Consider the following 69,961-nt stretch of genomic DNA (forward strand, 5'->3'; position numbering starts at 1 on the left):
AGTAATATTACTCATTATCAGGCAAATGACCCAAATGACAATCTGAAAAGGACTCTTGGGCCCATAAGAATGCAGAACAATACCCAATCGATTCTACCCTGGGCCAAAAAGACTCCCCAGCCACTTGTAACCTTTTGCCTTGTACTCATGTCTCACCAAAAGGGGCATGTGTCTAACAGGGGATAATTAAGGAACTAAAAGACCATTGGTTTTGCCCCGACATCCACAAAATTTCTGGCCAATTATTTCCCAGTGCGCTGCTTGGAAATCTCACCAAGATTTCTGGAAGAACTCAGTTTACCCCTTTTGGGCCACACTGCCCTTTTTTGGCATTTCAAATAGATTTTGTAGATTTGCCCTCACCAGTGGGATATTCTCATTGTTTGATTATTGTCTGCAGGCTTAGTGGATAGATGGAATGCTGTCCAACTAGATGTCCTGATGCCATCACAGTGGTTATGAAATTAATACCCGAGACCATTCCTTGCTTTGGCGTTCCTTTATGGACTGAGTCAGACCAAGGTACTCAATTTGGCAGAGAGACAAATCACCTGATTATAAGAATTGGGGGGGGGGGAGGAGCTCATTAAAATTTCATACCCTATGTCAGCCTCGATTACCAGGGCAAAGGAAACCTAAAAATCTAGACAGAAAAAGGAACTCAAGGAAGATCTGTCAAGAAACCAGTCTTAAATGGCCAGACCCTTGGCCTTGGCCCTTATGAAGATCCGGGATTCTCCGAATAGGAGATATGGCTTGACCCCCTTTGAAACAATGTTCGGTGGTCCAATGTCTATGGTTCTCTAAACCTTTCATTCAGGGATGAAAGGAACAATCTGATGCTATGACTAACTTTGCGTAGGGCTAACTGGTATACCTCCAGCCTATCAACGGCAGCAATAGGGGTGTGCCTTCCATCACCTGGTGAGCCTGGCCACCCCTTTCAACCAGAGACCAGATGTACATCAAGATCTTTAGAAGAAAGCATGCTCTACCACCTTGCTGGGAAGGACCCTCCGAGGTGCTCCTGAGCACCTACACTGCCATCAGAATAAAAGAAAAATCCTCCTGGATTCATGCACGTTGCACCAACCAAAGTAGACCCAGGTCCTCACTCTCAAGACGACTGGGAGATATCCCTAACAGGTGACCTGAAAATAAGGATTTCCATGGCCAAGCGCCAAGCCCCAGAAGCAGACCGCACCACCTTGGAGACAGCTTTTCCCAAGAGCACAGATCAAGAAACTTCTCCTTCTCCTATACCCTTCTTGCTTTACAGGCTCTGTGATACTAAGAACGAAAAACTAAAACAACTTTCTTTTGAATACTTTGTCACAGGTTAAGTCCCTTAATAGAAGGCTGACTGGGGAGTCCCTTTATGCCATTTTCCAAAGCCGCCCACAGTAACTAATCAGTCTGATTGTTGGCTGTCAGCAATCAGATAATGCAAAGAGCCTAAACTGGTCTTTGTTCCTGTGGACGTGACACCTGGAAGACTGAGCATGGAAGATGGATGGGCCACGGGCATGGTATCCACGACCGGAGAACGTCACTCTGCCTTTTCCCCGGAGAGTTACTTGGGCCCCATAAAATGTCCACAGAAGCTTAAGGACTATCCCTTGTCAGAGTAGAAACAAGAGCTGAAAGTGTTTCCCTTTGCACTGAAAAGAGACATGCCACCAGACTTCTGGGAGGTAGACCAGGACTCTGCGGCAGGCAAACCCTGTGGCTTGCTGCTGACAATGGCACCTTCAAACTTAGCAAGGAGATTAAAAATAACCAGCACAGACATTTGCCAAATCACCAAATGTTTTTGCAGATCAGCCCTGTATGACACGGGGTATCTCCGCTGCCCCCCTCGTTAGATTGCCCAACACCACAGACTATATTTGGGTGGATCAAAATTCTGGACTTACTTGGCTGGGTGACAACACTAAGCTTTCTTGCTGCCAGAACCAACCATAGGCCTTCCACATCAGCTATTTCTCAACCTGTTCTGCTCTCAGAGACTGACAGGACCACATGACGAATACAGCTAGACGGATGTTAACATTAGCAGTGGCAAAGGTCATGGAACCCTCCAGACTTTGAAAGCTACAGGTTCCAGCCTAACCTTACCTATAAACTGCACTGGTCTTTCTCAATTTCATGTGGCAACTAAGTACATAGAATGTTCCCACCTAAATGGTCAGAATGATATGGTGCTGGATGCCTGGCTCCTTCCTTCACTAAGCACTCCACCCTAAATGCCGGCCGAAGGGCAAACTTGGGCTCCTTTGCTCATAAAATGATGCCACACACATGCGCCTGTTGAAGAATCCTAGAAAAGCCATGGAGATGTCAAAATTCCAATGTCTATAGTGCACTAAAAGTCTTACTCCCAAATTTCAGAGATTACAAATTAGAAAAGGTAATCCTAAACTCTCTGTCTGGTAATGGAACAAGAGTTCAATACCACTGTGCAAACTTTGACAACACCCCAGTCAGGAGTTAACAGCTTAGCCCCTATGGCTCTCCGAAATCGGCATGCCCTAGATACACTGACTGCCTGGCCAGGAGAAGCCTGTGCAATCATCAGTGGAAAATGTTGCCTCTGTGTAAACCAAACCAGCCTACTAACATGTCACTTAAGTCTGTCAAAAGAAAGAGTGAATATTTTTCACCAGGTAAATGAAACAGAGACATTATATCGGACTGATTTATTTCCAGAGTAGGGCCTGGTTTAGCGGGGTGTGCAGAAAGGTACTCAGATTTGTCCTTTCGTTCATCTTCATTCTGATCTATGTTTTTTCCTCTTTTTGCAGATCTCTTACCACTCATTGACTCATTCAGTTTCTCCCTCCCCAGTCCCCAGCTTAGCATTTAGTATATGAGCTTCCAGGACAGTATCAGAGGAGGACACTGTAAGGTCCCAGGCAGGCCATCCCAAAATTCTCCCCAATGGCATCTTGATGATCTTGAATTGAAGCTCCTTGGAAAACAACGAGGGACAAGGACACTCAGATACTTGTCCATTCCCCCTGAGAGCAGGACACAAATCTCCCACATGAGAATCACCGTCCCTATACTAAGTAAAAAGACATCCTCCTCACCAGAGTCAGGGACTTTAAAGTCGAGAAAACCATAGAAACAGACCCTGTTGGGTTTTTTCCTAATCCAGGGTCTCAGCCTAAATTTGCTTAGAATTCCTTACTAATTAAAGCTCCCAAACACCTGCTTTCATTTATCCTATCAATTTCTCACAAATTTATCATCTCTTTATCCAAATTGTATGAAGACTGCCTGCCTTGGTCATCGGGTCTGTTTCATTATTGGGCCTCTGTGCACATGTAAAACTTCGGTTTTCTCTCCTGTTAATCTGTCTGGTATCAATCGCATTCCTAAACCAGCTAGAAGAACCCAGAGAGAAGGAGGAAATTCCTCCCTCCCCTGCACCACCCTCTCCCTGTGTCCTCACATGGTCTCTCCCCTCTGTGCATACATCCCCAGGGTCTTTTTGTGTGCCCAGATTTCCTCGTCTTATAACATAAATCAGATTGGATGAAGACCCCCCTCACAGCCTCGTTTTAAAGGTCCCATCTCCAAACACAATTGCATTCTGTGCTATCAACATTAGGGTTCCAGCATACAAATTTATGGGGTACATAGCTCAGCCCATAGCAAACTGTGCTTTTCCAAAATGTCAAGGTCATGAAAATCAAAGAAAGGTAGAAGACCAGAATGTGGAGTCAAAAGAGGCAACTAACTTCCACGTGTCCCTTCGGCTTGCTTCCCAGGTTAGGAAAAATTTTTGAATGTTTTCCTTTTGTTATAAAGGATATTAGTGACCCAAGTGGCAAAGTCTGAATAAGGCCTGTAGATTATTATATAACAGCATCATATCAATGTTGACTTCCTGATTTTGTGGGGGAGGGAAACACTGTAGGAGATGCCTGGGTGGCTCAGTTGGTTAAGCCTCTGCCTTCAGCTCAGGTCGTGATCCCAGAGTCCTGAGATCAAGCTCCACATCGGGCTCCCTGCTCAGCAGCGAGCCTGCTCCCTCTGCCCCTGTGCATGCGCTCTCTCTCTCTCTCTCTCTCTCTCTCAAATAAATAAATTAGATTTTTTTTTAAAGTACTGTAGTTACATGGTGGAAAGTTCTTATTTTTAAGAACTGTACATGAAGTATTTGGAACTATCAGGCATTGGATCTGTGCTGTAATCTCAGGTTAAAAAAAAAAAAAAAAGCATCCAGACAGTGGATGGATGGATGGATGGTTGGATGGATGGATGAATGGATGGATGGATGGACAGACACTTGGGTGCATGGATAGAAACAACTATAAAATGTTAACTAACACGTGAGTGAAGAGTACACGGGAATTCTTAGTCCCAATTTTGCAACTTCTCTGTTAGTCTTTTCAGACCTACAGTTTACAAACTTTCATCAAACCCTGAGTGTGAAAACCTGAGCAGGAGGTACCAGGGGAGGCAGTATGCTGGGGAGAGGGGAGGAAGGGCAGGTCACCTATCGAGAGCATCAGGTGGCCTCGCCAGGTAATTAATGTCACCCTCATCTTCAGCCTGAGGAAGTGGGAGCACAGAGTGCTTAACAGTCTTGCTGGGAGTCACTCTGGCTCTGTTAGGGCAGCGCCCACCGCCAGCTGCCACCACCACCCCCCCTCCCCGGGGAGGATGGCCACCCTCACCTACAGCAGCAGCCTAGGAGGTGGGCGGGTCCCCGCAGAGAGGCAGGGGCTTGGGGGAGGTGGGTCGTCCTGGCTGGGTTTCCAAACCTGTGCTTTTGCCTGGGTCCCAAACATCAGGACTCGCCTCAGCCCCTTCCGACCCCGCAGAATCTCAGTACACAAGTAAGACAAAAGAAAGAGCCAACGTGATCTGAACAAAGTGTTTTTATAAACTCGTGGAAAGGGCCCTAATCGGAAAAGGTTTCGGTGGAAGGCAGGCATGGGGGTTGTGACGTGTCTGATCCCTTCTGCAGGCTCCTGGCAAGCAGGGATCATTAGCAGATTTTGTTCTGGGTAAGCTCAGTGTCAGCTCCACATTATGGGATTTTATGGGATTTAGGCACAGAACTTTCCTACAAAGCAAGGTATTATAGGATGGATTAGGCATTTCCAAGAAGCAAAGGTTCTGGCTCCCCTGTCTTATTTGTTAGCACTTCTTTTTTTTTTTTTTTTTTGGAGGCCCATGGTTAGGGGCTCTGTGGCCTCACACCAGAACTCTTATATCCTGCACACTCTAAAACAAGATACTTGTACAAAAAGATCGAGTAGATTTTTCTTAATAGAAGCTCATTAGAAAGCGTTAGGAATATGTAAAAAGACCTAAAAAGGAGATGAAAACCACACGCACCTACTGTCATCCAGAGACAGCCACTGGCAACGTTTCGATGTGTTCCTCTGCTGCCTTCTTTCTGTGCGTGGATGTGTGTGCCGCTGTGTGCACACAGAGAGAGTCAGGGAAAGACAAAGGTCCAGAGCAGGGGGAGAGAGAAGCAGAGACAATGGGCTCTGCAGTAAAACCAAGTTACATTTGAATTCTGTCCCTGCTGCCCATTGGCTCCACGACCTTGACCCAGCTGCTTGACCTTCATTTCCACAACCGCAAATGGGGAATATAGAACCTTCCTCCAAGGAGCCGTTTTGACTAAACGAGATTAAATTCAATGAATGTGAAGCATTTAGTGTACTGCCTACACACAGTGAATCCCGACCAAATGGTAACTAAATAAATACGAGTACGTACTTTCAGCTTTTTCTTTCCAAACGTGGGATCATGCTGGTGATACAAATGTGTATCCTAACGCTTCCAGGATATTACTGCCCTAAGTGTGGGAAGACAGACTTCTCTTCCCAGGGAGCTTAAAAAAAAAAAAGTATACAATTCCTAATTATACCTTGCTTATTAGACTAACTTTATAACGAGGTAATATATTGTCAATAGTGTGCATATGATTTGGGAGCTGGGGGGGGGGGGAGGGGGGTGTTCTTTTCCTTTATAACTGACCACCCCAGCCCAAGTTCAACAAGCCCCTAATGGAGTCTACAGAGTCACGATGTCCAGAAGATCAGATTATCCCATCTGTGTTTCAGCAACACCACCCAAGCCTGCACAGCTGGGACAGGCTGCTTCTCCTATGCGGACCTCGGTTTCCTCATCTGTTAAATGGGGACAGCAACAGTGTCCCGGCAGCTGGTGGCCATGACAGCCAAGGGACAAAATCCATACAAAGCCCAGGACCTTGTGTCTGACAAGCGCTCAGGAAAAAGTAAAATAATAACGATCATTGTTAAGTTTCTTTTTCCTTAAAGATTTTCTTTAAAGATCTTTTAAAGATTTCTTTAAAGATTTTTTCTTTAAAGATATAAAGATTTCTTTAAAGATCTTATTTGTCAGAGAAAGAGAGAGAGAGAGCACAAGCAGGGAAAGCAGCAGGCAGAAGAAGCAGCATGTCCCCACTGATCAGGAAGCCCAGTGCAGGACTCGATCCCAGGACCTCGGGATCATGACCTGAGCTGAGGGCAGACACTTCACCGACTGAGCCACCCAGGCAACCCTGGGTTATATATAAGTTTCATATATGTAAGAGACATAATCTTCATAGCATGAATATGCGCTTCCATTTGTCTATTTCTCTACTGGTATCTCATAAACTGATGAGGGCAACATGCAAAAAAAACACTGAAGTAATTGCCCAAGCAAAAGTCTATCAATGATGGAACGAGAGCTTGCGGGATAGAGCCCTGCATCCCCGCCCACTGAGCCACAGCCGGCCAGACGCAGCAGAAGAAACAGAGTCTGGAGTATCTGGGACGCATATGTGGAGCCAAGGGGACAGGGGACTGGGCTCTCCTTGTCATCGTAATAAAAATCGCTCCCATAATAAATGGCAGAGATTGCAATAAATCTACAGGCAGGTCCATTGTTGAGAGGCAACGAAGGAGAGGCACTAGGATCTTCCTCCGAGAGGTCTACCTCCTGCTTGAGAATTTACAAATGGCCTCAGGCAAGTGACAACATTTGGGGTCTCAGTGTCCCGTCTCTTAGGAATAAATGAGACACTGCCTTTGAGCATCTACAAATAGCGCCCAGGGCATAGTGAGCATTCTATAAAGGTCAGCTAGTTGTGGGGACCTAAATGCATCACTAGACCCTCATGTCTTACTGCCTTTTTTTTTTTTTTAAACGTCTCAGTACGTTCAGTCTCCCTAGTGATTCTCTACTTCTGACAGTGGACATGAATGGGGACCAATCCTTATGATCCATTTCCAGAATGAGGGCAAGAAAACAGATTCTGCTTGTCTGAGGTTCGCACTTCATGTATTTCTTAAGTCTCTGAAAGACTGACGTTTGCTGGCTCAGTGGTGTTGGTCGAGGGCAGAAACTGGCAAACTACAGTCCCCCAGGCAAGTCTGGCCCACGCCTTTTTACGTACAGTCTGCGGGTCTAAGGACGGTTCCGACGTTTTTACGTTTTTAAGAGTTTGGAAAGCAATCAAGACGAGAATGACATTTCACGATGTGTGAATGGTATGAAATTCGCATTTCCATGTCCATAAATAAAGTTTTATCGACACACAGCCACAATCACGAGAGAGGGCACATCGTTAGCTCTTTATGTATAATCTGTTTACAGAATGTCTATCGCGGTGACAGCAGAGTCGAGTTGTTGCCACGGAAGCTGTATGGACCACAGAGCCATCTACAGAAAATGTTTGTGGGGTAAGGATGGAATGCTCCTCGGGTGCCCACTCTGGGCCCGTTCCGGTGCCAGGGAAGGCTTATCACACCCTGCCACTCGGATACCCCCCACCTCCACCTCCCCCACGGACGGGGACCCTGTCACTCAGCCTCTCCATCCATGGCGCCCCACCCAGACTGTGAGATCCCTGAGGACGTGTTGCCAGGACAAAGGAAAAGAGCACCCGCTGAGCATCTTCTCCCTGCCAGGTACCAAGACCTCCAAAAACATCTTCTCCGTAGGTGGTAACATTTCCACTTTAGGGAAGAGAACCCAGAGGCTCAGAAAGGCAAAGAGCCAGTCCAAGCTCACACAGCGACCTCTTAGGTAGAGCTCAGATTCGAAGCCAGTCATGCCAACCCCAGAGTCACCCTCACACCAATACTCCATGTCCTGATTTAGAATTATGTGACCCACCTGGAGGCAGGAGGTAGGCGACAACCGCTGGGTACCCTCCTGGCCTCTGCCCAAGATTTCTCGGCTTACACCACCACACCCACCCCGTCTGTGTTCCTGCCACGTTCCTGCCTTGGCTGTGGCCTGCGTTTCCACCCAGCCCCAGCAGCCAGAGTAAACACAGCCGGTCCCAGCGTCCGCTCCCAGGGAGCCCGCAGAACCCACCAGCAAAACTCGCCGGTGCGAGCTAACCACATCCTCAGAGAGAACGGGGGGGGGGGAGGTCTAACTCCACAGAAAATACTCACCTGTGGGGGACAGGTTTGCATGGATGAGAGAAGCCATCTGTCTGTTCTGGGTTTTTGGTTTGGGTTTTTTATATATGTATCCAGTCCTCACCAAGGAGGAAAGGGGCCCACCCAGTAAATGTTCTGTACTGGGGTGGAGAGAAGGGTGTTTTATTAGGTTTTTATTTTTTTTTTAAGATTTTATTTATTTATTTGACACACAGAGAGAGAGAAAGATCACAAGTAGGCAGAGAGGCAGGCAGAGACAGAGGGGGAAACAGGCTTCCTGCTGAACAGAGAGCCCGATGCCGGGCTTGATCCCAGGACCCAGAGATCATGACCTGAACCAAAGGCAGAGGCTTAACCTACTAAGCCACAAGTCTCTAGCCTTTGCAGGCCAAGTGTCCCCCTCCCCACGGGGATCTTCCGCTGTCTGAAGCCTGTTCTGTCCTCTCTGTTTCCTTTGGCTGGGCAGGTACCCCTGGCTGGCGGGCCATCTCACACAGCTCCTGTCCTCCCAGGTGTCCGTCACCACAAAGATGCCCCCGCCACACACACACACACACACACACACACACACACAAAGCCGTGCATTTTAAACTTCATGGAACGCTGATTTCCAGAAGACCACAAGGCTCTCTCCAAATCCAACCGCCTCATTCAACACTGCCAACTGGTTCTGCTCAGGACAAAGTTGCCAATGGTCAAGTGAAACGCGCGCACGCGCGTGTGTGTGCGTGTGCATGTGTGCACACACGTGATCGCATCCAGTTAACGCTGGTAAAATCCTGTTCCATAGGAGGGTCCCTTGGAGGAGGGAAGGGATCTCCCCTGAGGTCCCCGAGCTGGGTGTTCATGGCAGCAGAGCCTCCGGGTCTCACTGCCCACCCATTTTTGCCTGATAGCTGGAGCCATCCCACACAGCCTCACCACCGCCGTCCCTGCGTCCACTCCCAGTCCCTGCAGGCTGGTCCAGACCCCGCAGCAGGAGCAGCTGCCCTGCATCCTCCCTCGTACTTTTCACCTCCTGGCAAAGCAGTAATGCCCGCCCCGTGAGGGCAGGGACCTCGCTGTCCTTCTCACTTGTGTCTCTCCAACATCTAGAACAAGGCCTGGCACAGTAGCTGCTCAATAAACAGCTGGTCAATGAATGAATGAATGAATGAATGAATGAATATACACATGAAATCTTTCACTACCTTTGCTCCTGAGGCTTAGTGTTAGCGACTCTATTTCTTCACTGGGGGAGAGCAGGTGCGACTTCACTTACAAAACGTGGGAGGAAAAAGGGATCAATTTCAAGATGATAACAACAGACCATTAACCCCTGAGGGGGTCCGGCCCCACTGCGTCGGCCCCATGCCCACCTAGGCCGTTCAGCCTCTACCCCTAGAAGCTCCCAGTCTGGTGTGAGAGTTCGATGTGGAACCAGTTATCGTGCAGTGTGAGTGTGCTGGGAGGGAGGGAAATACTGGGGTCAAGTGATGAGACCCCGGGGCCAGTCTTGGCTGAGGCAAGGACAATGGGGATGGAGGGGGCAGCTAGGAAGAGTTTCTCAGGGTGGAGGGGGGGTGCGGTGGGACTAGCATAGGAGCTAAAGGAAACACTGGAAAACAAATGGGTGTTACCTTGGCCAGAGAGAAAAGGTCCCAGAGAAAGTGTGTTGGTGGGGGTGTGGGGGTAGAAAGTAACGGAGGAAATGAGGGTAAGTGCGCAGCCTGGCTAGCCGGTCCAGAAGCCATGCCCCCAGGGTGGTCGAGGAACACAGCAAAATGTAAGCCCCCCACCCCCCATCTCTCTGCCTGGGGTCAAACTGTGTCCTCAGCAAGATGGGAAGGGCCTGACAGGCGGGGACCACACCACCATAAAAACAAGACCTGGCTCTCACTGAGCTCCCGGTAGGGGATTTTCTGAGTAGCTAAATCTATCTTCATTATCATCCATCCTTTACCAATGAGGAAGGTGGGCATGAGGGGCTGGCGGAGCCAGGGCTTGAACCAGAGCTGCCTGGCTCTGTTCCTTTCTGACTGGTCGCCCCTCACCACCCCACATGCTTCCAGGCCGGTCCAGGGCAGCCCAGGAGAGGAGCCCACCAGAGTGGGTTGGCTGCTGGATGGACTGAATGGGCGAGTATAAAATACCTCTGTTCCCCCAGCTTGTTTTCTTCGCGGAGACACAGCACTGGGTGGTTCTCAAACATTGGGTACCCCGCGGTCTCCGGCCTGGCATGCACACTTGTGGGCCCCCACCACCCCAGGATGCTGGTTCGAGCAGTCTAGGCTGGAAGCCCGGGAATGTGCATTTTGACAAGAACCCCAGGTGATGCTACATGTTGTGAGAGACCTCTGGGGAGAAAGGAAACAGAGCTCGGCATTCCACCAGGGTTCAAATCCCACCTCCATCTACGAGCTGTGCGATCTTGGGTGACTTTCTTGACTTCTCTGAGCCTCCTAATAAAAGCCTACGCTTGATGCCCATTTATATTTCCAGCTCTCTGCTTCTTCATTATGCCATGAACAGTCAAGTGCTTGCACTGGGGCCACAAGAGTAAAGAATGGGGGACCCAGTGGGGGAGGGGGGAGGGATACATTTACAGCCCAGTAGCCCATCCAAGGCCAGTGAGTTTCCCTGCTAGTTTCACGGGAGGCTCTCCTGGGGGCCCCACCTCCAACCCTGACTCCCCAGCTGGCTCTGGGCTGGAAGGCAGTTCTAGAACTGCCCTGCTGGGTCCTCACACCTCCTGTGCCCGCCCTGCGCCAGGAGAGCTGAGTCATGGAAAAAGTTAGTTCTCCAGACTACAGCTCACCCCCCACTCCAGCAAACCCACAAAGGCTCCTTTCATGGTTTTTGGGTGGGGAGGGGGTGCGGTGGCTGGCTGTGGGGCCCTCTCCCTGGGCTGGGATGTGAAATTTCAAACTTTACCCTGGAGTTAAATTCCCCACCCCTTGCCCCCAAGGAAACTAAGGAAGGAGAGGTACCAAGAGCAAAGGACAAGGGATGGGGGACGCAGGAGGGGAGGATCCTGTCCATGCAGTTCTCACTAAAGCCAAGCCACAGGGACCCTCCAGACATCCCCCAGCCCAGTGCCCCCTCAGCCTCGTCTTCCTGGGGATCAGGTGGGGGGGAGGTGTCACCAAGAGGGGACAGACCATACCCCTCTGGGCAGCTGATAATAGAAGCCTGGGGGCCCGCAGGGATAGCAGGCCCACAAAACCCAAATCCTGAAGGTAGAACAAGTAGGAAGAGGGGTCTGCTTCCAGGCCAGAAGCCAGTCCCCACCTCCTTTTAGGACTGCCTGACTTGCTCCTTTTAATTCTGCTTTCTGCCCAAAGCTGATGGCTGGAAGAGGGAAGGGGACCCTCCGTTGTGGGCTTCCGTGGGTCACTTGGATATGCTGTGTCTCTGTTTCCTCCTGCATTAAACAGCTGGGGTGGCACCCACCCTGGCAGGCAGCCTCGTCTCTGAAATCAGTGTGTGAAAAGGGCCTGATACCCTGGATGCTGATGTGGGTCCTCAACCTCCTGTCCACCCTCTGCCCGCCTTCCATCCCAAAGACACGTGCAGGGGAAACATAAGCAGGACCCAGTGGAACTCCAGCCGGTTGGCATCAGAATGGGGCGGGTAGGGGCGCCTGGGTGGCTCAGTTGGTTGAGCAACTGCCTTCGGCTCAGGCCATGATTCTGGAGTCCCAGGATCGAGTCCAGCATGGGATTCCCTGCTTAACAGGGAGTGGGCTTCTCCCTCTGACCCTCCCTGCTGCTTATGCTCTCTCTCTCTCTCAAATGAATTCTTTTTAAATCTTAAAAAAAAAAAAAAAGAATGGGGGCAGGTAGCCTATTGGGGACCAGGGGACACAGGTGAACATGCCAGTGTTTGTGAGTGGCTTAAGATCTCTGTGCTGGTTGTCTCCTGGGTCAAGCAGCAGGCACGTGTGGAGGTGGGGCTATGATCTTCACAGCCCTTTTTAGGCTTGGGGTGTTGCCCTGATGCAGGAGAAAGATCTGGAAGAAAAAGGAGAGCTGGTGAGTGACCAGGAACACTGGAGGCCGCGCAGGGGCAGCCCGGAGGCGCAGTGTGGCAAGCGGGCCACTAGGCGGCTCCGAGGATAACAGATGACAGATGACGACAGGCTGAGTGCAGGGTTCCAGCTCCAGATTTCCCCAGCGTCTCATTAGCAGGCCGGCTGACACCAGGCGTGGCTGGGTGGAAAGGGCCTGTCTCTCTCGGGTTGGGATTTCTTTTCCATTTTTAGAGACTTCCAAGGTGGGAGGACACAGGCACTTTGACAGAGCCCTGCCCTTCGCCACTGCCTAGGAGTCAGATGAAGGCAATGGCCTGCACTTTTGAGGGGGCTGCATGGAGACGGGAGGGAGCCTCATCCCCACTCTCCTCCCCTTGCGCACGAGTGGGGTAGTGTGCGGGGAGAAACCGGGTCCGTGTTTGAATCCCTCCTTCCTCTAGTTTCTGGCTGGGTAATCAGAAAATGGAGCTACTACTATAAGGTCCGTGGGAGGATTAAATGTCCTAATACACGCTCTCTGTGTGAAAGCTCTCGTCCAACCCCACTCTTGCAGACGATAAGTTTCCCAATTCTCGCCTGGCCTGCAGAACTTCTCCCCAGAACTAGAGAACCGTGGGCGGGGAGGCCATCCCCAGCCACTGCCTCCCCCAGATCAGCTTTTCCGAAAGTGGCTCCCTCACCGGCACCTCACCTCGGCAGGGCTCCCAGGTGGAGCACTGAACAACCTACTAATTCCAGGGCACCCAACCCTGCTGAATCAGAAGGTCTGGGGGTGAGGCCCGGCTTCCTCGCCCCAACAAGCCTGGCTGGAGAACTCCTGCCCCAGATTACAGAGTAGATCCCTGGCTCATCCTCTCAGCCTCCTGGCCTGGGACCGTCAGGGGCAGTGGGAGGCAAGTCCCATCAGCACTTCTAACTGGAGCTGCTTTTGTGTGACTCACTTCCCAGACTTCCTGCAACAGACCTCTCTAAATAGCAGGGTCCCACCCCGCCGCAGAGGAGACGCTATCCCGGGGAGGGGAGGGCGGGAGGTGAGAAGGTGGGTGCCAGGCTAGGGCAGCCCAAGGACACCCGAAGACAGAAGTCGCTGCCTGCCCAGTGCAGGGGGCTCCCGTGTAGGACATCTTGTTTACAGGCTTTTGTTATTAAAGAAATTGCTGTCAGTCAAGGTAATTCTACCCCAGATGAGCAATAAATATGCTCCCAGCTAATCTTATGGGGATTTTATTGGCACCTTGGGGGCAGAGGTTCCTTTAACCCTCCTCACCCCCGCCCCTCAAAGCAAAATCCGGCTCCCCAGCTGTTCCCCGCCCCCAGCCCCAAGAAGGGCTCCGGCAAGACTAAGAAAGTGCAGCCTAAGTGAAGACAGAAGGCGTCTGGGCAAAGGGCGGGAGCGGTTTCCTGGTCCTACCTGGAGGCAGGGACTGACCAAATAGCCTGAAATAACCCCAGGTCCACCTGGTTGGATCAAAGCGCGCGCGAGCTCCCCCGGGCCGGCCCCGCGCGCAGGACCCGGCACCTGGCCCCGCGGGCGCCCCCAGCTCGGGGAGGGGAGACCGCGGCCCGGGCCGGGAGGAATGTCTCGGGGAGGGAGCCGGTTCGCAGGAGTCGGTTCCAGCGTGTTCGTGTTACTGCTGCGAGCCCTCAGGGACACCGCCGACAAGTCCCGGCTTGCAGAGAGGGGAGCCAGCCCGGGAGAGCGCGAGTCGGAGCGAGCCCGTGTGCGCGCCCGCGCGCGCGCCCCGCACTGCGCAGGGGGAGGGGAGGCCGCGGCAGCCACTCAGAGGAACGGTAGTGAAGCCTCCGAACAACTTTAACTGTCAATCAGACTTAATGGGGTATTAAAAAATGGGGGGGCTGGGGGGGGGTGGAGGAAAGGGCAGCCCTCTCGCTCCGCGCCGCTGCTGCCCCGGGAGCGAATGAATAAGGCGGCGCTGACGAGGGCGTCCGATCCACACGCGCTCCGCTCCCGGGCCCTCTCCAAGTTGGAAAGGACAAAAAGAAGGCAATAAATGCTAACGAGGGAGAGAAAGGGAGCCGGATCGAGCGGCAACTCCCGGCCTCTGCTGGGAGAGGGAGGGCGAGAGCCGGAGCGAGCGAGCGCGCGCGAGGGCGAGCCATGCACGTAAAGAAACTGACACCCGGACCCCCCACTTCTCCTGCACGTTGCTGGCAATCAGATCGCGTTTAAGCAATTTCCTGAGCCCAAGAATAGCAATGAGTCGGGAGACTTTCGCGGGCTGAAATTGGGAGCTCCAATCACTCCCCCCCACCGCCTTTTTTTTTTTTTTTTTCCTGGAGAAGGGGTGGGGGGGGCGCTACAATTTGGAAACAGCCTTTTTTTTTTTTTTTTTTTTTTTTTAAATCTTGCACTTTGAAACCGCGGGACTGTAGCAGGGTGCGCGCGTGTGGTTGGTGCCTCCCCCCCACCCCCCTGCCTAAACTCCTCTGTCAGCCTGTAAACATTACCTGAGAATTCCCCAGCCGAAACGGCTGCTGGGGCAAGAAACTTCTTGTTAGAACTTTCCACCTCCGGCTTCCCCTCCAGCCCTCTTACTGTCCCAGCCTTCTCAGACGCTTTTTCTCCTCTCGAGGAGGATTTATCTTTTTCTTTTTTTTTTTTTTCTTTTTTTTTTTTTTTTCTCTCACCCGGTGTTTTGCATTTGGGACGAGGTGATTTCAAGAGTGGCCAGGTGGGACGCCTCGCTCCTCCCCCCCTTCATTCAGTTTATTTATTATTGTTTGGGGTGTTTTCTTTTCTTTTCTTTTCTTTCTTTCTTTTTTTTTTTTTTAATTCCTGTTTTGCTCGGTCCGGGGAGTTTCGCCCCCCTGCCCGGCTCCGCGGCGCGGAGGATGGTGTGGAAATGGCTGGGCGCGTTGGTGGTGTTCCCTCTGCAGATGATCTATCTGGTGGCCAAAGCAGCCGTCGGACTGGTGCTGCCCGCCAAGCTGCGGGACCTGTCGCGGGAGAACGTCCTCATCACCGGAGGCGGGAGAGGCATCGGGCGCCAGCTCGCTCGCGAGTTCGCAGAACGCGGCGCCAGAAAGGTACCAGGCACTGCGACTCCAGGGGGTGGGGGCTGAAGGTGCGGGGGACGCCCACCTGCTGCCGCGGCCGGAACCCGCGCCCGGGAGAGTCGCCGGCCACCCTACTTCTCGGCGCCACCCGCGAGTGCTGAGCTAGTCAGTTTCACCTTGTAAATTTCCCGGGCACCAGACTGTCGTTTTTGGCAGGTCCGGAGCCGGTCCGCTCCTTTGGGGTCGGTGGCTGGCTGGCCGCTCAACCCCCTCCCCGAAACCGAGGAGACCCACCCATTTCCCACATTCCTCCCTCCCCAAGGAAGGTGGTGTGTTTTTTCCCCTTCGCCTTCCCCCCATTGCCACCACCCTGGTGAGTGCAGGGTGTGTGCGCTCCTGGGTAGAGCTGGGAGCCGCCTGCTAGCTGGCTTCGTATTTTCCTTGGCAACCCGCTTCCCAGCCCCAACCTGGGCGGCTGCGGCTCTGGAGACACGAAGAGAGGGGATACTCGGTTTGGGTTTGAAAGGGGGAGTGGTCTTGGATGTCTAGCCGGGCCTGACAAGCACTCCCACGCCCAGGTGTTTGGAAATCTAGAGAGAGGGGGACAGCGGTAACCAGCGGCTGATAAAGAGCCCTTGTTCTCACCTTCAACCCTGCCCCCTCCCCCCAGATACAGCCCCAGAGGGGATTCCTCCCCATTAAAGGAGGAGGCGGCACTGTGGATAGGGCCCTCCTGCCCCTGGGCTGCCTTTAGCTTTTTGGTTACAGCATCTCTTCCTCTGGTTTTCCCAGACCTGGTGCCTGAGAGTGGGGAGGGTGAGCCGGCTGTCACCCAGCTCTGACCCAAGCCAGGCTGACTCACCCGGTGACTAGAGCAAAGGAGAGAGAGATTGGAGGCTGGCAGGCCGGACTGTCTCCAGCCGGCCCTGTGAGGAGGAAGAGCAAAAACAGGGAATTAGTTTGAAACTTCAACTGTTGAGAGCGAAGGAGGGGGGGGGGCTGCGGGTGAAAGGGCCGGAGAAGCCAGCTGATCTGACAGGGAGCCACATACCTAGGGGATTAAGTAAATATGTACTGTAGAAAAACAAACCTGCCTGTAATTCCAGGTTGCTTTTGTTTTGTTAAATACTGCCCTGAGATTTACAATTCCTCTGGGGTGGCTCAGACTGGGACTGAACTTTGGAGCCTGCACTATCAGCCAAAGCGATGACCGATTAACTCTTCCCCTGCCGGGCCAGCGTGGGGGGAGGGGAGGACCTCGGTGGCCCAGCTCGCCGGCTGTCCCTGGCTCCTGCTTCTCCTTGGGTGGTTTGGACAGCTGCTTGACCTTGTAGTTGGAAGAGTAGTTCGGACGTGTTTTTAACCCTTGGACACACTGAAAAAGGAGAAGTGGGAGTTGTTCTCAGCAGTTTCATTTCCTTGGGGTGATGCCCCATCCGAGGGCTCCCCAGAGCCCTTCGTGGAGGGGGATCAGGAGGTGTCCTTGTAGGGGTATGTGGGGTTGGGGACAGTCGCGTGTGATTGTCATTCCTTAGCTGTCTGCATCCCGCAGAAACTTTCTTCGGACTCTTCCAGCTGGCCCAAGTCCTGGTCTCTTTTACTGCTTTTGTAACTGGCTGCAGTAGGCTTACGAAGAACTCTTTGAGTCAATCTGGAAAAACTTGACTGACTATAAACAATCCTAAATTAAAGAAGTATATGCCATTGGCGGCGGTGAAGGCTGGGGGTGGGGAGGGTTAGTAATATCGCGCCGCCGAGGGACACCCTGCAAGTTCATGCACTAGGAACCCTGTCCTTCCTGACTTGGAATGGACATTCTCTTCCAGGGGATAAACTCAGGGCCATTTAGAAATATGTCTCAAATTGGTACCGGGTCTCCAGAAACGGGATCCATGGGGGCCTGTGAAACTTCCAGTGCCATTCATGCTGGGTTTAGTCATCAGCCCTCAGGATGAACCAGAGCGCTCCCTATAACTCTTAACTGTCTGACCAATTACTAAAGCTACTTTTTAATGAGCCCTCCACTTGCTGCCACGGTGGGGAATTTGGAATCTGCCTGAGTCCATCCGGGGCCAGTGGAGAGGGCCCTGGGACGATCCTGAGCCTGGAGTGTTTGGGGGCCCATTGGGCTTGGGGACAGAGGGCCCAGTATTGTGGAGTGGGGAGTTTACGGGGCCCACTGAGCGCATTGTGCAAACTGTGGGCTTCAGGGTGGTGGTGGATGGGCTACAGAGAGCCAGGAGGGTGGCACCAGCCACAGCCTGCAGGGATGCCAGTGAGACAGGTGAACTTGCTGAACAACAGATGACTGTCCCCGTGGCAGAAGGAGAGGCTGCTTCTAAGAACCCTTCCAACCTGGATTTAGGTGGGTTTGGATCTGGAGGGGGATGTCCCCCAAAGGGAAAGAAGTAAGGAAGACCAGAGGCTCTGCCAGCAGATGGCACACCCAGAAGAGATGTCCGTTCATCTTGGGAAAGAGTGACGACCCAGTTTCCCATAATGATCTTTGGCAATATTTGTGGTTGGGGGGGGGGTGTGCCTTAGGCTGCAGAGGTGACCCAGAGAAGTGTTTTCTTAAAGGGACACAAAGTCTCCAGGAGTTGGAAAGTTGGAGACATCTGTCCTTACCCACAACATACCGAGGTAAACTGAGGCGGGGCCGGCCATGGTTATGGTCTCCAAGGGGAAAGCTCCGGCTTGGTTATTCCCACTACAATATTTTTGTTTTTGTTTTTGTTTTCCGTGCTCCCCTGGAATTCCTCCCAAGAAAGCATCCACAGAGCTTGGGCCTTTCGCTCTTCCCCTCAAGGCTCCTGGCTGGCTAGTCAGCTGGCACGGCCTCCAAAGTCTTTGACTTTGACTGGGTTTTAGCAGGGGCCCCGAGGAGGAGGAGAAGTGGACTGTTGGTTTGGAAGTTTTTGCAGTGGCTGTTCCAGGCAAGGGGCTAGATGAAAGTCCTGTGCTGTGGTTGTAGGCCCATGGAGGCAGGGGCGACAAATGAGGGCCCAGTCCAAACATAAAGGACGGGTACGGGCCGGACTCAGGGACCCATTCCTTTCCAGGAGGCAGGATGAGAGCTGGCTCAGAGTTGCATCGGCTTGGCTGGTACTGAGTTTACAATATGTGGGTCGAGAGTCTTGTTCCTGAAGCAGCTAGCCGGGAACTAGCCCTTTGCGTCGATCTGTGAGTCCTGTTCCGCCCCATCCATTCAGCAAGTCCCACCTCCTTCCCGTTCCTGACGCTGGGGCAGACCCAGGCCCATCGATGCCACGATGACCGTCTAGTTCACCGAACCTGCTTGAGGGGTCTGTCAGGTGTTTGGCACAGCGCTAGGCTTGGAGGGGGGCGGGGGGGGGGGTGGGTACAACAAAGATGAAGAAAGATCCAGAGACACGGCTGGGTGCTCAGGGTCAAGACGCAAATTACAGCGTGTGTTCGTTTCTTCGGGCCGCCATAACAGATTACCGCTCACTTGATGACTTACAGCAGGAATTCACTCTCTCTGCGTTATGGAGGCCGGAAATCCGAAAGCGAGGTGTTAGCAGGGCCCCTTCCCTTGGAGGACCCGACGGGAGACTCCGTCCTTGCTTCTCCCAGTTCTTGAGGCTCCTGGAGCTCCTTGGCTTGGGATGAGACCTCCCCGGTCTCTGCGTCCTCAGGGGGCCTTAACCTCTGTCTCTGTCTGACTCTGTGCACTCTCCTTGTAAAGGATACCAGCAATGGGTCAGGAAGCCTCATTCAGTAATGAACCTTAACTAATTACATCTCCAAAAACCCTATTTCCAATGACATCACAGTCAGAGGTTCTAAGTGGGCCTGAGTTGCTCATTCATGGGGGGTGGGGAGGGACACGACACAGTGGGAGCCCCGTGGAGATGTTAATCTCTAACAGAGGCTCACAGAAGGCTTCATGAAGGAGGTGGCATTTGAGACAAGAGTTCCAAGTAGCAGGGATGTGAAAAGGTCACTCCAGGTGCAAGGAAACACCTGAGCAAAGCCTATGTGCCCCCCCTGGAACCAGGGAAGGGAGGCAGAAGGCAAAGAAGAACAATATCGTACGTAGAGTGGGCTGGGGAGCCAGGGAGGCATCTCAGACCCTGTGTCAGGCCAGTACAGATGAGAACAGGAAAAAGGAGGAAGAGAGGACAGGGGTCCAGACAGGGATTTTTGTGGGACCCAGAGCCACCAGGACGAAATAGCTTATTAAACAATAATGTGTGGAGGTCACAAAAAAGGGCGTGCTATGGGGGTCCTGACACATCTCCCCTGCCCTCACCCTGAATGCAGACTTGGCTAGAAATTTCTGGGAAAAGGAACGGGCTCCCATTTGATGGCGGCTTGAAGCAAGAAGGTAGCCACCTGTCCTACCGGCAGCATCTAGGGAAAGTGTTTCAGCTTGGGGCATCAGGACCTTGGGTTTCAAACAATGGGCCTTGCACTTGGACCATGTTATGAATGGGCCAACACCTCCCTCTTACAGCCCCACCCACTTCCCCTGGGGAGCCAGGCGGCAGAACTCTAAATCCATGCCAGCTGTGGCCGGGCTTCCGTGGGGTTCCCTAGACCCAGCTCTGCTACAACCCTAGGAAAGTAACTACCTTCTCTGGGCGGCAGCTAAGCAGCGCACCTAGAAAATGAGAGAGGCCACAATGACCCCTAAGATCCTGGCATGCCTTCGAGTTCTCGCATCACGGATCAGCCATCCCAGGAAAGCAACAGATGACCAAGCTCCCCAGCTGGGAGGGAAAGACTGATTCAGAATTCGGTTGTCCTCTTCCCTGCTGATCTCAGCCTTTCTTGCCACTCCTCAGATCCCACTGACAGAAAAAGCAGCAGCTCAGTGTTGGGAAACGTGCCTGCGGTGGATGGGAGGCTCATTCCCACTGCTCAGCCCTCTCCACGGCCTCCGACAGCTAGCTGTCGGCCATGGGTTTATTTTAACTCTTAAAGGAGATAATATTTTCAACCTGTTGCTTCCAGGGCATGGACGGGCCCAAATTCCCCAACTATCATGCCAAGGAGAACTTCCAGCTTTTATCCTAACGTCACCAAATTGTCTGTGAGGGCTTTAGAGCATGCTCGCTAGACAAGTTCACGTTCAGTCTATAGCCTGTCTGCGAATTCTCCCTTACACTCCAGGCTCTCGTGAGTGTCAAGCTTCTCAGAGCCTCTGGCTCTGATCCCTGCACAGAGGCCTCTGATCTCTCTATCCTTATGGTTACTTTCCCTGCCTCATTTCCAGCTTGTTACTTCTCAAGGTCATCACTGAGAAACGATCTCAGCCAGATTTAGGAGAAGGTAGCCCTTGGCCGGCCATCTCTTTCTACCTGGGAAAGCTCTCTGGTTGTCACAGTCACTGCAACTTGTCCCGGAAGGACCTTGTCCCAACCTGCCACCACCATCAAAATCCCACAGAGTTCTGGGCATCGGTGCAGGAATGATTCCAGACCCAACATATTCTCCTTTATCCTGTGCAAAAGCATGACCGCACCTAGAACATTAGAAGACGCTCGCCTTGTTGTCGCCTTCAAAAGACAGTCTAAAAATACATCAAGTATATAAGATATTTGAAAGGAAACATTTGAAACATATTATTCAGATGAACCGTGAAGGTCAGGAAAAGTTAAAGCCAAATGAAAAGGAGAGAAGAGAATGTGTTTAGACACTAGCATTCTCAGATGGACACACGTCCGCCGTCGGACCAGTGCGGGAGGGATTTGAGCGCCAACCAGAAAGAAGACTCTGGATTCCCAAAAAGAGAGGCCAAATACCAGACCGGGCTAGAAAATGAATGGTGGGTGGGAACTTATTCCTTCGTTCATCCATTCCCTCCTTGATTCACTCAACAAACGGCGGCCCCTTCTGTGTGCCCCATACTGCACTGGGGATGCAGTAATGAGCAAAGCAGACAGAAATCCCCAGCCATGTAAACAGCAGAGAGTTTAGTGAGGGGGGTAGACAGATAATAAACAAGAGACATAAAAGAGCACATTGGGTCGTATTAAGGGCTAAGGGGAAAGAGGCAAAGCAGACCGAGAGGAGCTCGTAGCAGCAGCATTCCAGGCAGGGCAGGGGTGCAGGGTGGGGGAGGGGGAGGTGCAGGACAAGGCCAGGAGGGGGGAGCTGGGGGGTGGGGAGCAGGGCGGGCAGGTGGGAATCAACAATCTCATGAACTAGCTTTGGCTCTGACACGGAGGGAAGCTGGGAGCACCTGGAGGGTTTTGAGCAGAGAGCGCCAGATCTAACCCACCCCATAGCAGGATCAGGGGCTGCCGGGAGCAAGGGAGGCGTTGTCAGGCCAGGGGTAGGGGGACTGGCTGTTAGGAGGCCAGTGCAGACTTCTGCTAAGACTAAGAACATCACACCAGACTTGCCCTGCCTTCTTCTGAGAGCCTCCCCAAGCTCAGGGATTTGGAAGATGCTGGTGATGTCCTCCCCTATCTCTGCAGTCAAATGGAAGTGAATCGGCCCAAAGGGGGATCTAGGCTGGAGTGCCCCTGGTGGGGTGGGTGGGAGTCATCTGGGACCCGGGCCTCAGAGTCCGCTGGGGAGACCTGCTTTCCTCCAGGTCCTGATCCGTTCTTCCCGAAGCCTTAGGCAAAGAATGCCGACCAGCTCTAGGGTGATCTGGCTCCGGGGGATGGTGACTCTGTCAGACTGGCTCACCGACTCAGCGAGCTAGACCTGGGAGCTGGTGCAGAAAAGCACATAAACATGGTTCTCTCCCGGTGGCACCTCTGGGCTGATGGGACGACTGTCTCCAGGTTGCCAGAGCCCCTGATGCTTTGGAAGGATAAGCCAGCCCCAGCAAGATGACTTTAATGGTAATAAAGATTAACTCCCCCCACCCCCGCAAAAATAAAATAAAATAAAAGCAAATGTATTGGTGCCCAGAGTGAAGGAGACACTTTTCTGTTCCACTTGGTCGAAGGGCTTCTGGAGAACTGTGGTCAGTATTGGTCAACACTTCGAGAGGGTCCTTGAGCAGCTGGAGGGTGTCCAGGAATCGGGGTCAGGATGACAAGGATGAGAAGCCATGGCTTAGGTTGGGTGACAGATCTGTGGGTGTTGAGTTCAGGGTCCTGGTCCAGGTGGGATGGCCAGCTGCGCCCGGCAGTGGGGAGGGCTTGGGGCTGGAGATGAGGCTCCCACCCCAGCAACACCTGCTTGCCGTCTGGAACTTTCTGCAACCCAGCAGGCTGCTCTTTAAGTGAGTATGCTGAGAATTCCTGCACCGGGGAGGTTAGGTTCTGGGCGACCCCCTGGGTCCCTTCCACCCCTTAGGGTTCGTGCATCATTGTTGGCAGAGTGACCCAGAGGACAGTGACCCAGGCAGGGGCAGAAGGAGAGGATACCAGGCTCCATCAGCCAAGGCTCAAAAGAGGACAGCCCTTCTCCACCTGACCTCCCCAGTGGCCTTCAGAGGTTCTGTCATTCCTCTGCTGGGCTTTTCAGGGTACTGGACAGAGGACTGATAAGCTATACTGGAGTCAGCAGGGTGGGCGGGGGATGGAGTTCACGTCCCCTTTACAGAAATAGTTTTTAAGCACGAGTAACAGTATTTGCATACAATGAACGGGATGCTTGCCAAAGGGTTAGGGTAGTCCATGGTTATCAGGGTTTGCTTTAAACAATCAGCAACACGGTTGAACTTCATTCATTGGATAACCGGGGGAACACCTCAAACATGCAAGGGGCCAGACTTGCAGGAAGAGTGAGCTCCGGCAGCCTCCAGTTAATCCCAAGGCCACCCAGCTGGAGCCCCCCCGAGTGACCCAGAGCTTTGACCGTATGGTGAAGGGAGCAATCCCTGTATTAGGGGAAATCTCAGAAGACTTCTTGAAGGAAGTGACAGCTGAGGGAGTTGTAGTCAGTCTTAATCTTTTGCTGTTTGTAGACTCCTTTGAGGACCTGAAGAAGGTATAACCCCCCCCTCCTAAGAACACACGCGACATACGTGTTTAAGCTTCTACGGGGTCTTTGGATGTCCCTGATGCCTATCCCAGCCACAGGTTAAGAAATTTGGTGCTAGATCTAATCAAAGTCCATCTAAGTCCCTCGGGCTTGGATTCCAGTGGAGGACTAGAGCTCCCAGCACCGGCAGGGGCCCCTCTGGGGTCCTGTGACTCAGAAGCCAGAGCCAAGCCGGGGGGGACAGCATGGATTTGTGGCCTGCTGGCTTAATGCCAACACTAGTCACCCGAAACGGGCCACCCGGCCCAAGCCGTTCTGACTCGGTTGGCCGTCCCCGGCTTTGGGGAATGCAACCTTGAATTCCCTTTTCAGTAGCCTTTCAGGGAAGCAGCTGGAAAAGCATTCTGATCATGAGTGATATGATCACTTTGTTCAGATGTGAAACATATTCCCGGGGAAGTGTTTATAGATCACGGTGTCCTATCTGTATGCCTCATTCTACAGGCCTCTGGCCCCTCTGGGCCCCAGCAGCCCCCGAGGCAGACCCCAATACTATTTGAGGTTCTAGGACCCAGTTTTCAGACTGAGTTCCAGAGCATCTGAGGTGTTTCAAGAAGGTGGGACCACATGGAAGGTGGAAAAAAATAGGGTTCAGAGGGGCCCCGCACCACCACTTAACTAGATTAGCTTCACGTCGATCTGTTTAATACTTTTGAATTCCATGTAAAATTCTTGTGTGCATTTTGAAAGAATGCCATTACTTTAAAGAAAAAATAGAGCTTAAAAATAGCTGTTCTAGGAAACACTTGGGACGCGCCCCTCTCTCTGGTCGATCCTCATTGGGTCTCCCACGGGTCATCTCATTGGGTCCTCAATCTTCGGCTCTTTTTTTTTTTTTTTTTTTTTTAAGATTTTATTCACTGGGGCCTCTGGGTGGCTCAGTCTTTAAGCGTCTGCCTTCAGCTCAGGTCATGACGATCCCAGGGTCCAGGGATCCAGCCCTGCATCGGGCTCCCTGCTCGGTGGGGAGTCTGCTGCTCCCTCTGACCCTCCCCACCTCGTGCTCTCTCTCTCTCAAATAAATAACTAAAATCTTAAAAAAAAAAAAAAAAAAGAGAGAGAGAGAGAGACCCTAATTTCTCAACCAGGATTGAGATCCCAAATTCAGCCTCCGGCCCTGAAGTCATGTGATTTGGCCACCCCAGCCCCAGAGCTGATCCATGGGCCGCGTCCCAGCCGCGTCCCGGCTGCTACGGTGTTTTGAGAGGCGGAGGCCAACGCACTGGCTGCAGCGCTGGTGCCTAAATTCAATCCCATCAATACGTAGGGGGCCTCCCAGCAAACTGCTGTGTGACCTCAGACAAGGGACTGTATGTCTCTGGGCTTCAGTTCCCTCATCTGAAGAACGAGGCTGTGAAGATTCAGTGAAGTAACATGTGTGAGTGGCATGTGTGAACCTCCCGGTCCATCATTTGCAGGAAATGGGAGCGGGGAGACAGACGGAGGGGGAGTGGGGAGTCAGGGGCAGTAGGGGGGGTACAGTGGACACTCCCCAACCAGGTGCACTGCTGGGCACGGGGTGGGGGCAAAAGACAAAGAACGTGCTGGTCGGATCCGTGCTGGTTCTGACTCCCCAGGAAGGCAGTCATTCCGCCCAAGCCGCAGAAGCCCTCAGTGACTTCAGCTCCTGACTTTTTTAGAGGCAGTGGGAGGGGATCTCTCTTCCCGCAGGGAGGGCTTAAAGCCTGGGGTTTTCTCTCCTCCTTGAGGCCTCCAACCCCGTTGAGATGGCCAGTAATGGCCGTCCCTTTCCTCATGGGCAGGGGTGGTCCAACGCGGGCCCTTTTGCGGCCAAAGAGTAGAGGCTGGCCAAGGCTGGGCCTCTGCCCCGCTCCCCATTGCCCACTCGCCTGCAAACCCGCCCGCTTCCCCTCCGTGGGTACAGCAGTCATTTTCATCTCTGCATCCAAGTAGCTCAAATGGCCGGGGGTGGGCAGTGGTGAGGCCAAAGTCACAGGTTACCATGGCAACTCGGCCCGCTTTGCAGCTGCTTGTGGCCACGGGTCTTCTCTGAAAGACCGGAAGAGCCCCTGGGAGCAGGGGACAGGTCTTCTTAGTCACCAGGTGCCCTCAGCAGCCTGGCGCAATATCAGACACAAGGTAGGCGCTTAATAAGTGGGGGTTCCCTGAGCGAAGGCATGACCCACCCATGCTACTAGCGAGAGCCTGTGTCTGCTGAGGACGTGCGGGGCCCAGGGACCGTTCTGAGCGCCGTGGAGGTAATAAAGTCATTCACTCCCCGCAGTGAGCTCCAGCCGTGTTGCTGTTCCTGTCCCTCTCTCTCTCTGCTGGTCAGGACTCTGGTGGTTAGTAACTGCGATCACTCAGCTAGTAAGAGAACAAGCAGGATTTAAACCCAGGGTGTCCTCTTGAATCACTGAGTTTCGGTGTCTCTTCGGTCATCACTGTATGGGAACAGAACGGGTCCTGTGGACAGTGCCTAACGGACTCTGTGCTGGCGCCTTTGGTAGTGAGACAGTCTAAATGAGTCAAACCACAGGAACTACAGCTTTCCTGATGGCGGGTCTGGAGGTGCCCTCCAGACGGGTTTAGACTCTTGTGACCAAAAGGTCTATGGGCAGGTCTACTTCTGGGCATGGCTTACGGGGCTTAAACAGCGATGTCAGGATTTGGTCTCTCTTTGGCCAAGCCTCCTCTGCAACGGGGCTGCTCACATCTGCCCCTTGCTGCCTTAAATACCCCCCCCCCAACCCGCCCCAGCTCCCAGTCCAGGGGACAGACCTGTATCATCTGCTCAGCAACTCCGGAAAGGGACTTGAGTCTCCCTGGCTGTGACAGGGTTGAGCCTGAAGCAGACACCAGCAATGGGTCACAGGCCTGTCTCTGAGACAGGGGTGGACCAGTCCCAGCCAAGTCACAGTGTGTGAGAGTGGGGAAGTGGGCTGCTGTGGGGACAGTGGGAGTGCTGTTACCAGGACCAAGGGCTTTGGGAGCAGATGTCTGGGACTCTCTGGGGAAGGACCAGTCCAGCTTTTAGTCATCTCAAGTGGAAACTTCCAGGAGATCCAGGCCCACCTGTTAGCCAGTCCTCCCAAGTCTGGCCCTGCAGACATTATCAGGTCATTTACCTGACACTCAGGAGCTAAAAGGACAAAATGGTTCTTTCAGGGTTGAATTGAAACCTCCTTGCCCTCAGGGAGGGTGTAGTTCACAAAGAGGCAAAATGAGCAGCCAGTCAAGGGAGCCCAGCAGGTTGTCAACAGACCTCCTTGGTGACCTTCTCTAGAAGCTTCCAGGCCACCGTGATAGGAAAGGAAAGCAAGCTCCTTTGCTGGGTCACTGTTTGCGGTGGTGTTTTCCTGGGTGTGAGGAGTCGGTTCTCCCTCCTTTCTGGCTACGGGCAGGTGAGCTGAAGGGACCCCGTACTGGGTCCTTCCAGGGCGGGAAGAAGAGTCTCTGGGGTCCTAGAGATATGAACTCCCAGGACCAGGGTCCTCTGAGAGCCCAGCCAGCCAGCTCAGCCTGCTCTGCCCCTCGCGGGCAGGTCAGCAAGGGGAGCCGGGGCCGGCGTGACCACAAAGGGCAGTGCGACCTTCCTGCGGGCGGGCGGTCCTGCCAAGCACGCCCACATGACCTCGGGCCTCCCTCGGCCGCCACACCCCCTGTCCTCACTTCTCAATTGGCACAGAGGGGGTGGGTCCCACCTCACCTCTCCAGGCCACTTCCCTGAAAACACGCAGCACAGTGGCTCCTCCAGGCCCGGCTGGGAGCAGAGGGGGCCGGGACCCCAAGCGCCCCCTGGGCTGGCAGATCCATTGTCCTGTTGGTGGGGGGCGGTGCACCTCTCGAGCCTTTGTGTTGGGAGGGGCGCGTGCACCTATGTTTGCACGCACACCCACGTCCATTTGTTCTGCTAGCTCCCGCAGCCAGTAGAGAAGAGTAGTTCAGATTTTAAGCTTGAAAACCAACGCACCGAATGTCTTACATTGGCTCTTCTGCTTACATGGCTGAGGGACCCCGGGCAAGCTTCGAGTCCTGTCTGAGCCTCAGGCTCCTCATCTGCAAAATGAGGACTCGGTGAGACAATGTAGAGAAAGTCCTGAGCGCAGAATCGCTTGGTGCGCTGGCCACGGCGGTATGACTGTTCTTTTTTATTTTATTTTATTTTTAAAAATCTATTCGTTAGAGAGAGAGAAAGCACGTACATGGCGGGGGGCGGGCCTGGGGACAGGAGAGGGGGACGAGCAGACTCCCTGCTGAGCATGGAGCCCAGTGCGAGGCTCGATCTCCTGATCTCATGATCTCATGACCCTGAGATCAAGACCTGAGCCGGACACTTAATGGACAGAGCCACCCCGGCGTCCCTGTGACAGACAGGTCTGTTGTTAGCAATGCTGATGGGTGAGCCGTGGAGGGAGCCCTCCGACCGCGGCACACAGATGGAGTTTCAGTCACAGCCCCTCTGGCCCGCGGCCTTGGTCAAGTCCCTCAGCCTCTTGTGTCGGTGCTTCCGGTGCGGGCTCTAGCCCTGCCGCCCCCTCAGTGGCTTGAAACAGCAAGCCTTCATGCTCCTCCGGCTCTGGAGGTCAGAAGTCCAACCCGGGTCGCACTGGGCTGCAGTCAAGGTGTCCGGCTTGATTCCCCTCCAGGGCACGATCATTATCCTTGCCTTTTCGCCTTCCAGAGTCACCTGTGTCCCTTGGCTCATGGCCCCTTCCTCCGTCTTCAAGGCCGGCCTTTCCCTGCTTACATCCTCCCTTTACTCCCCTCTGCTGTCCCCCTTGTCCAGGTTGAAGCCCCCTTGGGATTTTACTGGGCCCCGCCTGGATAATCCGGGATAATCTTTCTATTTCAAAGTGGGCTGATTAGCAAATTTAATTCCATCTGCAACCCTAATCCTCCTTTCCCACGGAAAGTAACACATTCACAAATTCTGGGGATTAGGACCAGGTGTCCTGGGGAAGCTTTCTCACCCACAAAGTGACAGAGCTAATCCCAACCTCTCTCCCCCGGGGGCCATTGGGAGGATTCCCAGAGATGGTCCTACAAGCTTGGCAAGGGCTCTGAAAATGCTGGTTGGCCCCGCCCAGAACACCTGTTGAATACAAAGATCTGTTCCAAGGGCCCCCCAGAGTCACCAGGGATGGAAGATGTCACAGCTCCCACCGAAGAGAGGCTAGCATTGTGACTGGGGCAGTCTGTTGTGTAAGGTTTGCCCTTGGAGAGCAAAACAGAAACAGGGGACTTTTATCGACTCTTTTCACTGGGTGGTCAACCCAGAAGGCTTCGCGCTGGGGGCAGATTTGATACGAGGGAAGGACATATGCAGGGAACTCTCCTAGGTCCCAGGGATCAGGAGGGCATGACAAGGAAAAAACATGGTTCTGGGTCCCAGCCTCAGTCTAGCTGGGGAAATGGGCCAGGGGCCCTCAGCGACCATAGGTGTGATGCGTGTTTGCATGGGCAAACCACGGTGGGAGCCAGCGATGGGCACGGGGGAGGGCTTGCCAAGCCGACTCTGACTTTGCTGTCCGTACAATTCTTCCTGTACTCGAAGTGACTTAGAGGGACAATCTCGTTTGCTCCTCAGAGCAACCCTATGAGGTGGGAACTATTCCTGTCCCATTTTTGGAATGAGAAAACTCAGGCTCAGAGAGGCTAAGTCCTCGCCTTATGTCACACAGCACCCCTGGTCATGGGATTGGAGGCCAGGCGGATCGCAGAAAGCAAACACCCCCAGGCAAAGGGGAAGAGTGTGTCTGGAAGACGGGAGACAAGTGTGGCCTGGCTAGAAGGGAAGCGGGAGGAGGGTGGAGGGAGGAGGGAGGTAGGCAGGACAACACCTCATGACCGCGGTGCGTGGTTGGGACTTATGGGGAGAGCACTAGGGAATCACAGAAGGATATTTACACAGGGCAGGACCAGACTGGGTTCCTGGAAGGTGAGGGGAGGCTGGTTTTCTGGCAGAATTCTCCACTTTGTGCAGGGCAGGTGCTGAGGGGAAACCCGTCCGCCCAGCTTCCTGGACCGCACGCGTGAGGCCCATGCAGGTTTGCTCCCAGCATCCCGGGCCAGGCCGATTCCCGCTGCGGTGTCCGCTGCTCCCCCGAATCCCCCAGAGCCCTCCGGCCCAGATCCGCCGCCTGATAGCACGATGCCAGCCAGCCACGAGGGTCAACTCCACGGTGTTTGACCTTCGTCCCGCAGAGATTAAACCAATTCCTAATTAATAGCTTGTAGGATTGATAGTTACCTTGGCATAGCTTGCAAGGAATTTAAAGCTTGTCCTCAGGAGGCCGGTCCATAAATAATGCTTAATTAGCTGGAGATTTTCCTGGGACACAGCAGCTGTGTGCTATTGGGCACAGGAGCTCAGGGACCTCCAAATGTCTGATTTGGAGGGAATGGGATGCTGAAAGAGATACCCCAGTGAAAAAAATCTGCCTTTTCTTTTCCAAAACAACAGCCATATTCTCACCTCCACCCGTAGCTCCCAGAAGCCTTGCCAGGATTGGTCTCCCAGCTCCGCCACTCCTGGCCAGGCCCTTGACATTTCCAGGACCTCGGTGGCCCATCTGTAAGATGGGCCCATAACTCAGGTCTGCAGCCCCTTGAGGACTTGCTTAAATGTATGGGTGCAATTAAAAGGAAAAAACCAAAAAACAAAAAAAAAACAGACTTTGGAGATTTTGGATTTGAAAACTGAGGCTGAGGGGTTGGGTGAGGGGTGATTTGGCATTGAGTACCCCCGGGTATTGCTATAGGGCACCCTCTCTGGAATGGCCCTGGCTGGCTTCCTGGGTGGGTGTGGCACCTGTGCCAGCATTCAGGGCCTCCACACTCAGGAGGGTCCTGTTCTGAATGTCCTGCTGTTGCTGTCTTGAAATTCTCAATAATTTTTGAACTAGGGGGCCCTGCATTTATATTTTCCATGGGGCCCCACAAATGACGTGGCCGGTCCTCGTGATAGCCATGATTTCATTCATTCATTCATTCACATACTTGCAGGCACCTAATGACTGTGCCAGGTGCTGGGAATTCATCCTGAGAACATTCTAGAATGTGTGTTGGGGGAGCAAAGAATTAACTTAAAATTTCAGACAGTGACAAAATGCGGTCAAGGCCATAAAACAGGGTGATGTGAGGGAGAGAGATTTAAATGTTAGCTTCAGTGACAGGGAAGCTGGTGTTAAGCTGTGCCTTGCTGTGTTCCTGGGGTCCTTTTTAAACATCTGCGGTCATTTCTAGCTTCCCCCAAGCCCCACAAGGACTTGAATTAGTGGGGTCCGAGTAGGGGAGCCAGTGTGGGGGGTGCTCCTTGGGCCCCGGGGGACTGTTTACCCATCTATCCCCACAGCCCCCACCACTCCCAGTAAACCCAGAAGGCAAGTCTGGTAGGTGGGTGAGGAAAGGCCCCGCCTCGGTTGCTCTGGGTGGCTCCAAGTTCTAGGTCAGGCTGCTGCTGGTCTGAGGCTGCCGGTCAGCCCCAGCGGCCTGATGAGGGCTTCTTGCACTTTTGACCTTTCCACCCCAGCACAGGGAGGCCAGTTTCGATTCTCCCCGCTTCCCCCAGAGGGAGATGGTGAAGCCCAGAGATGCCAAGTGACTCATCCAAAAGTCACACAGCAAATCGACTCCAGAGCGCACCGCTGGCCCACCGGCCCCGGTCAGGCTGCCTTTCATTACCAAGGGCAGTTCGGACATCTGGCACTGCCAAGGGCAAGCAGTCCAGGGTTGTTCCGGGAGCTCCCTGGAATCCACGGCGGTCCTCTGCTCATCGGGGAGGTGGGGAGTGGCTGGGGGGCAGCCCTAGGGACCGGCTGGCATCGGCTGACACCTGGAGGAAGGGCCTCAGCCCCCCAGCACTTCTGCTTCCTTCAAGAGGGATGAGCTTCCCAGAAGGCCTTGCACCAAGGCATTTCCCCCAATCTGTCAGGCGGAAGGCCCAAAGCTGACCCCAGAGGCCCAGCCTTCCGTGCTGGAGGCCCCCTGAGGAGGCAGGGGACAGGGTCCCCAGCGGAGAGGCTGACCCCAGCTGGGTGGAAGCTACCAGCCCCCGGGGATGCTCCGGAGGAGGGAGGCTGCGCTCCAGCTGGGCCGGTGCCTGCCTGGGGTGGGGGGGGGGCGGCGGAGGGTTCACGCTGCGGCCAGCAGACTGGCTGCGTGTTGCAATGTCTGGTGGCGTTTGCAGCATCCTGTCCGTGTGTGCAGCTGGGGTAACCTCAGGCCGGCGCGGACGAGCGTGTGTGGCGCGCAGGCCTCGCGGCCTGGAGGCTGCTGGCACCGCGCATCTCATTTACAGCTCCGGGTTCAGCCTGGGGCCAGCGGCGCCCCTGACGTCAGGGGTTTGTTTACCGCTGGGCCGCGGGGAGGAAGCGCGGGCGGTCCCTGCGGCTGGAGGGGGACCCCGTCCACCCCCCGCCCCTGCCCCGACCCCAAGCCGGCCTCCTCCCCGCCTCCCCCCCACCCCGCTTCCCCCAAGCCCCCATCCCTATCCCCAGCCCGACCTCCTCCGCAACTTCCCCCCCACCCCGCCCCAAACGCACCCCCACCCCGGTCCCCAACCTGGCCCCGCTCCCCATCAGTACCCCAATCCGCACCCCGCCCTGGCCCTCCCACCGCCCCTCCACTCCGCCCCATCTGCACTCCCACCCCTATCCCCAACCTGGCCCTCCTCCCCGCCTCCCCTACCCTCTCCCCATCCCCGCCCCCGCACTTCAACCCAGCCCAGCCTGGTCCCCGCCCCCAGACCCTGCCCCAGCCGTGCTCTGGACACCTCCAAGACGCCCCTCCTCACCTCCTCACCCTCCTCACCTCCGGGACCACAGCCCCCACCCCCATCTCCTCCCACTCCTCTCCCCTACCCGTTCCCTTCCTTTTCCATCGGCCAAATCTGGCCAAATCGGATCCCGGCCCAATCCCCACCCAGGACTCCGGCCCAGCCCCGGCCCACCCCCTCCCGGGACCCCCGCGGGCCCCCACCCGACGCCCGCCCCTGGGCCCACTTTCAGAAAGACTTCCTGGAGCCTCCTGCCAGACCCGCTGAGGTTTCGCCCGGCGGCTCCTCCTGCCACCCCCTCACCCCATCATGTGAGCGCAGACTCGCCTCCCCGCGCGGAGCAGGCTGGCGGCTGGTTAGCGGCCGGGGCAGGGCCGCGAGGGCCGGCGCTTTGTTATTGGAAACTGGTGTGTTTACCGGCGGTGGCGCGCTAGGTGGGTCGCCGGCCTGCCTGGCGGGCATCCAGGCACCCTCTTCCCGGGGAGGCTGCCCTTGCCACCTGGAACCGTTCCCTCCCTCTCCGCCACCCCTCCCCCGCACTTTGCTTCCCGGAGTGTTCTGGAAGTGGAAGGGACCCGGGAATGGAAGTCGGGGATCTTGCTCTCCCTGCATACGTGGGACTTGCCAAAGCCGACCTTTCCTGGAGAGGGAGGCTGGGGGGGGAGGGGGGGGCGCTCGGGGAATGAGTACTGTTCTTCAATTTGCTTAGGCCAAACCCTTGGGGGGTCTCTTGGAACCCCTCTTCTGGCAGTCCAGTCCCATCCCCCTCCTCCTCCACCAGCTCTACCCGACTGTCCCAGCTTGGTGGGGGGGGATCCCCCCCATTCATCCCATCTCTCCTCTGCCTGTGGACAGCAGCTCCTGACTGCCCCCCCCCACCCCTCCTGCTCCGGTTCCCACCCTCATTCCAAACGCGGGGTCCAGCAGTCAGAACTGCTTCTGAAATCCAAGGCAGAGGCTGTCTTCTCTCTAGTCACAACCCTCAGAAGGACTTCGGTTCTCACTAGGAATAGAATTCACAGCCCCCCACGCCCTTCCCAGCTGCAGTTCCCAACTTCGTGTCTTCCACTCAGCTCTGCCCCTGGACCTCCCCCAACACCCTGAGCTCATTCCCGCCCCAGGGCCTTTGCACTGGTTGTTCCCTCTGCCTGGAAGGTTCTTTCCCCAGATGTCTGCATCGTTCCTTCCTTCACTTCCCTCAAGTCTGCCCAAATGATTACCCTACCAGAGAGGGTTTCCCTGTCCCCCACTTCCTACCCCACGATCATTCCACTCAGCGCCCCTACAAAGCTTCCTGTCCCTCCCATGCACTTTGCCTGCTTTATATATTACATAGTCAGCTTGTTCCTATGTTCACTGTTCCCATCTTCCTCCTTCGCACAGGAAAGCAAATGCCAGGAGAGGGGGATGAACTTATGTCCTGCTGTGTTCTAGGGCTTCCAACACTGCCTGGTGCGCAGTCACCACTCAGTAATCCCCCTTGAATGTGTGAGTGAGTGAGTGAGTCTGGACGGGGAGCTTGGCTTTGTGAAGCTTGGCTTTGGGGTCTAGGTTGCAGCATCGCTTTGAAACTTGTGGTAGCACAGCCTGCATGAGTTACTTGGCCTGTCTGAGCTTTGTCCATCCACGGCACTTTTGGTCCCACTTCTCAGGCTGGTACTACTGAGGATGTATACCGTGCGAACGCAGCTGGCTCTCCCCTCCCCGCTTCTCAGCACCTGCAGCTCAAGGTTAGGTGGCGTTCCCCCACCCAGAGGTCCAGAGGGAGGAACTGAGGCAAAGGTCATGGGGCTTCAGCTAACACCTCTGGCCTGAGTTTGCACACCCCCGGGTTTTGCCAAGTATGGTCTAAGTGTCGACAGAAAGCGGTGCGGCTTTCTGAAAGCGGTCAGCCCTGAGCGTCTGCCTGGAGGTGAGATGTTACGCTCTTCTGTAGAGTCAGCCTTCGAGAAAACACTGGAGGGTATTCCCAGGGGTCCTGGAACCCAAGAGATTCACAAGGACCACACCCTGGCATGAGAGGGGACTCAGCCCCATGGTCACACATGGTTTCCAAACAGTTGCAGAAGACGTGGCTCTTGGCAGGTGGGAAGTAAGGGAGGGGGAGGTGCCCTCTATCCTCAGGGACGGAAGACTTCCGTCATGGAGGGACATGGGTGTCCCAGGGACTGGGAGAGATCTGGAAAGTAAGGAAGCAAGGACGTGCACGAGGCTGTTTACGGCATCTTTATTCGTAACTGCCAAAACTTGCCCCCGAGATGCCCGCCGGTAGGTGAAGGGATACATAAACCAAAACATTCAGAAAGTGGGATATCATTCAGCCCTGAGAAGAACTGAGCTATAAGCCGTGGAAGGACACGGAGACACCCTTAAATGTGTGTTACTAAGTGGGAGACGTCGATCTGAAGAAGGCTCTGTGGACTGTCATTCCAAGTACATGACATTCCGGAAAAGGCCGAGCTCTGGAGACCTTACAAGGGTCATTGTTGCCAGGGGTTGGAAGGAGGAAGGACGAACAGATGGAGGACAGAGGATTTTGAGGGCCGGGAAAATACTTTTTTTTTTTTTTTTTAAGATTTTGTTTATTTATTTGACAGACAGAGATCACAAGTAGGCAGAGAGGCCGGCGGCGGGGCAGGGGGGGGGAAGCAGGCTCCCCGCTGAGCAGAGAGCCCGATGTGGGGCTCAATCCCAGGACCCCAGGATCACGACCCGAGCCGAAGGCAGAGGCTTGAACCCACTGAGCCACCCAGGTGCCCCGAGGGCAGTGAAACTATACGACACTGCAAGCGGGGATAGGATGTCATTAAACATTTGTCTAAACCCCCAGAATGTACACAGCCAGCAGTGAGCCCTCATGTCAGCTACGGACTCTGGGTGACGGGGATGTGTCGGCGTGGGCTCATCAGCTGTACCAAGTCGACCACTCTGGTGGGGGACGTTGGTAATGGGGAGGCCGTGCAGGGGTGGGTGCAGGGGGTTAATCTCTGTATCTTCTTCTGCTCAGTTTTGCTGTGAACCTAAAAAAACCCAGCCTCCAGCGGCCCCATATCTATGGATCAGACACATATTCTTGGTCCCAGTGGTCAAGGGCAATGTGCCATTGGACTCTGCTTCAACCCGTCCACGCTGCCACCCGCTCCTGGGGGCTCCACTCCACCAGCCCTGAGGTGGCCCTAGGCTCCTGCCTTCATTTCTCCAGGACCACACTTCTGTGGCTGCCGCCTGGAAGGAGTCTCCTCTTTTCTCTGTGTGTTTCTCCTCTGTCTCTTATAAGGACACCTGTCATTGGATTTTAGGGTCCACCCTAATCCAGGGTGATCTCATCTCAAGATGCTTTAACTTAATTAATTACATGTGCAAAGACCCTTTTTCCCAGTGCATGGGTATCAGGGATCAGAGTTGTATGTGCCTTCCTGGGGGACACAAGTCATGCTGTCACCCACCCGCAGGACAGCTGTGAGCAACCGCTCTTCTCAAGTGCCTAGAACGGACACAGTACCTCCCTCATAGAGCTGTCAGAGGACTAGGTGACAGACTGCAGCAGGGGTCCTTCGTGACACTCGTGGTTATCCCCGTGGCGCCCGAGGGCCAGTTCCTGGCGGCACCTGGGAGGGAGGAAGTCCGTCCAGCTCCAGGCTATGGCCAGGGACTTGCGGGAAGGGGACAGTGCTGCCTGATCGCATTTGAGGAGCTCCGTAACAGTCCTCTCCAGCAGCGAGCCAGTAGTATCCAGAACCTTCTTGGCAGGCCCAAACAGGGAACGAAGGCAGCGCGAGCCTGTCCTTCCTGTCACTTGGGCAGCTCGGCCGTGCAGGAGCGGGAAGGGAGAGCCACCTCTAGCCTGGGTCCCTAGCGAAGAGGCCTGGTGCCTCGGCCACCTCTGACTCTCTGGGGTCAGGCGGCCGTGGTGGGACACGGGTAAGGAGCCTAAGGGCAAGATATAGACAGGGATGTGAGCAGTGTGGAAACGGGGCTTTTGGAAGGGAAGGTGGAAAGATGAGAACGTCCAAAATGTGTCTAGGAGGTTTCCCATCACTGTCGCTGATTTTTTTTTCACTGTCATTATTTTGAAACGTTTTCTTCGGAAGAAGGGGCGGTCGGCTGGGTGCATGTGCAGGGGGCACAGGCTGGTACTCCCAATGGGTGGGAGCTAGAGGGAGCCCACTGGGGCTCATTCCTAGGAAAACGCTTCTGTCCCGGAGAAGAAAGGTGTAAGGATCCGGACTGCTAGCCTTCGAACTTTATTTTATTTTTAGCAACAGAATCTTTGTAGAAATGGCTGTTCTAGAAGACGAATCAAAGTGCCCCAACTGGGGCGCCCGAGTGGCTCAGCATCTGCCTTCGGCTCAGGTCACGATCCTGGGGTCCTGGGATCAAGTCCCATGTCCGGCTCCCTGCTCAGCGGAGAGCCTGCTTCTCCCTCTTGCTCTGACTCTCCTCCCTGCTCATGGTCTCGCTCACTCTCTCTATCAAATGAATACATTACAAAAATCTTTAAAAAAAAAAAAAAAGGGAAGTGCCACGGTTCTTGGGGGACCCGGATGGTGCAGTCAGTTAAGCTCCCACCGACTCTTGGTTTCCACTCAGATCCTGATCTCGGGGTCGTGGGGTCCAGCCCCCGTGTTGGGCTCCACACTCAGCAGGGAGTCTGCTCTGGGACCCTGCCTCCCGAGCCTCCCACCCCTCAACAGCCCTTGAGGCTCCTTCCCGGATTCCTCAGGGTCCCCAGAGCTCGGCGTGGAAACCTCTCCCGGGACATCTTCCCGCAGGGCGCCCTGTAGCCCGTCTGAGAGGTGGGACAGCACTGACCACGGTCTCCACCTTCGTGGGCCAGGGGTGTGGACAAAGGAAGGTCTAAGTCAGGGGGAAGGAGAGAAACAGAGAGGTCTTTAAGATCCCGCAGTTCTGCCCCGGGTCAGGCTGTGGCTAGAAGCAAGGCAGCCGAGCCCCGGTTGGGGTCAATCCAGGCCACTGTGGCCCCGATGACTACACTTTTATGAGGGGATGGTGGGATCTTCTGCGAGCAAGGGGCGGGGCTATTTCTGTTCTTGGATTAAGAAGAAGAAGAAGAAGAGCCAGCATTGACTGTGTCCTCTCTGCATCTCCCAAACCACCCTTTGAAATGAATGACCTCGATTTACAGAGAGGCTCCGTGGGTTTGCCAAGTTCCTGGGACTCCCAAGTGGTAGATCAGAGAATTGAGCCCAGCCCGTCTGGCTCCCGAGCCTGTTCTAGGCCACTCTACCCAAAAGGTAGGGGATCTCTTTCTGGAAATGGACAGGACTCTGAAAGAGGGGAAAACTCAAAATTTAAGTCACCCTGGAAAGTACCCATTCACGCGCTCGGCCATACCTGTCCACACACCTGCGCTCATCTACCCCTTCCTGGCCATGCTGAAGTTTGGCATTTGCTCCTTCTAATCTAACAAGGCTGGATTCTAATTAACGTCCTCTCACTGGAGGCGCTCAGAGTGGAGGAGAGCTGTGCACCCTCCAAATGGTGACCCACACCCCCCCCCACCCCGCCACCCTGCCATGGTTTTCGGTCCCGGGGATGTTTTCTTCCTTCTCAGGAAGGCACCAACTCAGCACACTATTTTGCTCCAAGACGTGGAACCCATGAGACATGAGCTGTTCTGCTAAAGATCTTCCCAGGGACTTGGATCTTTCCGGGGCTACCAATTATAAACAGATGGTCCTCCTGGGACCCACCCAGAGACCACCCAGCTCACGTCACTGCGGGGGGTAGGGGAGGGGTGCTTTCTGTGCTCTGCTGCTGAGCTCCAACAATGAATGCCAAGTCCAGGCACTCAAGCGAGCCACTTTGGGCAAAGAAGTCCGGGCTGGGTGGGGTAGAGTCACTCACTATTCTCTGGTCAGCAGATTTTTCTAGAGACCTCCCCGGGCCAACGTCATGTGACAGCGTCAGCCGGCTTGTACTCTGTGGCTGGCCCGTGCTGGGTACTAAGGTTACAAGATGGACAGAATGGACAGGAACAACCAGAGAAGCTTCAGAACTGAGGGGGCATTCGGGCAGGGTTCTGAAGGATGAATAGGAGTCCACAGTAGGCTTGGCATTTAAAACAGAGAAAAAGAGCCTGTGCTGGGCACTAGGGAGGGAAAGAGGGAACTGAGAATGAGTGAGATTTATTCCCTGCCCTCCAAGAGATGGGATCTAAAAGGGAGATGGTGACCACAGTGTACTTGGGGCCAAGGGCAGCGTGTCATGCGCGAGCGTAAACCCTGACTGTGGAGCCTCTGGGAGCCTCCTCACTCGTTCACACAATGATGGGGAGAGAGATCCAAATAGACAGCACCTCATGATGGAGGGGAGCTCCCGAGAGCAGCGCCGGGGGCCTGGGGAAGCAAGCAGGGCTGGGACCACAGTGCTGAGCCACCTGTGTGTGAAGGAGCTGTCTGGGAAGATCTGTGCGGAAGCTTTTCTTCTGCCATCCTTCTTCAAGATCATAAATAATGGTAGCCGTCCTTTAGAGACGGTTTTCTCAGGACACCCGGGCATAAAGATGCCAACCACAGTCAGCCACGATCCCACCCTAAACAACCCACACTCTTACGTGGCCTGGCGACTTCTGTGAAACCGTTAGGCTTTTAGGGGCACCTGGGGGGCTCAGTTCGTTAAGCATCTGACTCTTGAGTTCAGCTCAGGTCATGATCTCAGGGTGGTGGGATCGGGCGCCACATCCATCTTCCTGCTCAGGCGGGGCTGGCAGGGGTGGGGACAGGGAGTCTGCTTGCTTGTCCCTCTCTCTCTGCCCCCCCCCCACTCTCTCTTGCAAATAAATAAATAAATAAATAAAATCTTTAAAAAAAAACCTGCTATGTTTTTAGAGTTGAGGTTATTCTTTATGGACAAGGCTGCAGTCTTTTTCCCCCAGCGTTAGATCCCTCAGCCTTTTCCTGTGTCACGAACACTCATCCTTTTAACGGCTGCAGGTGAGGGTCCATCAAGAGGCCGTGCTGATGTTCTCGGCTCTTTGTCTCCCTGGGAAATGATCCTAAGTGTTCCTTAGCAGGTGCCTGTTTCTGCGTGCTTAATCCCCAGGAGACCCCACGAAGAAAGGCAGCGGCTTTTCTCCTACTGGGAGAGAGTGAACGCTGGTGAGAAACCTCGGTTCAAATCCCAGCTCTGTCACTCAGTTGCTGTGTGACCGCAGACAAGTTGCTTAGCCTCTCTGGGCCACAGTTTCGTCATCTGTACAAGGGGCATAATATGGCTACCTCGTCCAGCCCCCAATTTAAGTGAAGTTCCCCCACTTACTCTTTATCCCACTTGCCGTAATTTGCATCCGATGGTTTTCTCGCCTGGTCACTGTCTTCCCTGGCTGGAACCCTGGCTCCCTGAGGCAGGCAGTGTGGGCCCACCGCCCCTGGGAGGCTGGAGGCCTTGCTCCCCTTCCCCCCACACAGGCCAGCCACACAGCCCGAAGGACGAGAGCAACCGTTCCCCGCAGAGGGGCCGGGAGGCCGCAAATGTGAAGCCATCCTGAGCCCTAACTTGACACATCTGCCCCCTCCTCAGGCTGCTCGCCCCACGCTCCTCTCAGACCCCCGCCACCTGCCTGCCCGTCCTCTCCCTCATTCTGGCGCTGGGTGGGACTCCTGTCCCAGCTGCCCCAGGTCACCCCCAGGTGACTCGAGGCATGGACCACACAGGCGGGCCTGCTGAGTTGCCCGCTCGGTGCCTCTGGGTCCTCAGAGGGGTCTGGGCAGGGGACTGGAGGAGGAGAGACCAGGAAGGGACCGTGGCAGGAGCAGCTCCAACTGTCCCTCCCCTCAGCTCTGTCCCAAACCTCCCACCCCCAGACGACCAGCCCCGGGCCACCCTCTGAGACTGACTCCTCGCCCCCTTCAAGGGCCTGAGACTCTCACGTGACTCTTTAGCTCACAGCTCACAGCTAAATCCGGATCTCACTGAATCTTGGTCCAAGCACACTCTGGGACCCTAAATGGCTCAGTCAAGGAGGATGGAAGGGTCTCAGCCTTAAACCTCCTCCCAGCCCATCCCACCTGTGGCCCTGAACATTCTTTTACTCAGCAAACAGCACGTGCGCTCCTGGGCGCCGGAATGTGAAAATGAACAAGCCAGACTTGAGGCCCACAGGGGGCCGGTGGGCTTGCGGTGAGGCAGGCAGAGAGCAAGCCTGTCCTAGTGCCTGGGGAGAGATGGGGGTCCGAGCACAGAGCCCAAGGAAGCCAGCACCCCCCCCACGGCATCCTCAGCAGACCCCAAAAAGGAAATGCTCAAACCTGAGGGTCCTGCCTGGGCATACGCCTTGCCCATGGAAGACGAGGGGACCCAGCTTTCACTTTACCCCTCCCCTTACTCCAGCCCCTTTCCCTCCGCAGGGCGCACTTCCAGCCATGTAGACAGTTCTGGCCTCCTTGGTTTCTGGCTGGTGGTTTTCTGGGCAGATCAGGGGTTGGGGGATTTAGACCCTACTCTCCTTGCCCGATCTGAGAACTGGGGGGTCAGGAAGAGTGAGTTAGTCCGGCCAGGAGCCCCTGGGCCCTTGGTGGCCCTTCTGCTGGAACCCCATGCACACCTGCTTGTGATGAGAAGCAACCCAAGGTTCCCAGAATGAAGGGCACCCTTTCCGTGCCACTGCTCCAGACCCTCCAAGGCGATCATTCATGCTCCTAGAACCCCTGCACTTGCCAACACCCACCCCCAGCTTTAAGCTTCCCTTCTGTCTCCACCTGTCCTGAAATTCTCAGAGTCCCCAGAGGCATTGCCTTCTGCCAGACCCTAGGGAACGGTGCCCGCTCCGAGATCCTATTCCCCATAGGAGCTGGAGGTGGGATACTGCTGGGCAGGGACCAGAGCAGGAGAGAGGAGGCCAAGGATCCCCTCTGGCTGATATATTCAGAAATTCAGTGGAAGGGTGGTTGGATGATGGGAGAGAGTGAGTAGAAGGGAGAAAGGAGAGGAAGATGGATGGATGGAAGGAAGGAAGGGAGGAAGGGAGGGAGGAAGGATGGATTGGGTGGGTGGATGGAAGAAGGGAAGGATGGATGGATGGACGGATGGATGGATGGATGGATGGACGGATGGATGGATGGATGGATGGATAGGTGGACGGATGGATGGATGGGTGGATGGATGGATAGGTGGATGGATGGATGGATGGATGGATGGATGGATGGATAGGTGGACGGATGGATGGATGGATGGATAGGTGGGTGGATGGATGGATGGATGGATGGACGGATGGATGGATGGATGGATGGATGGTCAGACAGGCAGGTGGGGTAACAGGGAGGATGGAAGGAAACTGGGTGACAATGACCTCAAGGCAAGGGTGAGGTTTGGTGGCGTGGAGGGTGCTTACACCCAGCTGCCTTCCTAAAACAGATGTTTGTTTTCTTCTTCCCGAAGTGACTCTCCCTGCCTCTCCTGCAGGGGCACATTCTTAGTCTGTTTTTAGTTCAACAGACGAGAAAGTATTCCTTGGAGCCTGTCTAATTGCAGACGGTTTGCCCTTGATGGGCTTTTGTGGTCACGGAGAGCCACGGATGGAATCCTTCCTTCTAAAACCCTTCCTGTGTTTGAAGACTTCAATTACAAGAAGTAAAGGGCTTCGACTAGGTGGGGTCTTCAAACTGGGCTTTCCCAGGGATGTTTCCGGAGGTGGAAAAAAAAATACTTTTATCCTCTTTTTTAAAAATATTGCAAAAGCCTTAAAAACACTAATAAAAAGAGCAAATCCACTGGGAGACCCCCCAGCTCTCTTGTGTATCCCGTCAGCTATACCCTTTGGGGGCCCTTTCCGCTTAAGTAAAGATTCTGAGATTTTAAGGTTGATAAACTGTTCCCACTTCCCACTACTTGTCTGTGTGACTTTTGTCCCTCCTGTGTCACAAAGCAGACTGGAGAAATCCACTGGATTCTGGGCTGGTGTATGGGGAGCCCCCTCTGGAACTCCCACTCAAAAATGTTTGCCCGCCCAATGCGGCTTCTCCCTTCTCATTAGCTGTTTCTAGAGGAAGGAAATATGCAGCTGGACGTGTGATTTCTTCCTTTCCCTCGTTTCACACACTGGGTTCTATGTGGAGTTTTATTTTTCAAGGAGGAATTTCTTTTTTTTTTTCTTTTCTTTTTTTTTTTTTTTTAAGATTTTACTTATTTGAGAAAGAGAGAGAGCGAGCTTAAATGGGGGGAGGGACAGAGGGAGATGGAGAGAGAGAAGCAGGCTCCCCATTGAGCAGGGAGCCCGACGACATGGGGCTCGACCCCAGGACCCTGGGATCATGACCTGAGCTGAAGGCAGACACTTAACCGACAGCCACCCAGGCGCCCCTTGAGGAGGAATTTTGTTGTTAATTTTAGAAAGGAAGAAGAAACAAAGATAGAAACCCATTAGACTAATCCCGAAGAAAACCTCATCTCTGCCTTTTTTTTTTTTTTTGAGATTGTATTTATTTATTTCAGACAGAGAGAGAGAGAGAGGGGGGAGGGGCGGGGGCGGGGGCAGAGAGGGACAAGCGGACCCCATGCTGGCTGCAAGCTCCATTTCTCAGCCCCAAAATCATGACCTGAGCCAAAATCAAGAGCCGGATGCTTAACCGACTTAGCCTCCCACATGCCCTTCTTCCTTTTTCTGATGCCGTCCGGCCCCATTCTTCAGGCCCTTTTATCAACAGGGGCCTCTCTGGACCCACGACGTGTCATGTCATGGGGAGGTGGGTGGGTTGTCCTTGCTTAGGTCAAGGTTGAGAATTAGCTGGCCTTCTCTTCTGCGCCTTTTGTGGCCGGCCATTCATAAATTTGCCCCACCCCGTTAGGAATCCATTCATCGGCCCCGCCAGGGTCTTCTCCTGGTATAGCAGGTCCCATGTTCATTACCAGGGTGGGGGTGGGGGAGGGGAGCGGCCGCATCTCCTGCTCATTCGGAGCCTGGCCCCTCTCTCCGTGCCCTCCTTCCAGCTAGGTGGGGAGCTCCACTTTGCCTCCGTGGGCCTCGCGGCCAGGACCTTCCAGTCCGTTCTGGAAGGTTGGGCTTATAACCCTGGCTCTGACTGTAGTGGGAGAGAAGACCAGCTTGTTCTTGGGAGCGTTCCGGAACACTGTAGAGAAGGAGCTCTGCTGTGGCTTCCGGGATGGAGCTGGCGGGGGGTGTCCTGTGGAAAGCAGCGTCGAAGAAGGACTTGTAAATAACGCTCAACCGATCGGTCCTCCGTGGGCTCAGAAAGAACTCGTTCGTTTCAGAATAGGCTCTATCCCTTTGGGAAAGCCTATTGTCGATGCGCTTTGCAAACCCTCTTTGGATGCAATCCGGGAGCCCGGTTACTTCACTTGCCAATTCCTCGGGCAGATTGCTGGACTTCTGATGCCAACAACTGAATCACAATGGCTTACTCAATGACCACTCACTCAGGGCTGTCATCCTCTCCTTCCAGATCGTTCTCTGGGGCCGGACTGAGAAATGCCTGAAGGAGACGACAGAAGAGATCCGGCAGATGGGCACCGAGTGCCACTATTTCATTTGTGACGTGGGCAACCGGGAGGAGGTGTACCAGACGGCCAAAGCTGTCCGGGAGAAGGTAAGTAGCCTGGAGGGGTCTGTACTCAGTTCAGCCGGACCCAGGAGAAGGCCAGCCAAAGAGATCAATCTGGCCTGGGGGAGAGTGTTGCTAATGGCAGGCTGGCTGTTTCCGGGACATCTTTGGGGACTCTCCCGGGAAGCTGGCCCATGCTGTGTGTGCACGTGTGTGTCGCTCAGGGTGGGGATTAGGGGTGTGGGTTGATTGCGTAACACCTGTTGTCCCCTTTGGAAGTTCAGACCTTGTGAGTTTCTGTCCCAGAGTCTGGGGGCAAACATTCCATTGTCCTCTGGGAAAATCCTTGTCCTGACTCCAGCAATCTGTTTGCACTGAATGAGCTCTCAGGGAGCTCCCAGGGAGCAAAACCCACCCCATTTGGTATCTGGCACACGGCTAGCGTTAACTGCTTCCGTGTAACAATAACCTCACTTGTCATAAACCTGCTCTGTGCCATAAAATCTTTCGGACCCTCAGATCAATCCGGGATGGCAGGCAGCCCCGTCTCAGGAATCCAGGTTGATGCCTGGAGAGACGATGTGGCTATCCGGGGGCACACGGTAAGCGTGGAGGGGGCAGGTCCCTCTGCCCTAAAGGCCCCGCGGCTCCCCCTGCCTGCAGGTGGGCGACATCACCATCCTGGTAAACAACGCTGCCGTGGTCCACGGGAAGAGCCTCATGGACAGTGACGATGACGCCCTTCTCAAGTCCCAGCACATCAACACCCTGGGCCAGTTCTGGGTAAGGGCCATCCCGGGCCACCACCAGCCCCCGGGTGTGACAGTGACCCATTCCTTCCCTCCCGGCTGCCGTTTGGGCAGAGGGGAGAGGCTCACTGGGGCTGGGGCTTGTCATGTCCGAGAAAGTGGAGGTCAAGGCCCTGTAGCGGGCAGGCCCTGGCCGCCTCCCCTCCCGTCCTAGGGGAGCTCATCATCCGGGGGGCACGGGTGCCCATGCTGGCCTTATGTAGAGGGGCTGCTGGAGGCGGCGGCCCCACACTGACCTCCCACCCGCCCTCAGACCACCAAGGCCTTCTTGCCGCGGATGCTGGAGCTGCAGAACGGCCACATCGTGTGTCTCAACTCCGTGCTGGCGCTCTCCGCCATCCCCGGTGCCATTGACTACTGCACGTCCAAAGCCTCGGCCTTCGCCTTCATGGAGAGCCTGACCCTGGGGCTGCTGGACTGTCCAGGGGTCAGTGCCACCACCGTGCTGCCCTTCCACACCAGCACCGAGATGTTCCAGGGCATGAGGGTGAGGTCAGTGAGCGGGGGACTCGCCTCCCCCCCACCACCCCGGGCACGGCCCCCAGCAGAGAGAACGGAGTGTCCATCCAGGAACAGCGAGGATGAATCCCAAAAGTCTTAAAAGTCTTATGTGGATCGAAAGAAGCCAGAGGCGGGAGAGGGCATGCTGTGTGATCGCTCCATATGAAGCTCTAGAGGCCGGCCATGGGGCTGGAAACCAGAGCAGTGGCCGTCCCTCGAGGGCTGGGGACATAGCTTGGGAGGAGACCCAAGGGAACTTTCTAGGCTTTTAAAAATGTTCTCTCTTCCCGATCTGAGCGGTGGTTACGTAGGTGAAAACGAGTCAGGCTATACACTAAAGATGTATGCCTTTTTATTATATGCAAATTACAGCTCAATTTAAAGAAATACCGAAGCCAATCGAAGGGATTGGGAACCATGGCTTTAGAGCTCAGGCTTCCGTGCCAGCTCACCTCGACCTGTGATGTCCCCTGCCACCCTGGGTCCAGTTAGCGCCCACTGCAAGCCTCCACTGCTCCTCTATAAAACGGGATGATGAGAGGGGCATCTGGGATGGCTCATTCGGTTAAGCGTCCCACTCTGGATCGGGGCTCCGGTCAGGATCTCAGGGTCGTGAGATCAAGCCCCATATTGGGCTCCACACATTCTCCCTCTCACTTTGCCTCTTCCTCCCTACCCGGCTTTCTCACTCGCTCTCCAAAAACAAAGGAAGGAAGGAGAGAAAGAAAGAGAGAGGAAGGAAAGAAAGAGAAATAAAGAAAGAGAGAAAGGAAGGAAGGGAGGGAGGGATGGTGAGGATGTCCACACCTAGGTTCTTCGATAAGGATAAAATGGGACCTGCCACACAACACCACGTACGTACACAGTAAGAGCCCAATAATTGGTGCTACAATGATGAAGGTTTGTGAAGCCGCATAAGGTCCTGGAGAAATGAAAATGCGGAATTACCCAACAGCTGCTTCCCTTGCTTTTTGCAACACAGCGCCCAGTTACAAACTTCCCTCCCGAATCCGGCGCACCAGCTTCTTCCCCAAACGAGGATGACAGTGGAGGGTCCCCGTCGAGTCGAACGAGTCGGCCGGCAGAGGGCCTTTCGCAGAGCACGAGCCATGTGGGGTCCCTCCGTCTCCCCCGAGGTGTTAGTACTAAGAGTCGTTTGGCGACACCCCCGGGTCTCTGGATTTGCAAAACCTTGAGCCAGTTTTGCCGACTCCCTGAGCCATACTCCGCTGGTCTGTAAGACTGGACATCATACCTCCCTCTGGGGCTCATGAGGAGGGGTCGAAGTGACACACGGAAGGTTCTGGTGCAAAGCCTGGCCCACAGACCCCCAGTAACGAACTGCTGCTCTCCTGTCCTCGCCGTCAGCGAGCATTTCAGAGAAGCCGTATGTGATTAATCTTCCTCGCCGATCACCCCTTCCGTGCGCCACCAAAATTTCCACCTGCTGGACATGCGGAGCATCATAGATTCTGTATGTAGAGGAGGTTGGTTAAATGGCAGCTAATGTCCCATGTTGGCTCCCCCCCCCCATCACACCTCAGTTCGGCTTCTTTTCTTCTGGGTATACAGGAGGTGCTCTGTAAATGCATATTGGGTGGAAGAGCAACAGAGGCAGTCCGGGGTTTCAGCTGGGCTCCAGGACACAGAAGTGGGTGGGATATCGGCAGGCCTCTGGCAGGGTGTCTGTCTGTCTCACCTTCCGGCAGTCTCCCCTCCAGCACGTGAAGGGAGCGCAAGGTTCCCCAAGCCATGTTTCTACAGTGGCTCCGAGCGTGGACCCGCACAGCCTCGGGCCAGACCCCAGCTCTGCGGGACCTGGACAAGTCACCTTAGCTTTTCTGTGCTTTGGTTTCATCGCTAATAAGGGATGGGTCATGTAGCCCCTGCTTCACAGGTTAGATGAGCCCCGAGGTGGGACTCCACTAGCCTGCCCGACAAGTAGTAAGCTCCAGGCGAAGCTTGGTCACCTGCGGGTGTGTGGGGGAGCCCCGAGGAGCGGGGAGAAGGGTCAGAAAAGGCTGATTGCTGTCTAGCCAACTCCCGCTTCTCAAAGGAAAAAAAAGGAAGAAGAAGAAGAAGAAGAAGAAGAAGAAGAAGAAGAAGATCACTGGCTTCCCTCCCAACCATTAAAAAACTGATGGGCTTTCTGGCAAAGGCTTGGGGACCCATCTCACCCACTGGGGGGAAACGAGAAGGACCCCCCCAGCGGCCGTGCTGGCATCCGTCGGGTTCTCCTGCAGGGGCCTTACTAGGAAGGGCCCCCCTGAACCCACGGAGCTTGGCCCATGCGCCCCGCCTTCCCTTTCTCCAAGGAGCGAGCAGGACCGGCCCAGGTCGGGGCTGGAAAACCAGACCGTGCACTGTGTCTGTAGGGATCCGGCCTCGGTGAGCCGCCTCAGCGCAGTCATCCCCGCAGGCCCCCGGGGGCTGCCCTTCTAGATCGCAGCAGGGTTGGGAGCATCTTGGCTGCACCTTGGGATAGCAAAGGAAGCCCCTGGTGGGGAATGGGTGTGGGGGTCGCCCATGGGTTCTCTGAGACCAACCCAGCCCTTGCTTGGGTCCCAAGAGTTGCCTTTGTTCAAGGTAACGTCAGCTCTGAGTGACTTACCTAAGCCCTAAGTGCTTCTGGGGCCCGAACGGCATGCAAGCCCTTACGGGGGGATCACGGTCAGCCCTGGGCCTACGGGTCCACAGGGGCGAGGACAGACTTTTGGCCTGGGGCCCCTGCTGGCCTGGCTTGAGTCCTTAGGGCCTCCCCTAATCTCCCCAAAGCCTCAGCTTCCTTCTCTATAAATTGGAGCAAATGACTCCTGCTTCGTTTCGCACGGGTCTGGCAGGTCGGGGTGTCATCACCATGTGGGCCTCAGGTCACAGGCCTCCGAACAGGCATGAGAAAGCTCCCCGGCGTTGGCGCATTCAGCCGTTCGCTTACCAACCCCGTGGAAAGCGCTCTGTCCGCGTTTGGAAGGCCACGTCAGTGAATCCGTGAATCAGCGAGGGAAGCAGCGAGCCGGGCAGAGAGGGGCGATCCCACAGACCCCTGCCTCCGACAGGATGAGCAGGACACATTTGGGGAACAGCGGATTGTTCCGTGTCCATCCGTCCCGCGAGCACTGATTGAGCACCACTGCGGACCAGACTCTGCACAGAGGGGAGAACACAGACAGCAAGACGGACCAGCCCTCTGCCCCTGTGGAACTCACAGTCCGAGGGAGGAGACAGGCCATGAACAAGGAGACAGACAGACAGGAGAGGCCCTTCCCGAGGTGGCCAGTGCAGTCCAGGGAATTAGCAGAGGGAGGAGAGCAGAGGCCATCCCGAGTGGATGGGCCGAGAACCCTCTCGAATGGGGCTGCCGGCAGAGAGCTTAAGTGGCAAGAACAGAAAGGTCGGCCAAGATTGCCGGAGCGGAGTGACGCGGAAGAGGGGACAGGCGGCGGGTGAGCGGGGCCCACATGGAACGGGGCCGTGGAGGGCCCTGGGAGCCCTTGGGAAGGGCTGGGCCAGGCAGACACAGGATCGGAGCGACATTTTATTTTATTTTTAAGATTTTATTTATTTATTTGACAGAGAGAGAGCGAGAGCGAGCACACACAAGCAGGGGGAGCAGCAGAGGGAGAGGGAGAAGCAGGCTCCCTGCTGAGCAGAGAGCATGATGAGGGGCTCGATCCCAGGACCCCGGGAACATGACCTGAGCTGAGGGCAGCCACTTAACTGACTGAGCCACCCGGGCACCCCTGGAGTGACACTTTAAAGATCCCTGGGAAGCATTTTGGAGAATGGGTCCCAGGGTATGGGCTCTAAGATCTCCATTCTCAAGGGCAGGCTCATGGGGGAGAAAAGGAGGGGGAGGGCTCCCAGCGCTGCACCAGGTGGGGTGGGCAGAGCCTTCCAAAGGGGCCTCAGGTCTTCCAAACAGCAGAAGCCAGAGGGAGGGGCCAGATTTGTTAGCCACGGAGGAGGTCAGCAGAAGCATGGGCCTCTCTAGCAGAATCCCCTACGGCTTCTTCCTGCGTCAGGTTCCCCAACCTCTTCCCGCCGCTGAAGCCTGAGACGGTGGCCCGGAGGACGGTGGAAGCCGTGCAGCTGAACCAGGCCCTCCTCCTCCTTCCGTGGACCATGCACGCCCTCATCATCTTGAAAAGGTAAGCGCTGGGGGTGAAGGGTGGGGGCTGGGGGGCGGACATTCAGAGACAGGCTCCTGCTGGCCATTCCCCTTCTGCCAGGGAACCCTGGTGGGGAGGAGGCGGCAGGCAGGAGGAAGGACTCTGTGATCGATTAGTCATGTCTGCCGTGGGCACGAACGTGAGGGAGCACAGGCGGCCTGCGTGCCGGGGATTTCCTACACTTAGGAGGGAGCCGCCGTTTTGAAACTTGTGGGTCTCGGGACTCCTTTACAATCTCAAAAATGAGGGGAAACCAAAGCTCCCCCTTCCTTTTTTTTTTTTTTTTAATGTGAGTTGTCTCTAGTCTTAGTTACTGTATGAGACATTAAAACAGAAAAAGTTTTACAAGATTTATGTATTTGTTTATATTTAAAATATTTGCTCATGTATAAATAGCAGTAATAAATCCATGTCCATCCCTTGTTCACATAAATATGAGATATTTATAAAAAGGGTATTTTCCACCGAAAAGAAAAAGTAGCAGGAAGAATGGCATTGTTTTGCATTTTTGCAAAGTTCTTTATTGCCTGACTTAATTGGAGACAACTGGACGCCTAGATCTGCTTCTGATTTTAATCGGTTACGATGCCACGTGGCAGGTCGCCTCCAGAAAACTCAGCGGCATGTGGGAGAGAGGCGTGCAGAGGCAAAACCGTCCTAGTCTTATGACAAAAACAGTTTGACCTCTGAAGAGGTTTCAGGTGTCCCCCAAGGGTTCCTGGGCCACCCTTTGAGAACCACTGTTCCGGAGACTAGTACTTGGCCCCACTGTTCAGGAAGTTCAATCTAATGGGCGAAAACAGGGATCTCAATGTTTGGGATTCCCGGAAGTGCTCCAGGGCTGGTCAGAGGGGATGTACCAGGAGGTCGGCTTTAAAGAGGAGATCCTCCTCCTTCAGAATCGGCCCCGCATCACATTTCCTAGAACTCTCTAGACTCTGAGCAGCACACCCTGCCCCTCCCAGCCCTGCTCTGAAGGGGCCATTCCAGGTACCCAGCTAAACCTGGTGCTTCAGGGAGAGCTTGGATGCTGGAGCCCCGTGGCTGTGGACTTCTAGCTCCTCTGGGCCTCGTCTCCTGGCCCCCCGCCCCCAGCTGACTGGACCCCTCTGACTGGAGAGGCCTTTTCAGGAAATGAAGGACCCAAGTGCCTTCATCAGACATCAAGGCCCAGGAAACAGGTTCCCACTGGCTGTGTGTCTACAGCTGAAAAGTTCCTCTAACGGCAGGCATGGGGACCTCCTCACAGAGGGGACCCATCAGTCCACCCAAACTCAAAGCTCTTTTAGAGACACCGAGTAGGGGCAGGGGCAGGGGGCACCTGGGGGCATTTGGGCCACATCTCTGCGTCCCTTAGTCGTTGTGACTGTTGCTCTGAGATGCTCCTTGCTGCCTCTGTGAACCCTAGGAGAGTTGAGACTGCCACCCTCCACTGCAGGGGGCTTCTCAGAAGCCTTTCTGAACATTCTAGAAAAAAGCTGGTTTGTCTAGAACATGTCAGTGTTTTCCCCCAAAACCCCCTAGCCTAAATTCCCTCTTCTATCCCCCACTACTTTTCCACAGGAAGCAGAGGCCACCCCCTTCCTCAGACCCTGTACAACACCCCCTTTTCACCGTCCCCGAGAAAAATCTTTACAAGCTCAACTCTAGCGCCACACGCACCCCAGGGAGCCTTCTAGATTGCTCTGGGTGGAAGTGAGCCCTTCCCGTCCTGCACTGAGAGCAGGCCAGGGCCCTTCGATTTGATTTAACAAATGGACTGAGGAGCTCTCTATGCTGAGCCCTGCCTGTGGGGCTTGGACCAGCGATGAGGTCTCTCCCTCCGAGGCGGGCATGGGCCTGACAAGCCAACAGCAGGGACATGGCAGGGGCCACTGGGGAAGCGCAGGGGCTGTGGGAGCCCAAGGAGAGGCCTGGGGGTGAGTCTGGGAAGTTTCCCTGGAGAGAGCCGCAGGGCCTAACCCCTCCATCCCACACAGCAACTATTTGTTGAATAAGCGGAACGTGGGGTTAATTGATCAGATAACTGATCGATCAGGTGACGACTGATCAGGTAACAACCCCAAAATGCTAAGAACGTGGTTTTGAAAATTTGTTTCTACCACCCACCTTTACTTTGGAAACACTGTTTATCCACTCACTCGAAAGCCCTTCCTCCATGGGAGGGGTGGTAGGGGGGGCGGGTATCAAAGCCACTGCTCTACTGTGTGGTTCTCTGTGGCCGTTGGTGAACCGGCTGCTGGTGTCCCCATTAACCATCTTCCTTCTCCCTCCCCTCTTCCCCAGCATACTCCCACAGGCTGCACTGGAGGAGATCTACAAATTCTCAGGAACCTACACCTGCATGAACACTTTCAAAGGGCGGACATAAAGACCAGACGCACAGACACGCTTGCAAGCCACGGAACCTGAGGGGGTCACGGTACTGGGCACACACCCACGCGCCTGTCCCTTGGCACACTTCTTCTGCCGGGTAAACAGGACTGCTCCTGGCCCCAGGAAGAATCCCGGTGCCCTCCCCCTGGCCAGCCCCAGGACCTTTGCACAGGACTGATGGGCGTAACTCTGACCCCCATGGGGAGGCGAGAAACCAGCCAGTAGCCACCTTGACACTTTCATACATTTCTAACTCTGTAGAGTTTATTGTTAAATTGCTTCTAACCAGCCTTAGCAGTGTGCATAGACTGTTTCCAGTCTCTTTTCTCCGAAATCCACCCATCCTCAGCTTGTGCAAATGGCACATTTGAATGGCAGGAATGAAAAATAAAGAGATGGTTTTTGTGAGCTCCTTTGTTGAAATCCCTGACCCCTCATCCTTGGTGGTGGGGAGGAGACTGATCCCCACCATAAAACCCCAACCTTTAAGAAATGGTGGTTCTGCTCGTGGCCCCCAGCTACCAGGAGTGGAGCTGGCAAGAAGAGCGCAGAGATGGCGAGAGAGATTGGGTCCCGCGCCTGGGGTGTGTGGTTCCTTGCCGCCTGTGCCAGGCCCCTCCAACAGCCATGCGTTGGGGGGCACTTGGCCTCATCATCCACGGCCTGAATGAACTTGTCTGTGGGAAGCTGCCCTCTGCCCTGCCCCTAGCACCACCAGCCGCAAAGCGACCAGCTCAGAACAGAACCAGTCCTTAGTGAGCACCACTGAGCAGCGGGTCAGTCTCCCGGCCGTGACTGGGCACCGAGAGGCCATGTCGCCGAGGAGCCCAAACTCTGAAGACCACCAGCTCCAGCGGTCCCCTGCTAAGCAGCCCCCTGAGCCAGATTGGACGGCAGGAGCTAGAAGGGAAATAGAAAGCAAGGAGGAGGCCTGGAACGGCACAGTGGACCCGGGCTCGGTCACCAGGGAGGATTACGGCCAAGGAGACCTGGGGAGAGATGCCCAGGGTTCCTCTGGTGTGTGTCTCTCCCCGGCTGCAACAAGCTTGTCAACGTGACCTCGGGCAGGGGGGCAGGGGGACAGGGGCCTCTGGCCATATGGCTCTTACAGGTGGGTGGCCAGGTGGGGGAGGGGATGGGCAGCAGCTCCCCAGGGGTGAAGGAGAAGGTCACAGGCCTAGAGTTCAAGGTAGGAGCTTCCCCAGGCTCTGCATAGGGCAGCCCTTATACAAAATTCACGTTAGCGGAAGATCGATCTCAAGGTCCAGGCAATCGCCAGTCAGGTCTGCGTGCAGACATGCCAAGTCATGATTATGTCACTGTTTACGGGGTACCTGCCAAGTGGCCGCCAGGCCGAGGACATCACATTTTAACTGTTAAATTACCCACTGCACCTGGCAGCAGCCCCTGGGAACCCCTTCCAACAGCCGCAAGGTATGTCAGCCAGGGCGTGACCCCAGGTCTCCATGGCTTCTGACAATGGAGGCTTGTCTTAGAATTGCCACCTGTCGGCCAAGAGTGGCAGTGGCTCGGCTCTGTGTCCTCTTCATGCTGGGGACCTGGTTGAGCAAGCAACCGTCATCTGGGCCGGTGACTTGGGGCGGAGGTAGACACACCTGAAGGTTTCTGCCTGGAAACAAAGCCCGTCACTTCAGCTCACATTTCATTAGCCAGAGCAGGTCATGCGGTCAAGCCTGCCGTGGCGGCCACTGGACATCCACTCCCCGTGGAATCGTGGCCCGTCGTTCTGAACTATAATGCAATCGGCCACACACCACGGCAGTTGTCCCCGAGAATGTGAGAAAAAAATCGAAATGTCCGCAGAGGATGGAGGGAAGCAGACAGATGCCGCCCTGGGGTGTGGTGGCCTCTCTGTGCACACACCAGGTTCTGAGCGGAGCCCCAGAGAAGCACGGACCGATTTGTGGGGTGCTGTTAGAAAGATGGTCTGGTAGGTGAGCCAAGAGGCTCAGAGCAAGGAAATGGCTTGCCCAGGCTCCAAGGACTTGTGACACCAGAGGCAGAGTTCGAACCTCACTGCAACATGTGACGTGTCACCTGCATTTTGGTCCTTGAGATGTGTCCCCAAAGTAAGGGGGTGGGTGGGAAAGAAAGCTTCTAAGGTGTCCTCCTGGCCAGCCCGGTGAGGGCAGGCCTGGAACGTCCATGTTCACACGTATCAGTCATCCTATTGCGTCGTGTCTTGACGACATGGTGTGGGGTCCAGGGGCTGGACCTGCCCCTCTGCTGTCCCAGGAGCCTGTCACCGGTTCTCGCAGGAGGTGGGTTGCAGGTGGTGGCACGTCTTCATGGGCAGGGGTAGTTGAGGAAGAAGAAGGGGAGATCCTGTCTGCTGAGCCCCGAATGTTCTGATCATCCTTTAGCGGCGCGAAGATTTCTGTGCTCCCAGCTGGCTCCAGACCAACCGTTTGGAGGGGATTTGACTCCTAAGGTTTCCATGAAATTCCGCCTTCGGCCTGCAGGCCAGGAACACAGTGAGCACCCCAGGGGTCTGAGCGGACTCTGGGAGAGACAAGGGCCGGCCGGCCCTCCCCAGGGCTCACTGAGAATGGGAGCTGCCTTGGCTGCCGTGGAACGTCACATCTTTCCAGAACCCCAGGGGTTTCTCCTGACAGCCAGGCAGGGCTTGGTCCTACCCCTTCCCCTCCCTCTCCGCTGGGACACTTTCAGTCTTTCTCTGGATCTCTTCCCAGAGGAACCAGGGAAAAAGCCTTGGGCAGATTCCCAGGAGGCCCTGGCCTGGTCCCTCCCCGGGACGGTCTGGGTGCTTGGAAAGCCTCGAGAGTGAGGGACGAGAGCTAATTCTGTCCCCGAGCTTAGCCAAGGGAAACAGAGTGACAGACCCTGAACTCTGGCTTCCTGACCCCCCGAGGGGCGGGACGGGGCATGCTGACCCTGCAGAGAAGGCGTGGGCCCTGGGAAACGACCTACTTGCCATGCCAGGGGCTCCTCCAAAAAGAACCAGATCAGAGGTGGGCACCAAGCCCAGGGAGGCGCCAGACCCGAGCCCATCCTGGCAGGCTTCCAGGGACCAGCCTATCCGGCCTGGCAAGTGGCCAAGGGTTGAATTCTGTGGCCCCAGCCCCTCTCCCGGGGCCAGAACACTTTAAGAAGTGGAGACGACTCTTCTTGGGCCAAACCGAGGGTCAGGAGGAACCAGGGGGAAGACGGGGCTCTCTCTGGGAGACCCCCCCGGAGCCCCTCCGATGGGACAGACAGCCCACGTCCCCGGGGTTGTCCCAGTCTGATGGGGGACCAAAAAAGCACCAGAGTGCTTCGGGACATCTCCCTCAGAGGGAGCTTCTCACATTTTCAGGAAGGGCCTTGTAAAGGGGGGATCATTCGTAAGAGCTCAGAGGTCTATGTTTGTGAAGAGAACGTCGATACAGACACACCCCTCACTTCAGGCAAAGCAGGGGGTGACGACCGTGTCCCTTGGCGCAGCAGGAAGGCTTGGAACCGCCGGTGGGCACCCCAGCCTCTCCGTTCCCCTCCCGTAGGGCTCTCACCCCGGGGGTCCGAGTCACCAACATTGGTTAACACTCTTCTCTTCAGAAGCTGTGGGTTGCGAGCTCTGGCGCGGAGCCTGGGCCTGGTGTCGCCTCTCACCTCTCACGCTACCCACCCCCCCATCCAGACCCTCAGCTTCTAGAAACCCAGTAGACCCCCGAGCGCCCTGCTTCTCTCAGCTCATCATGGCCCGGGGGCTCCCCAAGAGGCAGGAGGCCCCCAGAGGACTTCGGACTCTGAAGTTCTACTGGCTGTGCCATCGTCTCCTGTGTGTGAGGTCACCCCTCTCTCCCGGAGGAAGGACGAGATGTTCCTGCCCTCCGGCCTCCTGGGCAGGGGTGAGTGCCCAGTGCAAAGGCTCTGGAAACTCCAGGGCATGTGTGATGCTGGCGGCTCCCACAGCTCCCAGCCAGGACCCAAGTGCCCCTCAGGGTACCTGGCGTCACCATCTTGGCCTGGCCTGGCCAGCTCTGTGACAGAAGTGTCCTTCGGGGCCGGCCATAGTTCCCTCGAGGCCGGGGTGGAGCAAAGCTTAGCTCCGGAGGCCCCAACGCCGGCAGCACGTGCAGGGCCTGGAGGAGGCCTTTGGGGAGGGCAGAGCACAGATGTCCCCCAGGGAAGGCATCGCAGGGAGGGGCGTGATGGCCATGGTCCTGCTGGCAAGCTGCTCTCGGCGCGTGAGTCGCCTCAGGTGGACAGCAGGCCTCGGAGAAAGGGCCACCCCCCCAAACTCACTGCGCGGGGAACCCCAGACAGGGCAGCCCTGCGACCCAGGGGGTCACCACTGCCCTGGATGGAAGCAGCTGGAAGGGAATATCTCTGCAGGGCCCAGAAGCCTGGACGCCAGGTCGCTAAGGTCACCGGGTTGCACCTGCAGAGCCCCCTCTCCAGCGCGCACCAGCCGGGCCGGGTCGGGGCCTCCTGGAGGCTCGCACCTGACCCCCGCGGCCGGGGCCGCCCGGCCTCGGCCTCTCCCTTCCTCCCTTCGCGCCTGTCTCGTGGGACGGGAGGTCCCGCCACGATTCCCGCTCTGTGCGCGGCCCACGCGCTCCAGGGGCGCAATGCGGGGGCGCTTGGTTCCGTCACCGGGCCGTGCCCCACCGCAGACATCTTCGGGAACGTGCGCGCGGGATGTGCCCTCCCGTGTCCGGCTTCTTTCCCTCAGCAAATGTGCTCAGGGCCCGCCCTGCCCGGGGCCAAGGGTAACTGGGCCTTTGCGCGGCTGAACGACGCCCCAGCGTGTGTGTCTACCACCGGGGTTCACCCCTCCGCACCCCGCGACGCTGCTCCGGGCCGGGCCGTTACTGCCTCCTTGCTCCGTGGGTCGGTCTGGCTCCCCCGCCCACACCCCCCTCCCCGGGAGCGGACACCCCATGAGCGTCCACGTTCACCTGTCCCCCACCCCCACCCCCTGGGGAACGCGTGGTGCCGCGGGGCCCCGGTGGAGCCTTTGTCAGAGGCCCAGCCACGGTGGGCTCCCCTCCTCACAGCACGCCCTGTTCCTCCCCTTATACTCCAGATGGGCCCCTGAGTCATAAAACCAACATTTACCATGAAATGTTCAGGGCCCCACACCAGCGTCTCACCGAGGCTCTAGGGACGTTTGCACGTTTAGCTGGGGACAGCTCTCCGTGGGGACCGTCCTGGGCACTGCAGGATGTTTGCCAGCACCCCCGGTCTCCACTCACTTTACCCTCCTAGTTGTGGCAACCAAGCCATTTCCCTGGAGTCCCCCAGGGCACCTGCTGGCCGGGAGGTGGAGGCCCAGGGAGGCTCGGCGGCCAGGCCGAGGAGAGGTTGCTCCAGAAGTGGGCGGACGGGAAGCGCCGGCCCCAGGATGCACCCCTGACCCCTAGGCGGGAGCCGCTGGGAGCCCAGGAGGCTTCAGGCCCCTCAGGCCTCCCCCCGCAGCGGCACACTTGAGTTTCTCTGTCTTTGGACTCGGTTTGAAAACTCCCTCACGCCGCCCTCCTGGCGAGTTCCGCTAACACTGCAGAATTTTCCGGGCTTCTTCCCGCCCCCAGATCCTTATCATTCCTTTCATTTTTCAGTGTTCACAAGACAAAGGAAATAAGCACTTGGAGGAAGACACAAGCTGTGTTTGTTCCTTTGCTGGCTGCGATGTAGATGTAACGGGATCCTGCTTGGGGAGGTCACACCGGGGACCATGTGCAGGGCCCCGCAGGGGGCGAGCAGTGGGTAGCCCTGGCGTGTTGACAGAGAGCAAAATGCCCCCTAAATGCTATGATGGACGCCCCGTGGCAGTGTGCTTCTTCGGGGGGGGGCAGACAGGGGGGTTTGGTGTAGCCCACATCTTCTCGGAGTCCCCGCTGGCTGAGGGCCAGCTGAGGGCCTGGGGAGCTGACCTAGCCGGGAACTGGGGTGCGCACAGGGGAGGAGGCTGGATGCTGGAGCCAGCCACATCTGAATCCTGGCTCTGTGTGCCTGGCCAGAGCCTGTCTCCTCATCTGTACATGCCTCACTCTGGCCACCATCGAAGAGAAGCCCCGCCACCTGCTTCTCCATCACTTATTTGAGTCCAAGCCTGAGGGAGGATCTGACTGGGGGAGTCAGGATTGCACACCTCAGCAGCCAGGAGTGGGGAAAGCACACAAGCAACCCCTACGCCTCTGGCTTTTAGTCAGGAGTTCCCTGGGAGCCACCCAGAGCTTCACGCAAGAGCGGGTACCTTGCCCAGCAGACGGCCCTGCGTGGGACACCGGCCGACTCCCCGCGTGACATCCACAAGGACTCTTGTGGAAGCCAAAGGGGGGATTTATCAGTTTACATAACTGGAAAGCCCAACGGTAAGTGATTTCAGGTACGGCTGGATCCAGGGGTTTTAGCAATGTTTCCAAGACTGGTTCAGGACCCAGTTTCTCTTTCTCTGTCCTTCAGTCCACATTCTCTGGGCTGGGTTCACTCTCAGACATCTCGTTCTAGTGAGGGCTGGGTGCCTGTTCAGCTTCAGCCTCGCACCCTCCCTGGTCCAAGGGAAACAGAAAAAAACGCGACTGGATTTCCCAAGTCAATCAGAGTTAGTTTTGATGGGTTATGATTGGCTTGATTTGAGGCACGTGTCCATTGTGATCCAATCACAGGAGCCAGAGGAATACAATGCTCTGATTGGCCAGACCTGAGCCACGTGGTCTGTCCTAGCAGCCTGGAAGGGAATCAAGCCCATGGAAAGGCGCAGACTGAGAGTTGGAATGGGCTGGGTCCCCCGAAGTCCAAGTGGGGTGCCCCGGACAGAAGAAAAGTGAAAGGATGCTGGGTAGCGAAAGCAGCGATCAGCAGAATGAGCACTGGCGGACTTGCCCTGGGGCTGTGCCTGATGGGCTGTCCTGAGTTCCCAGCGTGGGCCTCTGGCCTCTCCTGACTGACATTTGGCCAGCGTGGTGACAGGCGGTTGGCGGCCCCCTGTTGTCCCCTGGCCCTTCCTGACTGGCAGTCAGCAGGCCCCCCGGTGGGCAGTCGGCCCTGGCATGCTTGGCAGCTGACCAGTCCTCTCTGGCAGTCCTTCGTGGGGCTGCCCTGAGGGGGACAGGGAAATCTCCTGGGCCTCGCCACTGCCCCACTCTGTCTGCCCTCCCTGCACCATCCCTCCCCAGAGGTGGGCAGAGGGCAAATGGCGTTTGGGAGGCCGGATCTAGAGGAACTTTTAGGGCTGGACGTGGCCTCTGAAAGCCGGGGGACAGTGGTCCTGGAAGGCAGGGATTCAGGAAATGTGAGAATGGACGCTCGGTTGGGGCCTGGCTCGTGTGATCAGGACTTAGATGTGCCCGATCGATGAGGGTGGGGGTGGCCGTCCAGAGAAGGGACACGTACGCTGAGGCCAGGCCTGCTCCCTCCGGAGGAGCCCAGAGTGAAGGCCCAGCTAGAGGCGTGTCTGAGGCAGGGAAAGAAGGTGGGAGCGGCCCGCCGGGTTGGGGGTGTGTGTGGGGGACACCAGCGATGTGCCCTCTGAGCTCCGGGGAAGCAGGGAGGCCAGATCAGGGAGGATCTGCTAGGCCCTGGCAAGGATCCGGGCCCCTCTCCCGAGGACAGGGACGTGATCAGGCTTGCCTTTTAGAAAGGTCTCCCTGCACGCAGGGAATGGATTGTGGGGAGCAGTTGGGTAATCCCGGTGAGAGAGGGGGTCGGCCCCAGCAGGAAGGGGTGGTAGGTGAGTTCACTGGAGGAGGCATTGGGGGGCCGAGGGGCTGCCCCCATGCCCAACGGGTTAGACAACAGCCGCCAAGTGACAGGGGTCGAGGGGTCGCGTGATTGCACAAATGAGGGGGTCCCCGGCTGCCCGCAGTGCCCGCGAGCACACTCACGCACCCCCCCACCCTCCGTGTCTGTGCACATGTGTACACACAGAGCGAGTGGAGGAAGGGCGCCTGAGATGGTGGGGAGGGCGGGGGGACGAGTCATGCCTTATGCGTCTTCTGTTGTCACCGGCGGCTGCCACACGTGGCCCGTTCATCATTCTGAAGAGAGATTTAATGAATGAAAGGGGAGAACCGGAGAGGGAGGGCGCTGCCTCCGAGCGCTGGCCTGTTGGTCACCGAGGACTGGGAGGGCTCGGATGGCCACTCGCCGCAGCCCAGCCCCCTCTGCCAGCCAGGACCCGGGCCACCAAGCGGGTCCCGGAGATCGCACGTGTCAAGGGCCAGGGGCAGCTGTTGCTGCTATGGCTGTCCTCTCCTGTCCCCCCATCCGTCCCACCCTGCTGACCCCCCCACCATCTCCCTGCACGTGTTGGGAATAAAGGAGCCTCAGATGGGGGGGTGGGGTCGTGCCACCAGCCCCTAGAGAGGCCAAGAAAGACCGGAGGCCAGGCCAGGGCCACCCCAGGGCCAGGGAAGGAGGCCGGCCTCTTCTCCACGACCAGCTGGTCCACGCACCCGGCTCCCGCCGCAGGCCGGGTTGACAGATGGGCCCCGAAGGAAAGGTCACCGTCTCTGGAGCGGCAGTTGCGTGCTTGGCGGGGGTGGGCAGGTGGGGCGCCCTCGGAGCGCGCGCTCGTCCCCGTCTGGCGTCTGGAGCCTGGACCTCAACAGCACCCCGGCTTGATTTTGGTTACTAAGGATGGGAAGGTTCGGGTCACATGTGACTGCCTGGCCGGGCAGCCAGCCTCTCCCCCAGGGCGGCCCGCGGGCCCAGGCCTCTTCCAGGCCAGCGTGTCCCCCGCCTCTCGGCACAGGGCGGGAGGGTCTGGTGGCGGGGCTCCGGAGCCCAGTGGGGAGGCGGGGGAGAGAGGAAGGGGTCTCGGGGCCTGGGTTCAGAGCAAGGTTAGCCAAATAGTGGATAAATTAAGCGAGGGAAACAGACAGCTCCCCTCTCGGTGAACTTTTCACCCAGCTAACCTGCTCCACGCCCACTCGGGTGGCAGCAGCTCCCGCCCCGTGGCTGTCACCTCTCGGGGGGGTTGTCACCTGCCTCCTCCCCCCCAGCCACCACCACTACCACCCGAGCCTAGAGGGTGAGGACGGAGCCCTCAGGCTCCCAGGCCATGGGCCCGGCGAGGAGCTGCTCTCGCCTCATTTAGAAACTTGGGGATCTGACCCAGCCTGCCCAGCCCGAAGTTTGAACTCGGGCACCCCCTGCCCTCCCCTCCCCTCACCCAACAGCCTCCCCCCAAGAGGGTCGCTCGATTTGGCATACCCAGCAGCTGCCCTCGACGGGGCCGGAGATGACTACGGTGGGGCCAGAGTTGTCTTTCCTGAAACTGGCCCTAGAGGTTTAGGGCAGGATCTCCAGCGGGACCCCGCACCCTCGACCTCCTTCTCCTGGCCTGCTTCTGGACCGAGCCACACCTGATGGGACCAGCTCCACCTTCTGAGGTGAGAGGACCTCTCTATGGCGAAGTGGGCTTGAGGGGGTCCCCCAAGCAATGGCCATAGCCCCAGGCTCAGTGCCGCAAATAGACATGGCCTTTGGGCACCAGAGCCTTCTCTGTGCCAGCTCCCAAGGACAGAAACCTCACGGGTCATCAGGCTACAAAGTGTGTGCCAGGGAGGCCACCGGTGTTGGGCAGACCCCAGGGAGCACCGCCAGGAAGGGAGTTGGCAGAAGAGCTGGAGGAGGTCCTGAGGACCATCACCTGACTGTCCCCTCCCACTGTCCCGTTCTCCCATCCAGCTGGACGTGTAGACGGTGCTCGGAAGACATGCACGACCCTAATGGGCAGGTACGAGGGGCCAGGAGACCGGCAGGGGAGGGGCTGGATGTTGCCAGGGGTTCGCTCGCTCCCCGGGCATGTGCGGAGACGGGCCCGCTGCGAGCAGAGCGCTGGGCCTGGGCCCGGGGACACAGAATGAGCTGGGCCGGGAGTGAGCTGAGCAGACAGGACGCCAGCAGGTGGATGGACAGACAGACCAGGACACGGACCAGCCCGAAAGGCAAGTAGTGGTCGGCATGGGGGTGGTCAGCGAAGGCCTCCTGCAGCACGTGCCCTGGGAGCTGAGGTCACAATCTTAAGGAGATGCCCCCGTAGAGGGAGAGGGGTGGGGTGAGGCGGAGGCCGGGGCCGGCCCGGGGCGCAGGGCTGATGGGCAGCAGAGGAGGCGGGGCCAAGGCCAGGACATTAGATTTGCCCTTGGCCCTTCTGGTAGCCTATCTTTTGTTGTCTGCTCAAGGCAACAGGTGACAGGGACACCGGGAACCGCGGAGGGCTGGGCAGTGACCGGCCCTGTGGGTGGAGGTGCGTGGTCTGGATGGACCGGAGCCCCTGACGGCGGCCTCCCAAGCCTCGGTGGCGGTCCTGCAAGGTGGGAACTCAAGGCACACCCTCCGGGGGACGGAGGAAGAGGAGAGCGGCCTGGAAGTCGGTCCTCCCCCGGAGAGAGGCTGGAGGGTGACCGGAACCCCAGCCGGAGGGCGTGAGCACTGGTGTTCCTCCTCTGCGGAGAAACGTGGCCCCAACCCCGAGGGGGAGATGAGGACCGGCTTGCTTTGGGCCCCGAGGGCAGAAAGGCCCGAGCTGAGCTGTCTGTAGCCAGGGTGGGCCGGAGGAGCCCTAGGGCTCTGTCAAGGCCAACATCGTCTCCCGGACCAAGGCCTCCGAGAAGCTGCTGCTCCTCCATTGGACCCAGAACCATCCTTCCCACTCAGCGAGTGTTTATCTGGTTTCCGGCCAAATAATGTGGAGCCTCTGGTCCCCCTGGGTTGCTTTCCCAAGAGGGGGCTCTGCGGCACCGATGGAGACATTCCCTCCCACCTGGGGCTTCTGGGGCTCAGGAGCCCAGCGGCGGTGCACAGGTGCCATGGGGGATGGGCCGTGCGGATCTCACCAAGGCAGGGGCCAACCGAGGCAGAGCACCCGGGCCAGGCGTGGGAAGGAGGAGAGCTGAGCTCTCCTACAAGGAGACCCTGGTGTCAGGGGATCATCCTGGGCTTCCGGAAGGCATCACCTTTCTTGCACTTCCTGACATGAAATCAGCGGTGTTCCCTGGTTATAAGAATAATATATACTCACTATTTGTAAAAATTAAAATACTGTTGGGGCGCCTGGGTGTCTCAGTGGGTTAAGCCTCTGCCTTCAGCTCAGGTCATGGTCTCAGGGTCCTGGGATCGAGCCCCCCATCGGGCTCTCTGCTCAGCAGGGAGCCTGCTTCCCCCTCTCTCTCTGCCTGCCTCTCTGCCTGCTTGTGATCTCTGTCTGTCAAATAAATAAATAGAGTCTTTAAAAAAAAATTAAAATGCTGTTAAGAGGCATTCAGGGGTCGGCATCGATGTGGCGGCGTGAGGGCTGCCTTCCCTGACCGCCCTAGGACAGCCGCGTCTGTCATGGGGCAGGTGACCCAGGCAAATGTGTCAAAGGAGTGAGGGCAGGAAGGAAGGGGGAAGAAAATTAGGGGATCCTTCAAAGAGAGCTGACGACTTTAAGAATGGGGTGTCGTGGCCATCAGCGTCCTGCTTCCCCAGAAACAGGTTCTCCTGCGTGCCGGCCTGTCCAACAGTGGGATTTCCCTGGGGCGCGCTGACCTTTCTGCTTCCTGTCTTTCCCACAGTTCCTGGGCCAGGGGCTTCCCGGAGCACATGGCCCGCCCATGGGCTCATTGTTTTGAAGTGTTTCTTTAGTATTATTAAAAAGATGGTGTCATGTCAAGAAAGACGAGAATGAAAAAAAAAAAACAAAACAGGGCACTTACCAGTCGCCAAGCAAATACCCTCTTCCTGCCTGTGAATGGTCCTTGGGACTCGGCTCAGCACACATGAAATTTGTACGTGCTCAGGCTTTTTCCTTCTGTTTGTGATTCTCAATTTTTATTTACCGCCCTCATAGATGTTTTCTGTGCATGACCTTCAGAATTCTCACTTTCAAGATCATTTCCATGGCTTTAGACTCTTTTTCCCTGCGTCTTTCCCATCGTTCTGGCAAATTCCTTTCCTAATGGGTATAGAGGCTGCGTTGGGGTTTTCTGCCGTTGGTAATTTGAGGTCAATGGATATTTTAGCAGCTGTGCGGGTTTGCACCTTTTAAGCCTTTTCCTGGGGATGGATTCCAATGGGGGGTACAAGAACCAAGGACACAAGAGTTTTATGGCTTTTATTCTGGGTGTCAGCCCCTTGCTTTTCAAAAAAAGGGTGACGACAATTTGCAATTCCATCAACAGCAGAGGGTAAGGATGTGAATGTCTCTGCATGCCTGCCAATGCTGGGTGTGACCTTCAAAACATCTTTTTTTTTTTTTTTTTTTTTTTTTGCCAACATAGTAAATATAAAACAGTCTCGAAGTTCCTCCTTAATCTGCTCATTTTAGATCGTTAAGTGTAAAGAAACATTTTATGATCTGGTGATTCGCAACCAGTGAGCCTGACCAGCAAATTCATCTCTGAGCCCCAGACCGTCCCATAGGAAGGGGATAACACCTTTTTACCTCCTCATGGCCTTGTCGTGATCATTTCTTTTTTCCAGCTCAGCCAATTTTTTTTCTTTTCCTTTGCGTATTTATAGGAGCGTTAGGCCCGCACAGCATTTTCAGAGTACCTATATTAAATCATGCTCTTTGCCCCGAGAGTTTAAAATGTATTTTTGTCTTTCTAGTATTTTTCAGAACTGCCCTAAGTGAGTCTTTCAGGAGTAGCTTGGGGAGACAATAGTAGTTACATTATCGGCAGAACCCAGACAGCTCAGAAATAAATTAACTTTATCCCAGACACAGCTATTAGGGTTGTGCATGTGGAAAATAGTTTCCAGTCTTTCACACCAGATGAATGGATGATATCAGAAATCTGCTTGGTTGGAGAGACTTAATTAAGAGGGGAATTCAGGGGTTTTCTTGGGACAAATAAAAGGGTTACTGCATTTCAGAGATAATATAGGGAAAAGTCAGAAACGTGTCACAGTCACGAAACTCTACATTTGTTGGTGGGATTTTCTTATGGCACTTCCTGTGATAATTAAATGAGATATAAAACTCTTAACAAGTGCCTACCCCCAGGATAAGCACTCAGTGTATGCCAACTGCCTCACTCCAATTTCTTCGTACGTAAACAATCACTTCCTTCGTTCACGTATATTGGACTCATGATGTTTCTTATTTATTTTAATGAGCTTTTTATATATTGTAACCATTCTTCCTTTACATCCTATTTCCTGATATTTTCCTTTGTCCACAAAATTTAGAACATTGGAAAATTTCTGGGGTTTGACATCTGTTCCTTCCCCAGAGCTGTCCTGGGTCGCATTAGAGTGCCCCCCTCTCCTTCGGTTGTCGAAGACCCAAGTGGGCAGAAGCTAGAATCTGGAGGTCTACCAGTTGGAGTAAGTTAGTTGATCTTGTGTCGGGCTCAGTCAGCTCTCCCTGATGTCACAGTTCCTTCAGGGCCTTGGCTTACTGAAGTACGTGGAATCATTCTTCTGAAATGAGAGGACTCAGAATCTCCCCGTTCTGGGTGGCTTTTGCCCCCAAACTGGGTTAGTTTTCTTGATTTTTGTGTTGGTGGTGGTTCTCACTTTCTTTCTTTCTTCTTTTGAAGCACATTGGCAGCCTTCTATGGGCCAGTCTCGAGTTTGGGGGCTACAACGGTAAATAGAACGGACGCATCCCTGCCCCAGTGGAACCCACAGTTTATGAGGGGACACACACTGGCTAACATCATGTTGTCAGTGAATATTTACTGAGCACCTACTGCGTACCAGCCTGTCCGCTGGGGGCTGGGGACATCCAGGTGAGCAGAGACGGCCTCTGGCTCATGAACCAAATAACCATCGTTAGCTAATAAATGGAAGGTGCCGCTTAATAGGGATGAACTACAAGGGGAGGGGTCACGGAGCTAGAGGACTGGATGACACCGCGGTGGGATTTATTCGGATTGGGGGTGGCAGGGGTGGCAGTTAGGGAAGGCTTCCCAGAGGAAGTGACATCTCGGGTGACTTCTGGAGGCTGGCTGGGACTTAACCGGGTGCAGGGGCCAAGACTTATTGAGACAAAAGGAACAGCGCACACAGAGCGCCCGGGGCAGGCTTCCACACAGCTGGACCCCAGGTCTGGCGCTGGGATTCCGGGCTGAAAGCCTGGGTCCCTCCTGGCCTGCCGGGTCAGGGTTCAGGGGGACCGTCTCCTGGTCCAGCCCACCCCCAGGGCCCCATCTGCCCTGCCCCACCTCGTCGGACAGCGGGGAGCAAGGAAGGCCATGGAGAGCCCCACGGTCGCCCTGCTACTTTCTCTGACCTTAGCTGGAGCTTGGCCTCCTGCCTCCGCGAGTTCACGGGGAGGTGAGGTCTCCTCCAAGAGGAGGCTGGGTCTTTCCCCTCCAGGGAGGCCTGGGAAGGCCCAGGAAGGCCCCTTCCGTCCCTTCCAGGGCTCACTGGGACCCAAAGAATCATCTGTCCGGCTCTGTCCTTGCCACTTCTCAGCTCCAGGGGCGAAGACGCACGGACTTCGCGCTGGTCCTATCCCCGGCACAGGCTTGGGTCCTGATGGGAGGCCCCAGGACCGAGGGACCCTGGGGCTGTGTCAGGCCATTGTGACTCCCCTGAGCTGGAGGGACTTCCTTCAAGGTGCAGGGAACGGCTCAGACCTCATCCTCAAAGAGCGTGTCCCCCACCTTGAGCCCTCCATGGTTTGCAAAGAGAGCTCTCCAGAAGAGGCTTTGGCTCCTTCCCTCTGCAGACGCCCAGGAGCTATGTCACTGGCTTCCCACCCTTCCTTACCGGGAAATTCCAGCCCAGAAGCTGGGGCTTTGGGAACGGCTGCATAGACTGTGGAGCCAGACAACACTGGGTCGGAATCCTTGATCCGCCTCTTCTCTCTGTGGGATCCTGGGCAGATTTTCCTCTCTGAGCTTGTCTCTCCATATGGAAAATGGAGATGCTGGAGACAGCCAGGTAAACTGAGGCCTCCCTTGTAGGACCCTGCTTTTGGTGGGGGGAGGGGGGTAGGCTCTGCCAACAGGTCTCATGTCACCTGCACAGGGACCTGGTCATGGAGCTCTAGGGAGTGGTGGTTCTTACAGATGAGGGCTCTCAGGTTCAGAGAGGTTATGAAACTCACTCCAGGTTGCACAGCAAGTAAAATGCCCAGCACCGCCAGGAAGGGTGTTTGCTGAGAAGCCCGCCCTGTGTCAGACCCCAAAGCTGGGAGCCCGAGAGGAAGTTTTCTGTGCCAACTCTTCCTGCAAGCCCAGAATTCCCCAACCTCTCTGCACCCCCCCCCCACCCCCAGAACAGTTTCTCCGGCCCCTGGGGCTCCAACCTCGGGCCTGTATTTGGAAACTTGGCATTGGCATTGGGGGGAGGGCAGTCAGAGTGAACTCGGCCCCTCAGAGGGAGTCACTGTCACATTCCCCCCCGGGGGTGGTGGAGCGGGGGAGCAGCTTGGCGAGCAGGAGGGGCAGGCTGGCCCCTTTGTTGGGCGCTGACAGGACAGTGCGGTCACCACACGCTTCAGCTGCCAACCCGCCGCGGTCACTCAATCCATCACCGAGGGCGGGGGCTCCTGGCCGGCTGCTCGCCTGCAGTGTTGTTCCAGTCTGCGTGGAGCTGTGAGATAAACGGGGCATGAACTGGCCCCCTGGCAGGGGGTCAGCCCCCTCTGCCCTCATTAAAGTGCCAATCAAGAAGAGGAATGGAGCCCAGTGGAGTGAGCTCAGCCTCCCGGTGGCCAGTGGCCGAGGGGGCAGGGTCGGACTCCCCCAACCAGAGTACAGAGAGTTCCACCCCGCCTGCAAGCTCCTGCTTGCAACATCGCCCTTGGATTTCGGTTTTCTCTGCAGTGACAGCGGGGGGGAAGGGGGGCCGTGCTCGATGGGGGCAGGGCTGGAAATTCAAGGCCACAAATGCTGCTCACATGGGTCACTTGGGTCCCGGTCTGGCTACCTGCTGCCACACGACAAATCCCCAAAACTTAGTGGCTTAAAACAACTACCTTTTTTTTTTTTTTTTTTAATCTTTCTTGAATCGGAGGGTTGCCTGGACTCCACGAGGTGAATTTCCGGCTCCATGGCATGTCATCTGGCATTCTTCTCGGCTGGAGGAACTTCCACGTAACTCACGCATGTACTGGCTGTCTTTGGGGGGGGACCCCTGGAAAGCTGGGCTCACCTGGCTCGCTGGGCGACCGGCCCTCTCTTTCCACCTCCATGGAGTCTTGGGGTCTCTTCCCCAGGGTAGCCAGACTATTTATCATGTCTTAGGGCTCCCAAAAGGACAAGACTGGAAGGTGTTAGGGTTTCTTAAGGCATTGACCTGGAACAGGCACAGAGTAACTTCGGCGCTATTCTAAACTGAGGCATGGCTCAGCCAGATCCAGCGTGGGGGGGACTTACCCAGGGCAGCAGACGCTGGGAGGCATGGTCCTTTAAGACCATCTTTGGAGCCTGGCTACCGGGCACCACGTGATCCCAGCCTGGTGCTCGGCTCAGGAGAAGAAGTGAACAAGTTTTCTTTTGTTCTTGGTTCTCTGAAGGCCTAGAGGCCAAGTGGACCAGAAGCTTCTTGGTGGGGGGAGGTTGTAATTCTTTCTCTCTAAATATATATATATATGAACTATGGAATATGTATATTCCATAGTTCATCCATTCTCTAGAAGAATTGCCTAAAGCCTATAACAAGGCATCTGAAAAAAATTATTAATGGCATGATGATGTATTCATTTCAAAAATTAAATAACAATTTAATTGGCACCTTTGCTTGGGAACTTACAATACACTAAGCACTGCCCTAGCAATGATATCTCATTTGATTTCCCCAGCAACCATACGGAAATGGAAATGAAACTCTTCTGGTCCTTGTTTAATGGAAGTATCAGTTCAGTGGGTAAATGGTAACAAATAGACTCCCAGACGTTCATTAATTCCAACACAGTAGAAGTTTGTTTCTCACTCACTTAACCAAGATGAGAATGGCTGGTGGAAAGAATGCTCTTCTCCATTTGCTTTTTCACTGACCCAGGTCCCACCCATCTTGTGGCTCTGCTGTCCTCTAGATCTGCTAGAATGAACACATTACTCTAGCTGCTATGTGGAGAATGGACCACAGTGTGTGCATATGTGGGGAGGGGGATGGAATTTGATGGACATTCCCCATTTGCCTTAATCCACTCTCTGTGTCTCTGTCCTACTCTCTTCCCTGAGAGGCTATCTCCGTGGACTGTTTCCATAGACTCCCAACCATCTAGCCTCTGGTTAGGTTCAGCCAGTGGGGGATAGTGGCCAGCGATCAGAGATTCCCCTCACCCTCTCTCTGGTGGGCTGTAGTGTGGCAGGAACTGACTTTTTCTACCAAAGGCCATGACCTACAGCAAGTGGCCCTTTCCAGAATCTATAACTCTCATCGATTCCGAGGGGTGGTTACAGGATGCTTCACGTTTCTTATTGGTGCCCTTGACCCACCCATAACTAATTACAAAGCCCCTTTGATAACCTCTGCAATCATATCCTCTAAGTGTGCCCTCTCTATCCTGCTGTGCCCCTGGCTGATACAATGGGCAAAGATTGGAAGCAAGGAAGCAGTCCAGGAGACTCTCACAATAATCCAGGGGGGTAGATTCCTAAGGTGGGTTGGATGTGGGTAAAAGGTTTTAAGAATGACTCCAAAATGGTTCGTCTACACAACTGGAAGAACAGAATTATCTATTAAGATAGGTAAAACAAAGAGAAGAGGCCGACCTATGAAGGAAAAAATCATGAGTTCTGTTGTGGACGTGTTAAGCCTGGGATGCCTTCTAGACTTCCAAGTGGAGATGTAGAAAAGGCAGTTAGGGCTTCAAGTCTGGATTTCAGGGCACCGACCCAAGTTGGAGATATAAATCTAAGGATTACGAGTATGTAGATGGTATTTAAAGCTTTGGGACTTGATTAGATAATCAAGGATAGTGTGGAGGGTGAAAGGAAGAGTTCTCATAGTCCCAAAGCTTTCCAACGTTTGGAGGTCAAGAAGGCGAGAAGGAACCAGCAGAGAAAATTTGAGAGGAGCTGTCAGTGAGGTAGGAGGAAAACCAAGACACAACTGGTTTCTGGGAAGCCAAGTGGAGGAAAAAAGTGCTTTCAGAATAAGAAAGTGATCAACAGTGAAGAATGTTGCTGATGAGTTAGATGAGACTTTATAATGAAGATGAGAGTTCACAAAATGGAGGTCAATGATAACCTTGAAAAAGGATGGGGTCTTTTTTTTTTTTTTTTTTAAGATTTTAAAGTAATCTCTATACCCAACATGAGGCTCGAACTTAAGATCCTGAGATCAAGAGTTGCATGCTCTTTCATCTTACCCAGCCAGGCGCCTCCAAGGATGGGGCCTTGAGGATGAAAACTTAACTGGAAATGGCTCAACAAAGAACAGAAGAAATTTCAGGTTCTGTCCAGAGAAGAATAGCTGTATTTATCTGTCTGTCATAAATAACTATAGAACTGGACAAAATCTATGAAGCAATAGTGATCAGCCATTGAA

At 55.4% G+C, this 69,961-nt stretch overlaps 1 protein-coding gene across 1 annotated transcript; it reads left to right on the top strand.

Moving 5' to 3' along the window:
* Positions 1 to 14,347: 14,347 nt before the first annotated feature.
* On the top strand, positions 14,348 to 51,961 carry DHRS3 (dehydrogenase/reductase 3). Its single transcript, XM_080800203.1, has 6 exons — positions 14,348 to 15,495; positions 43,600 to 43,743; positions 44,362 to 44,481; positions 44,761 to 44,999; positions 49,031 to 49,156; positions 51,464 to 51,961. Exons 1-6 carry the CDS (start codon positions 15,301 to 15,303, stop codon positions 51,546 to 51,548), a joined length of 909 nt encoding a protein of 302 aa, XP_080656329.1. The 5' UTR covers positions 14,348 to 15,300; the 3' UTR covers positions 51,549 to 51,961.
* Positions 51,962 to 69,961: the final 18,000 nt, after the last annotated feature.

The sequence above is a fragment of the Martes martes genome (assembly GCF_963455335.1).
Source record: "Martes martes genome assembly, chromosome: 4".
NCBI classification, from domain to species: Eukaryota; Metazoa; Chordata; class Mammalia; order Carnivora; family Mustelidae; genus Martes; species Martes martes.

Excerpts from the sequence above, each read along its gene's own strand:
- DHRS3 (XM_080800203.1), top strand. The coding sequence starts at position 15,301 with ATGGTGTGGAAATGGCTGGGCGCGTTGGTGGTGTTCCCTCTGCAGATG. Across the intron at positions 15,496-43,599 it reads CAGAACGCGGCGCCAGAAAG|ATCGTTCTCTGGGGCCGGAC; the intron begins GTACCAGGCACT and ends CTCTCCTTCCAG. Across the intron at positions 43,744-44,361 it reads CCAAAGCTGTCCGGGAGAAG|GTGGGCGACATCACCATCCT; the intron begins GTAAGTAGCCTG and ends CCCTGCCTGCAG.